This window comes from Peromyscus eremicus, unplaced genomic scaffold (genome assembly GCF_949786415.1).
Source record: "Peromyscus eremicus unplaced genomic scaffold, PerEre_H2_v1 PerEre#2#unplaced_1267, whole genome shotgun sequence".
In the NCBI taxonomy this organism is placed as follows: Eukaryota; Metazoa; Chordata; class Mammalia; order Rodentia; family Cricetidae; genus Peromyscus; species Peromyscus eremicus.
In genome coordinates, this window is record NW_026735502.1 from 1 (window position 1) to 72089 (window position 72089).

The 72089-nt window shown below is 39.7% G+C and overlaps 2 long non-coding RNA genes across 3 annotated transcripts; one reads left to right on the plus strand and one right to left on the minus strand.

Annotated features, from left to right (window-relative positions):
- Positions 1 to 5749: 5749 nt before the first annotated feature.
- LOC131902019 (uncharacterized) lies at positions 5750 to 13130 on the minus strand. Its single transcript, XR_009376977.1, has 3 exons — positions 12815 to 13130; positions 11281 to 11331; positions 5750 to 6093 (listed from the first exon to the last, which is right to left on the minus strand). It is a non-coding gene; the product is annotated as an uncharacterized LOC131902019 (long non-coding RNA).
- On the plus strand, positions 12652 to 15463 carry LOC131902020 (uncharacterized). 2 transcript variants are annotated; one of them, XR_009376979.1, is made up of 2 exons: positions 12652 to 13482; positions 13845 to 15463. It is a non-coding gene; the product is annotated as an uncharacterized LOC131902020 (long non-coding RNA). The 2 variants fall into 2 exon arrangements; XR_009376978.1 differs by having other exon boundaries at positions 15197 to 15463.
- Positions 15464 to 72089: the final 56626 nt, after the last annotated feature.

Sequence of the window (72089 nt, forward strand, 5' to 3'; positions counted from 1 at the left end):
ACTACAGACTCTTAATGACTTTCAAAGATTATTTGGAGACATTTCTCATCTATGAAATATTGTTGGGGTAAAAAATGATGAACTGAATAATTTGTTCAAAACCTTAGAAGGTGACAAGGACTTAAGTAGTCCAAGAGAATTATCACCTGAGGCTGAGAAAGAACTGGCCTTGGTAGAAAAGAAAGTACATGAAGGGCATGTATATCGTATTGATCCAAAGCTGGATTGCATTTTGGTTATTTTAACCTCTAAGCATTCTCCTACAGGAATATTAATGCAGAGGGAAGATATTATGTTGGAATGGATATTTTTCCCAAACAAACCAAATAAAAAATTAAAAACTTATGTGGAAAAAAATCTCTGACTTGATTTGGAAAGGAAAATTGAGACTTCATCCATTAGCAGGAATAGACTGAGTAGAAATTATCCTACCTTTAACTAAGGAGGATATTGAAAAATTATGGACAGAAAGTGAACCTTGGCAAAGAGTTTGCAGTAATTTTTTGGGAGAAATTAATAGCAAATATCCAAAACGCGATAGAATTAATCAAATAAAGAGAGATGATTGGATTTTGCCTTGAATTGTATGGGAAATACCCATATATGGAATTCATACATTTATACAGATGCCAACAAACAAGGAAAGGCAGGTTACAAATCAGAAAATTTAAGTAAAGTGGTTCAAAGTCCTTATAATTCAGTTCAAAAATCGGAATTGTACGCTATTCTGTTGGTATTAATGGATTTTTCAAAACCTCTCAACATAGTTACTGACTCTCAGTATGCTGAAAGAGTGGTATTACCTATTGAGACTGCAGAATTTATACCTGGTGCTTCAGAACTAACTTCAATATTTATTCAATTACAAGATAGAATCAGGAAAAGGAGTCATCCTTTATATATAACTCAAATCCTATCCCATACTGGTCTGCCAGGCACTCTAGCACAAGGCAATGATAAGATTGATAAATTATTGATAGGATATGTGCTGGAGGCCTCAGAATTTCATAAAAAAATGTCAATAGTAAAAGTTTAAAAAAGGATTTTTCCACAACCTGGCAACAAGCCAAAGAAATAGTAAAGAAATGTCCTACTTGTTCCTTCTACAATCAAACGCCATTACCAGCTGGATGTAACCCAAAAGGTACTCAAAGGAATTAAATCTGGCAGATGGACGTGTTTCACTTTGCAGAATTTGGAAAACTGAAATATGTACACCACACTATCGATACTTATTCAGGATTTCAGTGGGCAACTGCTTTGAGTTCTGAAAAAGCTGATTCTGTAATTACTCATTTGCTAGAAGTTATGGCCATCATGGGTATACCTGCACAAATCAAAACTGATAATGCTCCATCATATGTCTCTGTTAAAATGATACAGTTTTTTGCTTATTATTATTATTATTACAATATAAAGCATACTACAGGCATACCACATAATCCTACAGGTCAAGCAGTTATAGAAAGATCAAACACAACTCTAAAGGATATGCTAAATAAACAGAAAGGGGTAACAAAAACCCCCAGAAACAGACTGCATAATGCTCTATTAACTTTGAATTTTCTTAATGCCAATGAGAAAGGAACAACAGCTGCAGAGAGACATTGGATAATAGAAAAAACTACAGAATTAAATCAGCCTATATACTTTAAGGATGTGCTGACCTCAGAATGGAAACCAGGGTATGTGTTACGTTGGGGACGAGGTTTTGCTTTTGTTTCTACAGGAGAAGATAAGTTGTGGGTACCATCAAAATTGATAAAGGTTCGATTTGAACAAGAGAAACCTCTTAATTAGAGGAGGTGATAGTTCATCAACCAACACGAACATCCAATTTAAACTAACTTATACCAGTAACACATGTCTTTTCATTTAATCAGATAGTAACTTACCAAAAAGGAACATCCCCAAAATTAGTCTTGGGGAAAGGTTTTTGTTTTTGTCTTTTAGGGGAATGGAGGTTAAGGAATCTGAAGAACACTGGACAAATGAGACAACTGATCAGCTTTGAACTACAAGGTGCTCAGAGTAATTTTGAGATGACTAGCTGAGATGATCCAGTCTCAAAGACTACTTGAATAAGGACTTGAGATAAACCCTGAACTTTGGCATTATACACAGACTGGATAATGAAGGATATGGTTACCTTTCCTAGAATTTGACAATTAACCTAAAATTTTTCTTTCAGGATAAAGATAACTTCGCCCATACCCAGTAGGAAGCAATTTTAAGAATACAACGCCCACATTCCCAAAGAGGTGGTGTGAGGCAGGTGGTTTTTTGATCTTTTTAATGGGTTTTGGGTCTGGGATAATTTTCGTTGTTTAGGGGGTTGGTTACAAGTTGTTGTCAAGGGTTAGGAAAAAGGCTAAGCAAAGGAGATTAGATTTAAGGTTCTTATTAAAAAAAAAAAGAAAAGAAAGAAAGAAAGAAAGAAGAAGAAAAAGACAATTACTAGTTTTAAGTATTTTACATTGGATTGGATTGTTTTATACTGTATACAAGTTATATATATTGGAATTGATATTTTTAGAAAATGCTATATGTATATTTCTAATTGTACTTATACCGTTCATTTAACAATGCAATTTTCTGATCCTTGAATGTTATTATTACCAACTATTAGGATATAAAGAAATGAAAGTTAGTTAGTCATAGTTGAAGATTAGTTAGTTATAGTTGAAAGTTAGTTAGTTATAGTTGAAGATTAGTTAGTTATAGTTGAAGATTAATTAGGATAGAAAGTGAATTAGATACATTTTGGACTTAACAAAATAAGATAAATAATGAAATTATTTTCTCTGAATTTGTCAAATACAAATGGACTAGAAATTATTTAGACATTGTATATAGTTATTGTACTTTTGTATGTAGTTTTTCTTTTGTTAGTTATAACCTTTTTCTTATTTTTTCTTTTTATTAAATTAGAAAAGGGGAAATGTGGTGGTATTTTTTAATAAATAAAGTTGCCTGGGGTCAGAGCTATTAGAGCCATAGCAAGTGTGTGGCAGTGGTGGTGTACGCCTTTAAGGACCTGGAGGGCGGTACATACAGGCAGTGACGAGGCAGTCACATGATTGGGTTTACAACCAATCAGAGGCCAGAACAGAGAGACTATAGAGACAGACACACAGGAAGGAGGGCTCCTCTTTCGGAGAGCTCTCTTGGCTGAGGAGGATCCCTGAATCAGGAAGGGTGAGGCTCTTGGCTCTGACCTCTTGGCTTTCTTCTCTGAATCAGCTCTGTGTTTTCTGTCTGATAAAACCATTGGCTACATCTATACTGAATTACATCTACACACAACTCTGGCACAGCCTCACCCATGGCCCTTGGATGGCCCTGCTTCACTCATGGTTGTATTCTTCCCCCAACTCTGCAGTCCCTCCCTCATTCCTATTTTCCCTCATCTCATAGGCTCAGCCCTTTAGTCTTTATCAGAATGGAGACTGTCTTGGAAAAAAAGGACTCTCTGCCTGGGGAGACTCTACAGCTCCATTATGCTTAACCCCTGTATGGCTCCTGGGCCCTGGGAACTCTTGGGCTGCCCCAGATCCACCAACACTGCTGGCTGCTCCCTTTCAACTGCTTACTACTTCCCTGCTGTGCTTCATATAAGCACTGTAAGATGTCTGCTCTCATTGCCTGTTCTCCTATGGTCCTTGCTGTGCTTCAGATACTGTGTTGAACTTTCTGATTATAGCAGAACCCACCTTGGCACTGATCCTGAATCCAGCAGCCACCAGCAGCATAGATAATCAGACCACTGGCAGATTTGTGCCCTGCACTCAGAGCTACTTCCTCCTTAAATGGTCACTCCAGGCTGAGACACACTGGTTTGCTGCTGGGTCTTTCAAACCCTAACCCTCAGTGCATCTGAACACTCCTGGGTCCCGCCCCTAAATTCAAACAAGTACCTTCTTCTACCTTCCTTGCCCTGCCTCTTCATGCACAAATGCCCCATCATAGCAGTCTGTGTCTCTCAGGGTTTCTGGTGTGCCATATGTCTTTCCTCCCATGGCTTGAGATGTCTGCATGCATGATTTATGGCTGAAGCTGGACATGGATGCAGTGCCTGACTGTATTGCCCAGGCTGGCCTCACACTCCTGGTTTCAGGAGATTCTCCAGCTTCCCAAGTCTTGGATGACAGATATGTGCCACCACGCTGGCTAGAAAATGGGTGTGACCAATGATATATAATCAATGTTCTTGCTACTTTCAACAGTCAGGACACCAACATTCTAAGCATATAGTCATCTTGAACTATGTGTGACAGTGGAGGACTCCAGGAAGAAACTGTCACTCTGAGGACATGGCTGTGTTAATCAAACCAGGCAGCATGCATACATGTCAGTGGTTACAAACAAGAATGTCAGGCTGACATCACTCAATGGTATGGTCATCACTTGGCATGGTAAGGGCCCTAGTTCCTTCCCTGCCATCACAGTAAGCAAACATCTGCTGGGAATGTAGCTCTGTTAGCATCCTGGAGAAGTCCCATGTAAGACCAACAACCATGTATGCAATCAGCAAGAATGCTTATTATCTCAAGAAAGTTTCCAGGATGCTGGGGCCTGCCATCCCATGTAAAGGCAAGATGGCAAATACCATGAGAGAGATGTATGTGCTCCTTTTAACCACAGCTGAAGGTGAGTGTCCAAGGAAGTCAGCTCATCTTAGATATGATTGACTTATGCTAGTGGCAATCATGTTAGTAACTTTTAATTTGCCAGGGCTAATTAGTGGTTGATCAGGCTATAGTTATTTGGTACAGGCCTGGACAAGTTCTAGATTTGTCAATGATCTTCTGTCAAAGATGGCTGGCCTAGTATGCACTGAACATAGGGGTTAGCTCATTGACCCAAGCCTGAGATGTCATATCTCCCTTGTCTTTGTGGTCATAGGCCCTAGCAATCAATTTGTCCTTTGTTCATGTATTCTCCTCAGAAACTACCTGCCCAGTCTCAGGAAACTGAAATTGAGGTCTGATTTCTGAGAGGAGATTGACCATCCTGTTATAGCATCTGCTTGGTCCTTTGATTCCCCCCTTGAGTAGTGTATGATCTCAAATCTTGGAGATGTTACTAATTGGTTAAAAAAAAAAAAACTCCATCATAAGGGTAGCAGGCTATCATGGAGACTCATTGGATCAGGATGCAAGAGTCTTTTGTGTGATTTAAAATCTTAACATTAACATAAGGGGGTTAAGCCAGAAATATAGCTCATCCAGTATCTTCTAGTGGGATCAGGAAGCTGGATCCCATTGGCCTCTAAGTGAGGTTGCAGAGTTGTGAATAGCCACGCAGACATTGTTCTAAACAGAGGCCATTTTCTCATTACCAGTGGCAAAGTGAACCTCCCCTTATTTGGTTGTGGTCATCTGCAAGCTTGTCATGGGTTTGGTCCAAGGGCTGACATTGGGATTTTAGCCTCATGAGTTTAGTGGTACCCAGACAGGAATTATCATTGAGTTAAGGCATCAGTGATGCAAGAGCCAACAGCAATTAACAGAAGCAGAAGGGCCAAAAGCCTTTATGTCTGACAGACTTCCTTATTGAGATGGTACTTGGAAATGAGAATGAGCATCAGTAATTATTATTTTTTTTTTTCAAGACAAGGTTTCTCTTTTTAGTTTTTGTGCCTGTCTTGAATATTGTTCTGTAGATCAGGCTGTCCTTGAACTCACAGAAATCTACCTGGCTCTGCCACATGAGTGCCAGGATTTAAGGTAACCACCACTGCTCCATGTCTAAGCATCAGTAATTATTTTATCTCAGGTTCCATATGACAAGAAATTACCTTTTGATGTAACATTCCAAGGGGAAAGGTGGAACAAGGGTAATGTATTGGCTTCTGTAATTACTTCCTGCTGACATTGGCTCATTATTGTCAGGGCCTTGGAAGGCTAGAGTGTTATTCAAAGATAAGGAGGCAATTTAGAAACCTCTGGTTCATTTACCAGCTGAAGAAACAGCCTTTGCATCAGTTGGATTAGTTTATATCAGCTTTCATGAAGTTCAGGGCTCATAGTCACATGGAGCAGTTGTCATTAACAATTGATGCTTGGATGTGTCTGTCAGCAAAGTGCCAACCTGTTGAGACAGATATAAACTAGGAACAGAAATGATAAATTTCTGACCTTATTTGGAACTTTTAGACCCATATAATGCAGGCCTTTATGTTATCAGACCTTTGTATTTCTTACACCCTTGTCAGGACCAGGCAACCTGTCAAACAATACCTTAATAGGGAAGTATGGATTAAGAAAAGACAGATAGAAAAAAACAGAGACATATAAGAAAGACAGAGAAAAAGGATGGATTTGGAAGGACTATCACTGAATACTGTTGTATCTAGTTTACTCTGCCCAGTGCTTCTATACAGCTGAGCAATAGACAAGGGAGAATCAGCAAAGAATACTACATTGTTACAGACTTCTTTATCTGAAGGTTCTTTGGGTTCAAGGAACAGTTAAGCCACTACCGTGCAATACAGACCTTAAAAGGTCTTATTAATAAAAAAACCTAGAGCCAGATATTGGGGTAAAAGCTGAAAGATTAGATTAGAGAGGTAGAGAGCAAGCTAGTACATCTTAGCCCTATGAAATCCTCTGCTAAAAGAGAGAGTTAGCTCCTCTATGCACCCTGCCTTATTACTTCCTCTCTTCAGAACCTCTCAGTTTGCAGAAAAAGTGGTCCTACATATTGAAACTGCAGAATTTATCTCTGATGAGTCAGAATTAACTGTTATTTATTCATTTACAAGAAATAATAAGAAACAGGAAGTATTCCTGATATATAACTCACGTCCAATACCATATGAGTCTGTCAGGCCCTTTAGCACAAGAAAATGAGGAGATTGATCAACTATTGATAGGAAATGTGCAGGAGGCCTCAGAGTTTCATAAAAAAAATCATGTCAATAGTAAGGCTTTAAAAAAGGATTTTTCCATAACCTGGAAACAAGCTAAGGAAATTATACGGAAATGTCCTACTTGTTCGTTTTACAATCAGACTCTTCTATCCACAGGATGTTACCCAAAGGGCACTCAGAGAAATGAAATCTGGCAGATGGATGTGTTTCATTTTGTAGAATTTGGAAAATTGAAACATGTGCACCACACTATTGATACTGACTCAGAATTTCCATGGGCAACTGCTCTGAGTTTCAAAAAGACTGATTCTGTAATCAAGAAATTACTAGAATTTATGGCCATCATGGGTATACCTGTATAAGTTAAACCTGACAATGATCTAGCCTATGTCTCTGGTAAAATGAAACAGTTTTTTGATTATTACAATATAAAACATATTACAGGTGTACTATACAATCCTACAGGAGAAGGAGTCATAGAAATAACAAATTGAACTCTAAAGGGTATGCTAAATAAACAAAAAGGAGCAACAAAACCCCCCGGAAATAGATTACATACTGCTTTATTAACTTTGTATTTTCTCAATGCTAAAAATGAATAATAGCTGCGGAGAGACATTGGATAATAGAAAAAAACCTACAAAGTTAAATCAGCCTATATATTTTAAGGATGTGCTGACGTCAGAGTGGAAACAGATTATGTGTTACATTGGGGATGAGTTTTTGCTTTTGTTTCTACAAGAGACGAAAAGCTATAAATACCATCAAAATTGATAAAGGTTCGATTTGAACAAGACAGACCTCGTATTTAGAAGAGGTGATAGTTCCTCAACCAGCATGACTATCCAATTTAAATTAACTTGGCCTATTGTTATTACATCACACAAAAAATTCAGAAGTCGTCCTAAATGTCTGTTTCTGCTCTTCTTTACAGACACTTATCACAAGTGATGTTTATGTAGTCCCAGTTCAATTAAAAATTAAAGCTGGCTTTGGAGTTGGAGAATGACTCTCTCCTTTAAAGCCAAGCATGTTATTAAAAAGAAAATGCAAAATCTCTGTATCATGTCAGAAGAGTCAACTAATATGGGGCAGAAGAAAGCCAAAATTAAGGGATGATTCTATTGCCACACTTCTCATAATATTTTGGTTCTATTTTGATTCATCAAACTTTCCTTACAGTATGCAGTATGAATTTTATATCAAAAATTTATATATATATATATATAAAACAACATAAATCCAGTTACTCTGAACCTGATAGAAGAGAAAGTAAGAAGGAGTCTTGAACACATTGGCACAGGAGATCACTTCCTAAATATAACACCATCATCACAGTCACCGAGAGAAACAATCAATCAATGAGACCTTTTAAATCGGAGAAGCTTTTGTAGAGCAAAAGACACTGTCAACAAGACAAAGTGACAGCCTACAGAATGGGAAAAGATCTTCACCAACCCCACATCTGACTGAGGGCTGATATCCAGAATATATAAAGAACTCAAGAAATTAGACATCAAAATGCCCAACAGTCCAATTAAGAAATGGGCTATAGAGATAAACAGAGAATTCTCAACAGAGGAAGCTCAAATGACTGAAAGACTTTTAAGGAATTGCAAAACCTTCCTAATAAGCAGGAAAATGCAAATCAAAAGGACTGTGAGATACCACCTAAACCCATCAGAATGGCTAAGAACAAAAACACAGAAGACAGCTTATGCTGGAGAGGATGTGGAGCAAAAGGAACTCTTCTCCACTGTTGGTAGGAATGCCAGATTGTACTTTATCAATTTGGAAATCAATTTGGCGATTTCTTTGAAAATTGGGAATCAATCTCCCCCAAGATCCAGCTATACCACTCTTGGGCATACACCCAAGGAATGCTCAATCATACGACAAGGGGACATGCTCAGCTATGTTCATAGTCGTATTGTTTGTAATAGCCAGAACCTGGAAACAACCTAGATGCCCTTCAACTGAAGAATGGACAAAGAAAATGCGGTGCATATACATAGTGGAATACTACTCAGCAGAGAAAAACAAAAACATCATGAGGTTTGCACACAAATGAATGGATCTAGAAAAAAATCATCCTGAGTGCGGTAAACCAGACTCAGAAAGACAAATACATATGTATTCACTCATAGGATGATAATACATGTAAAACAAAGATTGACTAGACTTCTACTAACAACTCCAGGGAGGCTACCTAGAAAACAGGACCCTAAGAAAGACACAGGGATCACCCAACAACAGAGAAATGGATGAGGTCTACATGAGCAAACTGGACATGAGGGGGTTAATGAAGGGCAAGTGTCAGGGGAAAGAGAGCTTAGGGGAGTGGGAGGTCCCAGCTTGATCAGGAACAGAGAGGGATAACAAGGAAAAAGAGACCATGATAAATGATGACCCATGGGAATAGGAAGAAGCAAAGTGGTAGAAAGGTCCCCAGAAATCCACAAAGATACCTCCACAATAATCTACTGGCAATGGTCGAGAGAAAGCCCGAACTGCTCTGATCAGATGGCTGAACATTCTAACTGTCGTGCTAGAACTCTCCTCCAATGACTGATGGAAGGAGATGCAGAGATCCATGGCCAGGCCCCAGGTGGAGCTCCAGGAGTCCAATCAGCGAGAGAGAAGAGGGATTGTATGAGTAAGAGATATTGAGACCATCATTGGAAAAAGCACAGGGACAAATACCCAAACTAGTGGAAACACATGAACTATGAACCAATACCTGAGGAGCCGCCAACTGGATCAGGCCCTCTGGATAAGTGAGACAGTTGATTAGCTTGAACTATTTAGGAGGCATCCAGGCAGTGGGACAGGAACCTGTCCTTAGTGCATGAGCTGGTTTTTTTGGAGCCTGGTTCCTATGCTGGGACACTTTGATCAGCCTGGGTGAAGGGAGGAGGGGACTGGACCTGCCTCCACTGAATCAACCAGGCTGAGCTGAATCTCCAAGTGAGTCCTTGCCCTGGAGGAGATGGGAACAGGGAGTTGATAGAGGAGAGGGTGGGGGGGACACGGAAGAGGAAGGACAGGGAATTATATGGATGATATGAAAGTTAAATTAATTATAAAATTAAAAAATGCAGTGCTTCTCCCATCAAAGTGCTAAAAGAAAAAAAAATCTGTTTTTGCAAGATTTGCTTACTCTGACGTTTGCCTCCAGCATGTAACAAGATCCTCTTAAATTCTGATTTTTTTCAATGAAAAAACTTTTACCACTCCCAATCATTCTGTTACAGTAGTTTATTTAAAAAAAAATTCCCCCATTTAAATTGGGGCAGTTCACTTCCACTCAAACAAACAAACCTTCCAAATAAGAATAGCAAGAGAGAAGAAAATATTAACAGCTGGAATTCATATATACTACATGAGTTCTAATAAGTCACCAAAATCATTTATGTGCTTCTATTAAAATACACCAATGGACACAGGTGTCACTTATTTGTTGTTAGATTAGCCCGATAAGGTGTAGAATTCTGAGATTGGAACAGGCAAACACAACTCTATATTTAGGATCAAACATGTTCATTTCCCACTTCGCTCTCCATCTTCTTTACTTTTAGCATCTGAGAAGTGCTTAATCAATAAAGAATAGCTAGCTGCTGAGTCTTTCCAAATGACAAAGGACAGGAACCACACACAATATTTGGTAAGTCATGAAGTGAAGTGTTCATTTTTTTCAACGAAGTCAAGTGATTCCCTGCTCTAAAGCATCATTTTCAGTATTTTTGTAAGTTTAGGATCTGATTTCTCTGTTCACAGAAAAAGACATTCACTAGAAAGAGATGTGCAGCTTAGCTTATGTAAATGCTAGCTCATCACCCCCATGCCCTAAAAAAAACCCATGCAAACAAACAAACAAACAAAGTCCCAGTTATGAAGGAAGTGATTTTATAAGTCATGCCTTGAGACGTCAATCATCTCCATGGTGTATCCCAACCCATCTTTCTCTAGGTAGAAGAAACTGGCATGCAGAGAGGCTAAACTGCCAAAGACATAACCAAGAATTTCCTGGGTGTGCCTGCTGTCCTGCCCTTGTTTTGCACTCTATTCCTCAGACCTGCATTCTAAACCTGTACCTCTGGTTATTTCAGACTTTATGCTCATTGGATAGCCTTTGATGTAGCTCAAAAGGGCCTGTTACAGGTCCTAGGAGGAGAAGGACAAAATCAAAGCGACTTTTCACATCTGATAAGGTCTATTTATCTTTGAAGGAGGAAATTTATCAAAGATCTGTTTACAAAAACCTTAACGAAGAGGCACAGAAGTTAGAGGGATACTGAGAACTTTTCACAGGGGTCTGTGTACATCAGCCCTAGGCTGTGTCATCCATATCCAACCTAAGGTAACTAGTGGACACATTGTCTGTCATTACTTACACCCCCACATACCTGGAATTTAAGGTGCTACTTTGCTCTCAGGTTTATGGAGCTGCTTCTGACCTTCAAGGAAAGACATAGCATAAGATTGAAATTCATAGTCAAGGCAGTGAATTCAAACCCAATTTCCCATATCTGAAAATTTTAATGGTCAGGAATTTCAAAGAAGAATACATCCGTTTATGTGAAGCTTGTATATAACATATTAGAAGAATTTAGCATGGTACTTGAAGTGGGAAGACAATATCAGGGCACATTTGTTGACCGGGTGAAGTGGATTGTGAGTCTATGGGTGTGTCTGTGTCTTTGTAAAACTGTGACAGGGAAACACAGGTTGGGTTCAGGAGGAAGTAGGATCTCTTCTTCTGAAACAGATATAGTGCTGTTGTGCATTTCATGAAATAAACATCTCACTGACTTGTGAATACCCCTTTGTCATAGAGTGGTTTCTTAACATCTTTATTACACTGAGTTATCAGGTACAGCAACTTAGAATGGGAAGAATTGATCATAGCCCACAATTCCAGGTAATAGTTCCATTTTTGGGAAGTCGAGTTAGGAACTCAGCTAATCATATCACATCCACAGCCAAGAGCAGAGATAAACAAATGACCCATGCTGCCTGTTGCTTATGCTTATGCTCTAGCTTCTTCATATGTACACAGTACAGGTTGCAGACAATGAAATGATTCTGCCCATTTTAAGGAGTCTTATCTCAATTAACAATTAATAAAATCTCACAGAGACCTGCTCAAAGTTAATCTGACCATATAATTCCTCATTGAGTGTCTCTCTTCCCAGGTGACTAGTTTGATTCAGTCTGATAATATAAACTAAGAATCACACTGCCCCAGCATCACTGCCAGAATTTGAGGAGATTTCTGCCTGCATTCAGAGCTGTGGTCCTCAATCTGTGGGTCACCATCCCATTGGGGGTTGCATATCAGATATCCTCAAATCAAATATTTGAATTATGATTCATAACAGTAGCAAAATTAAAGTTCAGAAACAATGAAACAATTATGTTTAGGGTTAACCACAACATGAGGAACTACTGTTAGTACTATTTAAAGTGTCAGAGAATTGGAAAAATTAAGAACGATTGATCTAGAATGTCCAGTGGAACCCTAGTGTCTATGTTTCTAATTCAGGATTTTCCTGAATATGCTTTGCTCTGTAGGAAACTAATGTTCTGTGTGGAAGACTCCAGCTGTCTGGCCACCTTTAATGCCCAGTAACAGCAGACCATTTTGAGCTACTGAAGACAGTACAACAACCACTACACACATGCTGATGACACAGATTTTAGTCACACTGAACTCCATGACCCTACCACACTCCTATGGGTTTGTAAGTCTCCTCCTCTAGCATAACTCTGCCCAGAGGTTTCATGTAGACTCTTTACCAGGAAATTTTTTAACAAGTATCCTTCTCAGTCAGCATCAAGTCTATAATGTTTTGCGGATAAGGCAATAAGAAGATGCAGGAACTTATGAAGAACTATATAAATTTATATATGCTATACATAAATTTATGATATTATTACCTTGTGTACATAAAATTTCAGTAGGAGATAAACATTCAGTTCCACACATGGAAAGAACTAAACGATGTCCAATAAATTGGGGAGAGATCTCTGGCTTTGGATGAAGGGGGTGCTGAAGGGCTTCCCTTGTATCCTAGCAGAGGCTCCTGCAAAAGTCAACTTGACTTCCAGTGTATTATGAGGAAAGCTCATTAGCATAGAATCAATGTCAGTTCCCATGACATTTGCAGCTCTTCCCTGAACATTCTATTGTATCCTGGAGAGCCCTGGCTTCTTCTGTGATGTCACGTATGTTGTGGCAACACCAACTTCCCTTGGGAAATTTATTCAGTGCCTTCACCATTTACTGATGACCATGATGGCATACTGAAGAGTCTAATTCAGAAAGAGATTGGAGAGGGTAGAGAAACTAGAGTGTGACAGAAGAAAGCTGACCTTCAGCCTCAAAGTAAAACGTCAAGAAAGAAATGGTCAAGAGAATCATGTAATGAGTTCTGTGCAAGAAAAGGGAATTTTCCTGGAGGAAGTGGGCTTGTGCTGAATCTTCCAATAATGGGGAACAGAAAGCTGGAGTCTCTGGGAACCAACAGAACTTCCCTGCTTGTCATGCCTCTTGAAATTCAAGGAATCCAGGATATAAATTGTTCTGGCTCAGAAGTCAGGAACTGGTAAGGCCAATGCTTTATGCTGGGAACTCTTGACTTTCATTCCTTTTGGTAGATAGGCATTGATGTGTGAACATGAGACCGACATTAAAGTGGGAGGGATTAATGAGGTGTGCCCATTTCAAGGCAGGACATCACTCTACTTCAACCACAGTGGCTAACTTTAGGTACTTCCCAGCTGCTCTGTGTTCCTGAGTTGTCAGTGAGGTGGTTTGTTGACTCTGGTGACCATGTTCTGTCCTTATATGTCTTCTTCATCAATATTTATATGGTTAGAGTGACCTGTCAAGATATTTGGGGAACCTCTAAATGACTGGGATGATTGTGAACTATGGCAATTTTTTTCCTGACTTGTAAACCCACAGGCTTGTGGACTCTGCAGCCAAGTTGAATTCTGAGTCTGCTGCTGTGAATGAGCCTGAAGAGTCTATCTCCTTGGTTACTTGGAGCATGTGCTATGAGGGCAGAGAAAACCAGAGAGCTGAGATAACCACTTTCCTTCAAATTGAGGAGTCAGTTGTGTTCCCCAGAGGGGGCATCTGAAGCATGGGACAAAATAATTTGGTGTTTCAGCTAGTCATTGGTAAACAAGCTTTCTCAAACATTTGATTAGGACTGAGGTTGGTCTGTCCTCTTTGCCTTGTCATACTGCAAGCTAATTTGTGTTCATCTACCCACAAGGAGCACCAGGGAGCCACCATCCCACCAAACCTTCCTCCCCAAGATGCAGGTGAGCAGAAGGTGCAGAGACTGAACTGTCAGCTACAGCAAATGACAATTGAAAGAAATTAGCAGTGAGATTGCATGATCTTTATCACAGAAGAGATCTTGAAGAATAGGTGTTCATTCTTTAAACCCTGTGGTTTCAACCTTAGGTCCACTCTGTCATCATTTATTCATTTTATACAAGTTTTGTGTTTCTGGTAGGCTGCATGTTCAGCGTGTACCTTTGTGCAAAATCATGTAGCTGAACTCCTCCTAAAGGCAGAACCTCAAATGCGGACAGGAATGACATGAGGACAAAGACTATTCTGCTTCCTCTAAAAAGAAACAAAAACAGAGCCTGTGGCATGAGTCATACTACTCATGCATTGAGGTAGAAGTAATTGAGTTCCCAGAATGCATTTGAAGAGATTCTATCAAGTGCTGGCTAGTGTGAGATGATAGTTGCTGTGAGTTTGAGTTGATTGTTTTGTTACTTGCTTGGAAAGGCCTTGTGTGTTTGATTATTCAAGCAGCACTTGGAGAGGCCTGGTCACACATCTAAATGTGTGGATACAGGGACTGAGTTGATCCCTGCTCCTTTTGTTCCTCTATGAGAGGACACACCTGCATGCATGTTTTCAGCATCCAATTGATAGAGTTCTCCCACTCTCATTCAGTCTCTCTTTCTCTGTCTCTCTAAGAATCTCTTTCTCTGTCTGTCTCTCACACACTTGTGTATGTGTTGTGTATTTTTTGATGTGTTTGTGCATGTGTATCCCAATAATTACTGCAATCAGGGATCTGTGGTTGGACATGAGCAGTTCCCTATCTCACAGTTCCCAGGTGATACCTTGGTGAAAATTGGGAGCACCACTTTGAGCATTATAGTTCTGCCAGGGTACTTATTTTAATGACACATAGATATACCCTTGGGGAGTTTATAAATCTGTCATGATGTTTAGTCCCATCCTCAAAACTGTTCATGATGTTATTTTTGTCTCCATTGTCACAGAAATGATGATGGAGAATTTGTTTTTGAATACAGGAGAAACATCTTCACAGATTCTGGAGGGTACACACCTGTGGAGTAGACACGAATTAAATTCTTAGCTATTTCAGCAAACCTCCTGAGAGAGCTCATGTAGCTCCACCTCCCATCATCTAAACAGCCTGCCTCTGTTGGCCTAGGGTCAGAATAGCTGTAAGTAAATTGTATGAAACTCTGTGGGTTTGGTCCCGGGTTTTAGCATAAATAATAAAAATAAATTTGTTGCAACAACTCTGGGGAAAGGTGTTCTGACTACCTGGGGAGTCAGGCAACACCTTGAGCTGCTTAGGACAGCTCTGATGGCTGGAACTGCAAGGAGACTGTTTAGCCCTGGAGCACAAGGTATCCCACACATCTTGAGCTTCTCAGAACAGCAGCTCTGCCCTGAAGGTGTCCTGAACACCTGGAGCTGTTTAGCACAGCTCTGATGGCTGGAATTGCAAGGGGACAGTTCAGCCCTCGAGTGTGAGGTATCCTCGACACCTCAAGCTGCTCACAACAGCTCTGCCCTGATGATATAAGATGAACAACTGATTGCTGATTATTCTACTTCATTACATTTCTACCAGGTACATAAAAATATGGCTTTGAATATACACATAAAGTATTTAATGTTTCTTATATTCTTTTCTAGTAAGCTTTTTAAATTTAAAATTAACATTGTTTGTCTTGACAAAACAACAAACATTGGGAGTAGATTATCCCATTGGACTACTCTGGAGGTAGAAACATGAGGACCATGAGTTCAAATGTATCTGTAAATCATTACTTAAATCAAAGCCAGGCTTAATGTAAACAACACAATCTCAAGGGAATTTGTGAAAACTTGAAATCAATACCAAACACCACAACCCCCACCACCCTTTTCACAGACACTCTTCCTGAGAAAGTATGATCATACACTGCCTGATATTTAAATAAACAAGAGACTAGTAAGATGATGGGTTTCCCATTCTATGTATTACAGTAGAAAAATACATATCACTAAGGAAAAAAAAAACAGTGGAAGATGAGCAAAAGCCACAGAAGGAATATAAAGACCAAAAAAATAAATTTAACTAAATGAATTTGCCACACATATAGCACACTTTGGTATCTACCTCAAATGTTTCAAAATAGAAACAAAAATGCATTGATCTCCCTCATCAGTCTTGACTAAACAGAGTAACTAACTTACTTCCTTCAAGGCTGTGATGAAAAGAAAATGAAGTAAGATCTTATTCTTTAAGCTGAAGACAACAGTGATGTCTAAAATCTGTGCCAAATTGTTTACATGAATAAAATTTTTCTTGTGTGTGAGTTTGTCCCTATTTCCTGATTTTAACATGATATAAATAGGCTTCAAAATATTTTCACAGCTAGAGACATGGTTGGGCATTTAAGGAAAGTTCATTCCCAGGAATAAGACTTGATTTTGACAACTTCCTATACTTCTTGCTAAAAGAAGATTCGAGAGCCTAACATTTTGAGAAACTACCATGCAAATTCACATACCCCAAAAACACGAACAGACATCACATAATTAACATTAAAACAACTCATTAAAAAAACAGTTTTTCACTGATGAAATTTTTCATTTGTAAGCATGCATTCCTGTAACACAGGTATTGAGACATTTGAAGGTTTACAGAGATTTTCTTCATTGTGATTTGGTTCATGTAACAGAAAGCAATCATGTGTGCTTGAAGTCAGAGAAATCCTTTTCAGTTGGCAGTATCAATTGTGAAGGTTTAGGAAGTGTTGTTCTGCTGAGGAAATATGTCACTGTGGGTAGGATTTCATAAATTACATCCGCACATCATTTTCAAGTCCCACTCTAGGCTTCATGTTGCAGGCTAAGGATGTGAGCTCTCAATTTAGCTGCCATGTCTGATATTTGTTGCCATGCCACTAATATGGTGATCCTGTATCCCTCTGGGGCCAAATAAAACTCATTGTAAGTTGACATAAACATTATAGAACAAGAACAGAAAAGGAACTAATAAAAATCCATAATATTTGAATTAGTGATTTCATGTAATTAAAGAGAAGTATAAAATCTAAAAATACTACATTGTTATTTAAATTTATATTGGAAGTGTTTAGCTCTGAAAGGAAAAGTTGCCTGAGTATCCAAAGTTAGGCTACACCTATAGTTGGGAGTGGAAGGTGTCCTGGTTATATACAATTGAGAGGAGAACGATACCCTGGCTGTTGGGGTGTCAGGATCTACCTGAAGCTGTGGAGGAAAGGTTTGCAGGATACCTACAGCTCTCCAAAAACAGCTGTGCAAGGAAGCTGGAAACCTAAAGCTGTGAGGAGATAGGAATACTGACTGTTAGAAAGTTAAGCTAGTCCTGAAGGTTTGTCCCAATGTGGGATGGTTTACATGAAGGATGTGGCAAACTTGCTCCTCTCCAAAAAAGAGCCATTACTGCTTAGCTGTGCTACACTCAGCTAAGAGAGATTTCCAGCAGAGATGTCCTTTGCTTCTCTGCTCCACTCATCAAAGAGAATTTTCCAGCAGAAGTGTCCATTATTTCTCTGTTCCACTCCACTAGTGAGTTCCCCAGCACAGATGTCAATTACTTCACTGCTCAACTCCACTAGGGAGTTTCCCAGCAGAAATTCTGCTCTGCTCTGGTGAAAGATCTTCACCCAAATCTAATTCAAGAGATTTATATAGGGGAGAGGAATCCAGAATAGTGGCTGCCTGTGTTAGTGTGAAAAAGGGCAAGCTGCCAGCTGAACAGACACATGATTTATATGGAGCTTGATAGTGGTGGAGATTTCCAGGGAAAAAATTTTGAAGATAGGCATTGGTTGGATTTCAATCTCAAGCTCAGAGTTTGGGAGGCTTTCATGTGCAGTGACTGGGTGGTTTTGTGCTCAGGGATTGGTTGGTTTTTCTGCTCGTGGATTGGTTGATTTTGTCATCAGTTGGTCAGAGGTAGAGTGTATTTCTTTGGCTCTGGTTTCAGTGCCAAATTGAATTCTTTTCACTGGCTCAGGTTTTAATTTCCAGTTGTGTTTCTTTGGCTGACCTTTTACCCTACACAGAGGACTTTATAAACTAATAAATTCATTTGTTCCATGGTTTTACAGGGGCAAACATTGTAAAAATGGACATCATGATGCATGAACAGATTGCTGACATTGTCAAACTTTTTTTACAGAATGAACACCATTGTGTAAATGAAAGCAAGTGTTTTGGATAAGGATCTTGCCAAATACTTTATAATAATACATTTTGCAGGTACTCAAAGACAATTGTAATATGCAAAGGCTTTAAGAGATTGACTGCACAGAAAAAGGTTTATTCATGTATAAAGAGTAAAACTGTATGACACTAACTATATTTTTAGGTTTTCACTGCTGTATGACTTTTTCTAATGATTTCAAAGTCCACTGATATGTACAAAGGCTTTATCACACAGATTATATTCATAAAGTTACTCTCCAGTAGGTGTTGTTTCATGCATTTGAAGAGTACTGTGTGGGAAAAGACCTCACTACATTGATGAAATTCATGGTGTTTCTCTCTAGTATGTGATCTTTCATGCATTTGAAGATGACTGTGATGATGAAAAGCTTTACCACGTTAATTATGCTCATAGTTTTTTGCTCCAGCATGCCTTCTTTAATATATTTTAAGAGAACTGTGATAAGCATAGACTTTACCACATTGATTACATTCATAGACTTTCTCTCCAGGATGTCTTCTTTTATGTATTTGAAGAGTACTATGATGAGAATAGGCTTTAACACACTCATTACATTCATAGAGTTTATCTCCAGTATGTGTTCTTTTATGCATTTGAAGAGTTTGGTGATGTGCAAAGGCTTTACCACATTGATTACATTCATAGGGTTTCTCTCCTGGATGTGTTCTTTTATGTCCTTGAAGATGACCATGTTGTACAAAGGCTTTACCACACTGATCACATTCATAGGGTTTCTCTCCAGTATGGGTTCTTATATGCTTTTGAAGATGACTGAATCTTGCAAAGGCTTTACCACATTCCTTACATTCATAGGGTTTCTCTCCTGGATGTGTTCTTTTATGACTTTGAAGATGAGCATTTTGTGCAAAGGCTTTACCACACTGATTACACTCATAGGATATTTCTCCAGTATGTGTTCTTTTATGTATTTGAGGAGTATTGGGTTGTGCAAAGGCCTTATCGCACTGATTACATTCATAGGGTTTCTCTCCAGTATGTGTTCTTTTATGATTTTGTAGATTTTCATGTGGTGCAAAGGCTTTACCACATTGATTGCATTCATAGTGTTTCCATTATGTGTTCTTTTATGCCCTTGAAGATGATTGTGATGGGCAAAGGCTTTAACACATTGATTACATTGAAAGGGTTTTTCTCCCATAGGGGCACTTTCATGCCTTTGAAGATGACTCTCATATACAACGGTTTTACAACATTCAGTATATATGAAAGGTTTCTTCTCTCCAGTTTGACTTCTTTCATGCTTGCAAGCACATATAAAATCTTTACCATACTCATTACACTGCTGACTCTTCATATCTGTATGAATTAAATTTACAATTTGTTTAAATTTTGAAGAGGAATCAGATCTTAAGATTTCATCATTGTGTTTACACCCATGTTTTATTTATGCAGTCCTAGTACTCATAGGGCTTCTCAGTAGTGTGAGTTTGTTAATGTATTAACAGTGAAGCTAGAAAATCAATTACTTGTATACTTTAATCAAATCATCAAGTATACTCAATGTGGGGACTGCTACATATCTACTCAATGTTACGAGAATGAGGTATGTTATGTCTTCCATATCCCTATGCTCATATGGCTTGTATCCAGAGTGACATGTGGTATACCTAGTAAAGGAAGAATAGGAAATAAAAGATTTCCACACTGAATTCCATTTGACTTTCTGTCCTCATAGACTTGTGGTATAGGGATTAAGGTTTCTCTTCCACAACATCCCTTGACTTTTGACTCTAACTGCCCCACTCACTAAACAGCACAGTCACAACAAGTATATGAGTTACACTAGCTTTACTATGGACTATTTGCTTAATAGAAAACTTTAACAATATACTTATCAGCTCTTCACTGTGTATAACTTTTGTAATATGAATGTTATGAAATAAAAATTCAAACAGTTCTACAGCATAGCTCTCATGATGCTATGATTTTAATGGTGATCTCTTTTGAGAAATTGTTTCTTTGACATTGTTCTTAAAAGAATGCCTTGCAAATGCCATTCTCCAACCTGAAATTGAGGTTTATGGTGTTTTTAGAATTTAATAATCATCAATGCACTTTAAGTGGTTCTTATTTACACTGCTGCTTTTGTTTAAAATTTCCAGGACACAATGTAATTTCTTCACAAGCATATTTTTATCAACTTGCACAAGAAAATTACCTTACATGTCTTCTAGAATTTTGAAAAAGTTCTTCAATATTATGACTTTCCCAACTGTATCCTTAAATAGAATGCCAGAAAATTTATATTATTGAAAACATTGTAAAATTTATGTTACTATCTTCAGTGAATCTTAGAAATATGCCTGATTTATTCACCTCACTCTTCTTTCTCAATCAACTTACACAGGAACATCCAAAACCAAGAAACAGTTGTCCCCTTATTTTAAAATGTGAAGGAAAATACACAGTCTTACTATAATAGTGAGGTTCCCGTAGGTCTCAATCATTACATCTTTGTAGAGATTCTTCTGGGAAAGATCCAACAAAGTCCACTCTTCCCAAATGAAGTTTACATGCACATCATCATAGGTCACTGCATTCTGAAAGATCCCTTACATATGTACATCAGAAAGAATGGTACTGAGAACATTATAAATGTATAATTCTTTGACAGTATATTCATACAATTCTGGTGCTCTTCATATTTATTTCCTGACGTACATATTATAATGTAACTGCCAAGTCAATTTAGAAGGAATCTAAATAGGAAGGTAACCTCTGTCATTTTTGTTCCCTTTGAATAGGATACCACCTTACATTAACAAACATAGAGACAAGGAAACTGATGAACAGTACAGAGTACACATGAGAGAAAATGTATGAACAATAACTAACTACAGAGAAGAAAATAAGATGGACAAGCTGGGTGTATTGTCTTATGGCTTTAACCCCAACACTCCAAAGTCAGGCGCAGGTATATCTGCTTCTGACTTGAATGCCAGAATAGTCAATGCAATCAGGTCCGGGAGAGCCAGAACCTAGTTGAGCAATTATTCTTGTGGTAAGATGGAGGAGTATCATTGGGTATATGCACAAGAGAAGTATAGCGGGATCTTGAGGTAGATTGACTCCCAATTTTCTAAGAATTGCATAGTGATTTCCACAGTGCCTGTAAAAATTTCAACTTGTGATAGAAATGAGTCCCCTTGCTCCATGTCTTTGCTAGCACTAGCTGTCACTTGTGTTATTGATCTTAACCATTCTTATAAGCATAAAATGACAGCCCAAAGTAGTTTCCATATGCATTTCCCTTATGGCTAAGGATGCTGAACATTTCTTAAGTCATTTTCAGCCGATTTAGATACCTCTTCTGAGAATTCTGTTTAGAGGTGTACCTCATTACAATTGCATTGCTTGGTTTGTTGTTGTCTAGTTTCTTGGGTTCTTTATCATCTTGTGTGAGAAGACCCAGAAGCACATAGACAAACATGTTGTACTCACTTATATGTGGAAATTAGCTGTTAAGTAAACTACAATCACAGAAAAAGTAGTTAATCACGTTACAACACATAGATGCATAGAGGCTAAGTAACAAGAGCAACTCTAGGGTATATGCATTAATCTTATTGAGAGAAGGAAATAGAATAGATTTTGTGGGGGCACTGGAGACAGTTGTGGATGGGAACAGGAATGGTCAGGTGAGTAAGGAAGGGACAGATTGGGAAAAGACAGGGAGAAATAACTGGAATAGGGAAGATTTTAGCAGGGGACATGGAAAGAGTGCAGTGCAACCTTTATGGAACCTATAAGGGTGGCTCTAGTGAGTACCCCTAGTTATCAAAAATACAGAGGCTGCCTGGATAGTGTTGGCATATACCTTTAATACCAGCATTCAGGAGGCAGAGGCAGAGTGGAGGGAGGAAAGTCTGCAGTTGGAATGTATTGTATGACAGAAGAATAAATAAAAATAAAAAGGAAGGATTGAAATGTGGACACTGAGGGAAGACAATAAGACCTGTAGCTCTGTTTCAGACAGGTGAGGCTTCATTCTCAAAGGGTTTAATAGCTCTATCTAAGAAGATTTTCTTGTCTCTCCCTTGTTAATTATACTCCTTGGGGTAATCAAAGAAAAGGAGTGAGAGAGAGAAAGAGAGAGACACAGAGAAGAGAGAGATACAAACAAAGACTAGCTCCCTATAAACTCACTGAAATGGGACTTACAAAATCACCAAAACTGTAACAAGGCTCTGTATTAATTCAGTGTGGCTCTCCCTCACAAGAAAACACTTTTCCAAATTCCCTTCTTCCTATCAATATCTGTGCTAAATCCATAATAAAAATCCTTTTTAATCCACATCTGGGCACATGAAGCAGAAACAGGTGAATCTCTTAAAGTTCCAGGCCTAGCCTCTCTATTACTTAGTAAGTTCGAGGCCAGACAGGGTCAGAATGTGAGACTGTGGCTCAAAACATATGCACTCAAAAATCTCTACTTAATAAACTTCAGGTCTGTGAAAAGTATTTAACAAATAAATTCTAACCTTGCAACTATCCCTTTACTTCTGTATTATAAAAACTGTTGCCACAATGCACACTTTTAATCCAGTAATTTTAAGACAAGATAAAAGACAGACAGAAGAAATCTTGCAAGTTTATTTACATGTGAAAGAAAACAAAGGACTCTGTCTCAAACATGCTGAAGGGAAAGGACCAACACCTAAAATGTTCTCTGACTATTATACTCATACATAAATGAGGACATAGATACAAACAGTCAAATAAATAATAGAGTTACAGTTGGATGATGTGGCACACAACTTTTATTCCAATACTTGGACAGCAGAGACCGGCAAAGTTATGGGAGTTTGGGGTCAACCTTATCTGTAGTCTGAGTTCAAGGACAGCTAGAGACATACAGAGAAACCCTGTCTTAAATAAGATTTCAACTCTGATATTTATTGTCTCATTTTGAAATCCTTTTCCAAAATGCATTGAAATGTCCCAGCTTAACCTCAGCAGAAGTCTCATGGTGCAGGACAATATCTCTTAAAGTCATTTCAGATGTCAGCCACTGGTACCTGTCAAATTATACTCAGAAATAAGTATAGTTTAGTATGGTAGCAGAGCCAAGCAGTTCTCCTTAAATTCAAGCTGATTTGCTCTGTGAAGGGAATATTGTAGTAAGACATTTCTCAGTAACATACAGAAACACACACACACACACACACACACACACACACACACACACACAAATATAGTTGAATATACTTTGCTTTGTTGTTTGAGACAAGATCTCATTAGAAAGGTCCAACTAGCATAATCCTCATACTGTATAGCTTAATGGATAATATCTATTGAATATTTTGAAACAAATCCCAGAAAACATTTCATTCTTTACCATTGGTCCATTATACAAAGCATGACAGTTTTCTGAACAAGGTCCTTCCAAACAATGATTTTTATATTCACTTAAATTCAGTATATCTAGAAGTGGGAGAAAATTTATCCTGTTTGCATTCCTAAGTTGTTTCCCCACCTTCCAATCATTCTATGAAATTAATATCCATCTTTTCTTGAACTTCTAATTTAGAAACATTTTACCTAATTTATTTATAAATTGAGGTATTTCTAGATTTTGTTTTAATGCTAAGACTCCAACTGTGGAACCTTAAATAATATTTATAAAAGTAAACATTTCAGCTACCAGTAATGCAATGAATTTTTAAGAATGTTTTTCTAAAATAGTTGGAAATTTTCTAAGTATTGAATTGAAATTTTTGGAATATATCTCTATTTTTAATTTTACTAGAATCAAAATAAAAGGAGATAGTTGATAAATAATTTATTGTGCTAACAACATTTTGAGTTATATACCTGTGGTTGTATGTTACATGAAATAAAGAATGACTACAGTGGATTACTAAGATTTCTATTACTAACACATGAAGAACAACTATATAAGCCTATAGAAAATACAATTCTATCAAAAGTAAAATTAGCAGTGGTTCTTGTAGTATTTCCTCCCTAAAGAATAATGAATCATGTACTGCCAAAGTTAGAGTTTCTATTGTTGTGAAGAGACACCATGAACATGGTAACTCTTACAAAGGAAAAACATTTAATTGGGGTGGCTTACATTTTCAGGGGTTTAGTCCATTATCATCATGATACAATATAGCAGCATATAGGCAGACATGGTGCTGGAGAAGGAGTTGGATATTTTCACCATGATCTAGAGGTAATCTGGGACAGTGAACATGGTTTAAACATATATGAGACCAAAAACCCCACCTCCACTGTGATACACTTCTTCCAACAAAGCCACACCTTCTAATAGTGCCAATCCCTATGAGCTTATGGAGGAAAATTTCATCCAGACTACCACAGGTACTAAGTATTAATGTTCACAATGAAGTATGATATGTCCTGTGTGAGAAAACAGTGAACCCATCCTATTGAGAAAGACTAAAAGTATAAGTTTGTTTCTATACCATAATTTATTAGACCACGAAAATTTTAATAGGGTTCACCTAAGGCCCCATGATGGATTCAGTGAAATATTTAGCTTACATTTAATCTAATGTGGAAATAATGACAAGGTTGCTCCTTGTCCTCAAAGTGATCATGGAGTCTAGTTGTGCACTTCTTCAATATCAACTATGTTTCTTGAGATGACTGTTTTGATAACTTTGCTGCCAATATCTTTTACAAGTTATACATTTATTTTTCCCAATTTTAGGTACATAATGAAAACCTATACCACTATTAATTCCAAGGATCCTGGTGTATTATTTGTTATTCAGGGTCAAATGTATATGTGAATCAGAAGCCTAATTGGAATGAGCATCATAAGAAAGGTCTTTTAGACAAGTAAAAATAGCTTAGTGAGTATCTTCACTACCCCAAAGCTGTACCTGATAAGTAGAACCCAGTGGCATCACTCACTAATGACAAGCAGACACAGTCCTAGAACCCCATGACACACACTGGACAGTATATAAGCAGAAATCAAGAACAATGCTCTGTTCTGTTCATCTTGAGAGATAGCACCCTGATCTATTCAGCATCTGGAAATTCTCTCCCAAGATCTTGACCCTCAAAACAGATGTCTGTTAGAGACTGGAGCTAACTTGCAGCAAACATACTTAGAACAGATGAGCAGCCTTGAGGAAGGAGTCTTAGGACATTTGTTAGGAATCGGGGGTGTGAAGTTTGTGTGATGACCATCAGCATCATAAAATATAATTTTTGTCACACTAACTACAAATATCTACCTTCTTGCTCATGACATTACTCTTTCCCCCACTTCCTCTCCAGCATTTGTTGTCAGCTGTTTGGCAGGTCTAGGCCATTCTTACTGGAATTACCATAACTCTTTCCAACAGACCAAAACCACAATGTATAAAAACAGCAATAATTTATAATATCAACATGCTCCATAATTCTGATAGTAGCCAATATAATAAGAGTTTTAAATAAAAATAACAAATGCCTCAAAACAACTGTTATGAGTTTATTTACCTTATAACATTTCCAGTTTTACCAAGGAGCTCACCTATGAGGATCACCCATGCTGTCTCAGGAACATTCCAAGAGTCTAGAAATTTATGAAGTCTCAGAAGGCAATGGAGGACCCCTTGGAAAGCTCTGCAAAGCAGCTGGGAACCAGGAATTCTTTGGAAGGCATTTGGACTCAAAGAAGGGTCTAAAGAGTGGCGTAGAGGGTCTAGCATCAGAAGGCAACCTGGTGGCAGGAAAGTCCTTAAAACGGGTAGGTGGACACTTGCCTCACTTTTCCCCATATCAGGTTCTCACCTATATGACCATGACAAGCTATTCCTGGGTTATTTCCTGCATCCTATGAGTCCTAACAACTGTAGCAGCAGCACTATGACTTCCACCTCTTTGGGTTTCATCAGCAGCATTAATTGACTCCTTGCCAGGCTCAATTCAGGTCCTGGAGATCTCCAGGGACTAGTTCCAGGGCTGCAAATAATCAAAGCTGCAAATGATGACACTCCATGAAGACCTCCTTCAGGTCCACAGATGTTTGATATAGGCAACACAAGAGCTGGGTTGGTACAGAGGGTCTGTGAGCTTGTGCAGCCCTGGCATCTGGCCACCTTGAGCCAAGCCCGCAAATCAACTACTAAACACACCCTCTCCCTGAGACAAACTCAACAGAAATTCCTCCAGTCCTCTCCTCACAAGCACAGCAATCTCCAGATGCACTCTCAGGTAAGTCCCTCACAGACACACCCACACAACAAGCTCACAGAAATTACCCCCCTCCCTGGAAAGGTCCTTTCAGACATTCTTTTAGTGAACCTTGAGGGAAGAGGAAGAATGAGGAGTGCTTGGCAGATAAACTGGAAAGCTGCTCTAAGATCAAGGCCAGTGAAGACAGCAGATCTGCCTATCCACTGCAACCACAGGACCCTGGAGAGAGGAAACTTGGACTGCCAGAACAGGAATCATAGAGGAGGTAGGAAGCCAAAGCCACAGTTGGCAAGATAGACAGACCCTAAGCCTCACAAGAAGATCTCATGTGAAGAAGAAAACGTTGCTTGCAGGTATACTAACATAGAAGGTTTGGGAGGGGGTTCAAATAAGACTCTCTCTCTTCCTAGACAGAGTACTATAGGAAACCAATGACTATTGAGAGAAGAAATTTTATTTCCCAGAAATGAGCCTCCTAGTTGATTATCCAAGACAAAGTTGTCTGTCCTGAAATCATATAACAAATACCAAACGCAGCATAAACAAATGTAACATGCCATCATGTAGCTAAAGTAATTTTCCACAGCATAAACAAAGGTAACAAATCCTTACACCATTAAAGCAATATTCTACAACAGGGGCATGAAGTAATGGAGAGATGAAGGGGAATGCAGTTGGTCTGTTTTTATGTGTTAAAAAAAATCATGGGGCATAGAGATAAATAGAGATTTCTCAAAAAAATAAAATGGAAATGGCTGACAAATATTTAAAAGTTTTGAACATACTTAGCTAGTGGGAAAATGCAAATTACAACTTCTCTCTGAATTTATCTCACTGAAGTAAAAAAAACCTAATATTAGAAAATAAAATGACAAGTGCTGGCATTGATGTGTAGAAAAGAGAACCACATATCAGTGCTGGTGGAAATGCAAACTGGTGCAAACATTTTAAAAATCCATATGAAGATTCCTCAAAAAGGAGACACTAGATATACTCTATGACCCAGCATTATCATATATATATATATATATATATATATATCTCATTATCATATATATGTATATACATATATATATCTGTCCATATCCTATTCTAGAGACCTCTGCTAATCCATGTTCATTGTGATGTTATTTATAATATCCAGGAAATGGAAACACCCTAGAATTGCATTAAATGATGAATGAATAATGAAAGTGTTATAGTCATACAGGGTAATGTTATTTAGATATTGAGAAAAATGAAACCCAGGAATTCACAACTAAACAGAAGGAGCTAGAAACAGATATTTTGAGTAAGGCAACTCAGACCAAAGAAGATAAACATTACCTGTTTTCTGTCACTGTGGAGGTTGATGTTAAATCTTCAGATATATGTATCAATTGTAATAGCCATAGAGTTCATGAAATTCACCAAATCCAATGGGAATGGCTATGGAGAGAGGGGAGACAAAATGCACAGATACATAGGGAAAAATAGACCAAGGAGTGTTAAACTGGAATGGGGGTTAAGGTAGGGTATGGAAGGGAGATGGGAAAGTGTTAAAGGAAACAAAAGAACTTTTGAAAAGACATGGAAATTTATGACACTTTAATATCAGTAACATACACTCACACAGAGAGACACAAACACACATAGAAAGGTTAATAGACAGAGAGGTGGCAGAGATATAGAATTGAAATGAGATTTTTTGAAACAGAAAAATAAGCTCTTAATGGACAACAGAGGGAAACAAAAACTCTATGCCACGTGTAAGTTACTTCTCTTGGAGTTTTTGCCAGTTGTGTTCCAAAAATTCCTTAAACATTACACCACATTGTTATTTTATTTTGGTTATCCTCAAAAACTTAATGATATGACCCTATTGATAAAGACACCATATGCTTGCGTCATAGAGCATGGCAAAATCAAAGTGGTAAAGAAGCAGAAGCTTTATCAATACTGACTTGCTTTCACAGTGCTGGAAAGTGCTATGTAAGCTACTGGAGGAGACAAGTAATCATCAGTCATGCCCAACTACAAACACTTGAAGCTACAATAATGACTGGCCTGTCAAGACCTGCCCACTGGTGTAATAATAACACAAGTATCATGAGAGTAACAACTACTTCCTGACTGTATCAAAGTCTATTTCCAAATGATGAAAGAAAATACATTGTACCATAATCAGACTAAGAACTTAAGGATAGACATGTCATGGGCAGGCCGTGCATGGGAAGAATGCATTATTATCATGCTGCCAAGCAGAAATAAAATTAAACTGGTGGGCTGGGCAGTGGTGGTGCACACCTTTAATCCCAGCACTCGGGAGGCAGAGGCAGGCGGATGTCTGTGAGTTTGAGGCCAGCCTGGTCTCCAAAGCGAGTTCCAGGAAAGGCGCAAAGCTACACAGAGAAACCCTGTCTCGAAAAAAACCAAAAAAAAAAAAAAGAAAAAAGAAAAAAGAAAAATTAAACTGACTTAAAATACCTTATCATTATATCTAAAGAGCAATGGACCGCCTACCCCTCAACTTAGATGCTTCTAATTGAAGTAGATTGTGATTGACATGGTGATGTATATCTGGCCAAGGTGTAAAGAATAGTTGACAGGGAATGCTGATGCTCAAATCAACATACATAGCTCAATCCCTTCCTAAGTCTGAGGAATTATTGTGGAAGATATTGCAGGAAGAACTTAAAAGGCAGAGGTGTGATCTGTTCCCCCAGATCAAATCCCCTATGGCTTGTCCTTAGTGCTGCAACAGATCCCCAGCTGAAGACTCTCTCCTCCTGTCCACACCTTCTGTGGATCTCATAGACCATCCTCTCTAATCCTCCTTCCCCCATCTCATTGCTGCTCCTTCCCCCATACACCCAGCCACCAACATCAGTAGGTATGCCCTGTGAACACATCAGGAGAGCAGACCAATAAATCAGGCAACACAAAGTTATCCCACCATGAAAAAATCCAGAGGGGAAACAAAAATCCAAGAACTTAACACCCATGCAACTTAGACAAACCCAGAAATCAAGACCTAGAACTATAATCATCACAAATCCAGATGCTTAGATGATAACATAAGAAGGTAGTCAACAACAGCCAGGGCAATAAGTCTCCACCATAACCCAGCAGGCCCTGAATATTATAACATGGCTGAAGAACAAGAAAAAGACCTTAACACCAACTATATGAAGATGATAGACATCCCTAAAGAGGGAATGAATAAATACCTAAAGAAACCAAAGAAAACACAAACAACTGGAGGAAATGAATAAATCCTTTAAATAAACCAAGAAAAAGGAAACAAGCAATTGAGTTGGGTGAGGGTGGTACACACCTTTTATCCCAGCACTCAGGAGGCAGAGGCAGGTGGATGGATCTCTGTGAGTTCGAGGCCAGTCTGGTCTCCAAAGCGAGTTCCAGGAAAAGGCGCAAAGCTACACAGAGAAACCCTATCACAAAAAAAAAAAGAAAGAAAAAGGAAACAAGCAGTTGAAGAAAATAAATGAAACTTTTCAAAACATGAAAATGGAAATAGAAGCAATGAAGAAAATACAAACTAAGGACATTTTGGAAAGGAAAAAGTTAGGGATGCTAACAAGAAATACTGAGTCAAGCTCTACCAACAGAATAGAAGGAATTGAAGAAAGAATCTCAGGCATTAAAGATAAGATAGTAGTAACGGTTAAATTGGTCAACCCCACAAGAAAGAAAATTTCTGAAACAAAAATCCAGAAAATCTAAGACAGTACAAAAGAACAAATACAAGAATAGTAAAGAATAGGTGAAAAAGGAGAAACTCAGGTCAAATGAACAGAGAATATGTTCAGGAAAATAATAGAAAAAAAATGTCTCAACCTAAAGGAGGAGTTCAAAGTAAAAGAAGCATAGAGAACGCCAAATAGGTTGGACCAAAAACAGTCCCCTCACACTTAACAATCTTAACAATAAACATCCAGAATATACAAAGAATATTAAAAGCTGCAAGGAAAAAACACCAAGTAATGCATAAAGGGAGACCTATTATAATTACACTTGATTTGTCAATGGAGACTCTAAAGCCAGAAGGTCTTAGACACATGCACTGCAGACTCTAAGAGATGACAGATGCCAACCCAAACTACTATACCCAGCAAAACTTTCAATTACAACAGAGGGAGAAAATAAGACATTCCATGATTATTCAAATTTAATCAATATCATTTACAAGTCCGGCCTTACAGAAGAAAAACTCCAACCCATGGAGCTTAACTACACTCATGGAAACACAAGAAATAAATAATGACATACCAGCAAAGCCAAAAGAAGGGAAATGAACATTCTCTCTCAGTCTGCCTCTCTCTCTCTCTCTCTCTCTCTCTCTCTCTCTCTCTCTCTCTCTCTCACACACACACACACAAACACACACACACATACACACACACACACACACACACACACACACACACACACGCAAAGGAACAATAAGAACAAAAGCAATATAACAGGAATCAATAATCATTGGTCATTAATATCTCTCTATATAAATGGTCTCAATTACCCAATGGGAAGATACAGACTAAAAGAATGGATATGAAATCAGGAGCCATTCTACTGCTGCAGACAAGAGATATATTTCAACAACAAACATAAAAATTACCTCCTGGTAAAGGGTACGAATAAGATATTCCAAACAAATTGACATATGAAGCATGCTTGTGTACCATTTTAATATTGATCAAAATATGTTACCATCCTTTCAAGTGCCCTATACATGCTCAAAGGCAGTATAAGATCCAGAATTGCATTTCATTCTTAGTTCTGGGAGTGTATTTCCACAATGATGTCCTAGGTATATCCTCTGCTATAAGTATATAAACAAAGTTGAAAGGTATATACTTTGATATAAATATCAGTGCATTATCACTTTCTATATTTTGCTTTTATTTTATCATAAATACTGAATAGTAGCAAAATGTATCTCTGAAAATAGTAGTTCAAGAGCCATATATGTTAAAAACTAGAAAATGCTACTGATATATTATATGTACTTATACTGTGATTGTTCTATGTAATGACCAAACATTAAAATGCACATTATCAAAGAAGAGAGCTTAGATTTTAGGAGCAAAGTGAGGAACAAATGTGGTACACTTAATATTACTGCATACCAGAAACAAATATTGCTGCTTTTAATTAACACATAGAAATTGATTTCAGTCTCTTGAAAAAATGTTCAAGTATCTACACAATGACCAATAGAAGAATGTGATTAGAGAGAACAATAATAGCAAAATTATGCTGTAAGTAATAATTTTAAAACAGCTTGATTCTCATAACATTAAGGATATTTCAATGTACATATAATCCACACCTGTACATGGACACCCAAATTATAAATCCCAGAAGCAATCTACATGGTTGTATGTTGTCAAACTGAATGAAATTTATGCTGAACCACATTAAGTCCTAGGATGGCAGGTAAACGTATTCATGCATAATATTTAAGTATAGACAGGTAAGACCATCTCATTCAGATCCTTAGACACACATGCAAATTAGCCCTGACAAATGAAAGTATTAAGAAATATGAGAGCTAAGGAGTTACCTCAGACAATTAAGGCCATTGCAACCAAGGCTAATGACTAGGTTGATCTACAAGACCCATGTGTTAGAAGGAAATAAATGCCCTGTAGCTGTCCTCTGGCCACCACAAAAGCACTGTGGAATCTGTGTGTGTGAAAACAGTAGAATAATGAACAAGTGTTTACATTAACAAGACAAGTAGTGTGCTTTAGATCTTTCATTCTCCTAATGATAGGACACTTTTGGGACCCTATAGACATTACTCATAGCAAGTCCAGCATGGTATACATGCCAGTTCCAGGATGGCCAGTGCTACATAGAAAGAATGTGTCAAAATACAAACCAAATCCAAACAAGGTCTATTTTCATTATCAAAATATAAATGTCCTTTATTACTTAAGCTTTAAGAGTCTTTAAATTTCAGCATCTCCAACAGTCACAGCCTATTTTTAGGGTCTTTTTATATTTAAAAGGTTTTTTTCCCATCTTACATAACAACCAAAGTTCCATAATTAGCCATATTGATTTTGAAAATGAATAGGCCCTTCCCTAGTAGAGGGAATGTCAATATATGAGATAGATTGATCTTGCCCATATGCATGTGTTGGCAGCTGAGATCTATAACTTGATACAGCCAGTTACAGTCAATGGTCTGTTTCTCAAACCATGAGCTGACATAACTATGTCAAGCAGGATTGGACATAACTGCATAGGAGAGTTTTCTAATTGCAAATTCAATGTCCATTAGCTCAAGATAACCTTCCCAAACTCCACACTCACACAATCTGGTCTGTGATAATTCATGTGACATAAATTAAAACATGATGGGAAATTATAAAACAGCTCCTGCGACCATAATCAGGTCTTTTTTTATAACAGTGACCCCAGGCGCTAATTACCTACCCTGCTTCCCCCTGGAGTGTGCACAATAAACTATTTCTTCTATTTGGTCTGGAGCCAAAAGCAATGCCCCACATGCAAAACCTTTTCTGGTGACTGCATTGAATACTCAACTACATGATTCAAATGGATAATCTTAATACTCTGAGGTGCTACAGTCATTTAAATTAAGAATTTTGAAGGTATAGTATAGAAAACAGTGAGATCATTGGCCTAGAGAGCAACAGAATGGAATGCTTGTGTTTTTTAGCTTCATGCTCCAGGTTGCACTTTGAACAATTTAAACAAAGATAGACAACTTGTAGGTCTAGCCATTTGGGCAGTTGGGTGAATTAGACAGCAAAAATATTCCCAAAATTGTTTCTTAAATAGACAAGACACCTGAAACAGTAGGTCATTCTTTAGTGACATTGTATTGGGGTGAAGATGACAGTGGGTAAGAATGATGGGAAAAGTGGAAAGTAAAAAAAATAAAAGCTGGTGTGAGGAGATCTTGCACAATCTATATTACATGCCATGTAAGCTTCTTAAAAATAGCACCTACTTCCAGGGAGAAAATGTGTAACTTCTAGGAAGTCTGCAGAAACTACAGTGCAGTGGGACAGAATCAGGAGGAGGCTAATCAAACAATGCTGCAAAAGGGAACAGGATATCTCAAGATCATTACTGAGTAAACCCATCAGTGGTCTTGGGACTGATATGCATTGCTCCATGTGGTATCTGAAGCAACCCCACCATAAAAGCCCTGGATCCAGATCATTACCAGTTCCCCCAAACATATCCCTGATTCTATGGAACAAGCTCTGTTTTATTGTCAATAAATCAGGCCCTTAGGGAAAGCTCCCAAGGCCTAGGCCTCAGGCTGTTCATTGCTCTCCCAAAAATGATCCTTTTCCTTGTCTGAAGGCCTAAATGAAAGCCTTGCTTGATCAGTCCAGTCCTTAATACAACATTGTTTTACTTTTCAAATACTTGTCACCTAGTGTCATATTGACCTTCTGGCAGAACCATGCTTTTCTCAAAAAGAAAACTGGAACTTTTTGGCACAACAGGCCTCAGGGATGGCTGTGACATATAATGTCTCAATAAGCAGCTTGTTAGAATCTCATTCTTTGATCTAAGTTTGGGCCAGGTTGCTTGTTGTAAATCAGCAGTTGTTCCTTTGTAGTGGTTTGGAAACAAATGTCTGGACAATCCCGGTGAACCGTGGAGTGCACTGATTCATTGAAAACTTCAGGTAGAAAACATCTCACCAGCTAAGAAAACTGATGATTCTTTCAGCACATCCAGCTTCCGTTCCTAGTACATACAGAAGCTCACTACTATCTGTAATTCCAGGATCACAAGTCTGTAGCTCCAGATCTAGGGGATCTGACACCTTCACACAGACATCTGTCAATCTTGATCTTATCTATTCTTATGTAAGAGTTGGAATGTTTGGAATGTCAGATACTTTCCCTTAGATGCTGGCCCATCCTTGGGTGAATCCCTGGGTGGTGTCAGCATAAGGATCCAGATGTTGCCTACCAGTAAGCGTATTATGACAGATATACCTGGGTCCCTAAGCCTGTCATGGCAGCTGTGTGGTCAAGCTGTTTTGGGCTCTTACACATTTCACCAATATCTTTCAGGCTTTTTCCCAAATGGGATTGAAATGCTGCAGCTGTTTCTTTCTGGGTGGTGCCTGCATGATGTACAGGACCATCAACTGACCCTAGTCTTCTCTTATTTCAGGCAATCATAGGGAATACCTCATGAGACTCTAGGTGCATACTTGGCAACAGAAGGCATTGTAACAGGAGTAGAAACCTGTAACTGGATTTTTCTCCAGGCCCACAGCTACTCAGAACCAAATAAACACAGAGGCTTATATTAATTAAAACTATATGGCCTAATGGCTCAGGCTTCTTGCTAACTAGATCTTACATCTTAAATTAACCCATTTCTTTAAATCTATACCTTGTCACGTGGCTTGTAGCTTATCGGTATCTTTACATCTTGCTTTTCATGGCAGCAGCTGGTGGCATCTCCTGACTCAGCCTTCCTGTTCCCAGAATTCTTGTCTCTTTTTGTCCTCTGTATACTTCCTGCCTAGCTACTGGCCAATCAGCACTTTATTTATTAACCAGTCAGAGCAACATAGTCACAACATACAGAGCAATATCCACAACAGAAACCGTAGGCATTTTGGCAACTTCTTCATGGAGCTTGCTTGTTCCTTCAGGACCTGCTTGGGCCCAATCACTCATATATCACTTCCATTTGATAAGAGATTGCTGCAGTGTGTCTTACTTTATGACTTGCTTGGTCTGATAACACTCAGCTCATCATGGGATGGGCAGTTCAGGTAACATGGTATGGTAATGGCCTACCAAAAAGTATTCAGTTTCTCTCAGTGGCTGGGATTGATGGCCTGTGATTGTATGCATGGTCATAATTATTTTTTGAAAATGGTTCTATGGACATCAGTGGCAGACACTTGAATTGATTTTAATAGATATTGTATTGTTCCAATTTTCCAGTTCTCCTGCTCTTGTTTTTTTTTTTATTTTTGTTCTTTTACTGTGTATATGTGTGTGAGTGTGTGTGTGCCATGTGTGCATTTGTAGACTATGTAGCACAGGCTGTGAACCTCAGAGTGATCTTTCTGCCTCTGTGTGCAGATGGCTGGTACTAAAATAATGTACTACCACACACGGCTTGAAAAATAGTTTTAATTCTCTAAGTATCCTCTTCTTATGGTGGCCAGCAAGACCATGAGATGGTGTCAGAGCCCATGATGCTGGAGTTACAGATAGTAGTAAGCTTCTATATGTACTGGAAATGGAAGCTTGGTGCTATGAAGGAAACTTTGGTGCTCTTAAATGATAAAACATTTTCTACCATAAGTTTTATATTCTTTGTTATATGTCTTGTACATGGCAGCCTAGTCAGGGTTAAAGACCTGATGCGGATTACAAAGTAGAATTATCCTATATTTGTGAGAATAGGGCAGGGATGAGATGCCTAATTATTTGGCCAATACAACATGGTCAGCCAAACATCCATATATGTACAACTAACAAAAATGGATGCAGCAGATTGTATTCATGTATTTCAGCATACTTGTTCACTCACACTTAAAAAGGAAGACTTTAGAAGGGATTTTGGAAGGGAGTGAATGAAAAGATAAAAGGGGAAAGGAATGTAATGTCATTTATTTAACAATTTTCTTCTTTTTTATTACTAAGAAAGTTTCTATTCATTTCACATACCAGTTACAGACCCTCCCTCTTCCTGCTCCCTAGCATTCCTCCCCAACATACCATGCATTCCCACCTCCTCCAAGTCAACATCTCCCATGGGGAGTCAGTAGATCCTGGCCCACTCAGCTGAGGCAGGTCCAAGGCCCTCTTCACTGCACCAAGACTGCACAAGGTGTCACACCCTAGGCACTGGGCTCCAAAAAACCCACTCATGTACATGGATGGATTGCAATTCCCCTGCCTGTGGGGCCCTTAAGTGGTTTAAGCTAAACAACTGTCTCACATATCCAGAGGGTCTAGTCCAGTCCTATGGGGGCTCCACAGATATTGGTACTAAGTTCATGGGTTTCCAATAGTGTCGTTGGTCATCTCTTTGTGTTTTCTCATCATGATCTTAATGTCCCCTGCCCACAGAATCCTTCCTATCTTTCATTGATTGGATTCCCAGTGATCATCCTGGCACCCTGCCATGGATCTCTGTATTTGCTTCCATCAGTCACTTGATGAGGGCTTTATGATTACAGTTTGGGTACTGAGTCATTTGATCACTGGAATAGGCCAGTTCAGGTACCCTCTTCATTATTGCTAGTAGTCTAAGGTGGGGTTATCCTTGTGGGTACCTGAGAACTTTCCTAGCACCCTGTTTTTTCCTATTCCCATGATGTCTTCATTTATCATGGTATCGCCTTCCTTGCTCTCCCACTCTGTCTTTTTCCAGCTGAAACCTCCTTTTCCCCTAAATGCTCATCTCCCATTCTTTTTTTTTTTTGGTCTTTCGAGACAGGGTTTCTCTGTGTAGCTTTGGAACCTGTCCTGGAACTCACTCTGTAGCCCAGGCTGGCCTCGAACTCACAGAGATCCGCCTGGCTCTGCCTCCCGAGTGCTGGGATTAAAGGCGTGCGCCACCACCGCCCGGCTCATCTCCCATTCTTTGCCCTGCACCAATGACCCTTACTCCCAGTTTGCTCATGTAGAGCTCATCTATTTCTCCTTTGTTGGGCTATCTATGTGTCCCTCTTAGGGTCCTCCTTGTTAGCTAGCCTCCCTGGAACTATGGGTTGCACTCTGGTTATCCTTGGCTTTACACCTAGTATCCACTTATGAGAAAGTGCATACCATGTTTATCCTTCTGAGTCTGGGTTACCTCACTCAGGATGGTAGTTGCTAGTTCCATCCATTTGCCTGCTAATTTCACGATATCCTTGTTTTTTACTACTGAGTAGTTCTCCATTGTGTATATGTGCCATATTTTCTTCAGTTGAGGGTCATCTAGGTTGTTTCTAGGTTCTGGCTATTATAAATAATACTGTTATGAGCATAGTTGACCATTTGTCCTTGTGGCAAGATTGAGCATTCCTTGGGTATATTCCCAAGAGTGGTATAGCTGGGTCCTGCCATTTTTCTGAGAAACTCTTTATGGAAATAAATTCTAAATAAAAAGAGGGGCTAGAGACATGGCTCGGTAATTAAGAGCACTAGATGTCATTACAGAGGACTCAGGTTCCATTCCTAGAACCCACATGCAGCTAACAATTTGCTGTAACTCCAGTCCCAGGCATCTGCCGCCTTCTTCTGACCTCTCTAAGTAGTGTGCACTGACACATGTATGGACAACACTCATAAAATTTCATTTTGTTAAAAGTTACAAAAAGTGAACAATGGAATTTTAAACAGGCATGTCACAGCCCTGAGACAGGCAGCAGCCAGGGCTAGTTAAGTGACTTCCCTAAGGTCTTGCAAGGAAGGAGCTGTGACCTTCCACTGATCCAGCCTGCTCAGAGGCAAAAGCAGCTTCATTCTGAGGTTAATACAATTCAACATAACCGTTCATCTAAGAGAAGAGTATATAGTGCTGTTAGGTGTCTTTTTCTTGAAGTTTCCTTTATTTGTGTTCTCTGTCTTTTCTATTGGTGGTAATAGCATTGGTACAGTTATCTTCTAGACTGAACATCAAGATTCACAGGTTGCATAAACTTCAAAGCAATATTTATTTTACCGTGTGATTCATTGATTTTCAGCATGCCAGAGACAAGTTTTTCCAATCATTTTTATAATTTACATACATTTCTGCATGACATGGGAGTAAGAATACCCCGAAATGTCTCTGCTTCTACATTGTTATCATGTTCAGAAATGGATTTGTTTACTTGTCTGCTTAGGAATAGGGAGAATTCTATGTGAATATGTCCACATACTTCCTTTGTTTAGGAAAAGCATGCTTTCCCTGACTCCTACAGGAAAGAACTTTTCTCATTTCTTCTTTCTTGGCTGTTGTGATGGCTATTCTTGGTAGTCACACCTACTCCTTGTGTGTGGGAGCCCGTTCTCGGGTTCCTCGTGGCTTTACCCAGCAGGTCCACATAGAGGATGATTAGACCACGGGCCTGAGTGCAGGTGTCTGAAATGGTCTGCACTTGGCTGTGCTGGGGGAGGAGGTCTTTTGCTCCACCCCTTGGCGTCTCTATAAAAACCCTGGGGCAGAGACAGTCGGGGCCCGTTGGAATAGGTTCCAGGCCCTCTCGAGGCTATCCTTTATTTTCTATCTGTTTATCTCTGCGATATTCTCCGCAATAAATCCTTCTATCTAATATTTCCTGCTGCTCGCACTCAAGAAAACTCTGGGGAACTGTGGGGGTGGTTGGGTAAACGCCCCACAGAATGGCGCCATGAACAGGGACTAAAGAAAAAAGAAAAAAAAGGGACTAAAGAAAAAAAGGGGGACTAAAAAAAGGGGAGACTAAAGACAAATGAACAGGGACTAAAGACAAAGTAATAGGGACTAAAGATAAAGGAAAATAATAGTTTTATTACAGAGTTTTTGGTGAAAGTGCTGAGTTCAGCCCTGCCAGTGGATGAGGCATGCCGGTGTTATGGAAAATATATATTTTTTATATATATTTTTGAGAGGCAGGGGTTTTATCCTCGAGAGAAAAAGAAAGCGGACTGGAAGGATGTCCGATGCTGCAGCGAAATTCTCTTCTGTCAAAATTTTCTATCTTCTATCCCTTTCTCAATTTCTGTGAAAAATAAGTATAAGGCATAGGGTAGTAATATAGTTTAGGAAAAACTTAGAAGTGTAAGATTGTGTAGAAAAAAATAGGCAACTAGACAGAAAAACTCTTCAATTTTCTAACTTTGGGGGCTATGAACTCAAACTGGGAAAAAATATCTATCTTTGGGCTTTTGGGGTAGTAAAAAAGCTCTTCTCTGAGCTTATGGGGAAGAAAAAGTTTCCTATGAAAGCTTTTGACCTGGGGACAGCTGAAATGCTAAGTCCAAGCGGCAGGAGAAAGTGATTTCTCCCTGAGGCAAAAATGGGGGTGTAAGAAGTCAAAGTTTAAAGTTGAAGTTTTGGGAAAAGTTGGTCTTTCTCTCTTGGGGAAAAACTTTCTCTTAAACTAAAAGCTTTTCTTGGAAAATTTGGGGGAAAATCTAAAAAGCCTTCATCTTTCTCAAAAGCTCTTAAACTTAACTAAAGCCTTTCAAAACTCTCTCAGAAGGACGAAAATTAGAATCACCTGAAGATTAGTATGGGGATCACCTGTGATTAGCTCTAAGGGAAAACAAACTTAAGACAGCAAAACCTCTCCAAGTTCTCTTTCAAGCTTTAAAAATCCTCCCTGCAATGCAGGAGGCAGGGACAAGTTCCTAAAAACCTCTTCTAAGCTCTGTCTCTTCAAGCTAGTAAAAGACAGTGGGTCAGAGTACCCTGAGGGAAAAGCTTGGGAGAGTGTGGGTAAAGAGCTACAGAGAGCCCAAAAGGGCAGGAAACTTTACTGGGAAAAGCAAAAAAGCCAAGCTTTTCAGTTACAGCCGAGCTGAAGCATCAAGGGTGTTGAGTGAGCGTTTCAGAATGAAAAGGTGCTCCTAATCGTCCTAATGCAAAGATCCCCTGAAGCAATGCAAACTGTTAGCATTGTATCCTTGCTTCTGAGCAAAAACCCAGAGGCGACTGGCCAGCGTCTCTGAGTTGGAGTGCATTTCGGGGATACTAGGGTTCCTGCAGTTGTAAACTTCCTGGAGCACAGAGCTGAGGCAGGAAGGTGCAGAACCCAGGGGAAGATTGCCAATGAACAAAACTAAAGCCAATGGGAACAGCACAGTTGCCTGCTTTCCTACAAGTCCCGGGTAGATAGGTCCACAGCTGCAAAAAGAAATCTGAGAAAAAGCTTTCCTATCAGAGAAAGGACCTTTCTGGGAAAACAGTAAAGCTGAACTGTGTCTAAAGCAGTTGTGCTGCTGAGTCAGAACGCTGTCTGGGGAAAGAGCCCAGCCAGGGCAGAACAGAACCATCCAGGAGTAAAGCTTTCTTTTCTGTCAGAGAAAGCATCTCTTTGAGAAAAGCTTTGTTTCAACTGACTCCCTGAGATGAGAGAGTGTAGCCCTGAGGGGTGATTGCCTCTGGAATAAGCTCTGTCCTTGAGCACCCAGACAAGCAAATGCAACCCACTGGGGACTGGGCCAGGTGAAGGCCTGATAAGGCAAAACACCTGTCCTAATGGGAGTTTAGAAATGGCAAAAACCTCCCTTGTTAGATTTTCAGTCTGTACGCAAACCACACAGACCCAGAAAACAAACGGACAAAAAGCCCCTACCTTCGGTAGCAGGGAAAGCCGCCACTGTAGTGTCGGAAACTGTTTCTGGGGTAGAGGGGATAAACTGAGACCAAACTGGGAACTGTCTGGGAGAAAGACTCTAAAGAAACAGAAGGGACCGATTCCTCCCCAGAAAAATATGACCTGAAAAAGCTGCTAGAATTTGAGGCAGATTCGGGGGGGAGAAAAAAAAGCCCCTACTTCCAAGGGCAGCTAGCAAAGGTACAAAGCCGCAGATACTTGAAGCTCTGCATCTGGGGAAGGAAGGAACAAGCAAAATGAAATAGATCAGTGGGAGAAAATCTCTCTGAAAGAGCTATGAAAAAACTCTGTTGTGAATGTTTTTCACTGACTGGCTAAGACAAACACAAGCCCCGAGGAAAGTTGCTATCAGAAATTGCCCACCTCAATGCGCACTAACGAGGCAGGTGCAGTTCTGATTTGGGGGCCAGTGTCAATTAAAGGAGAGACACCTGTTAAAGCCAGCTGAGGAGAGACCAGAAATCTCCCAGTGTCCCATAATTGAAAATGTAAAATGCTTGTTCAAATCTCCCGTTGCAAAAGCAAAAAACTTTGTTCAAACCTCCCGGGCAAGAATTTGTAAGCAAGTCTGGTAAAAAAGAACCAGTTGACTCTCAGACCCAAAAAGAACTATGGGGAATGACTGATATAAGGGAAATGATATAAAGAAATGATATAAGGGACTGATATTATTATGGACTGATATAAGGGAAATGCATTCTGGGAAAGGTAGTTTTTCCACTAAAGATGGCGACATTGTCCTGAAACACTTTTGTCAGCTCGAAAATACATTCATGGTAAACTTAAAATACAGCTTTTAAAAGAATAAGGAGGAAAATCGTCTAAGAGTTTAAGTGTCAGTTCCAATGAAAAATTGAAAGGATATGGAACTAGGTGCTTCGCGGTTTGGGGCTCCGTTGGTAAAATGCCTTATTTACCCTAATAGCTGTGCAAAGTTTTTACGGTAGTTGGATGACAAAAAGCTACCTTTAAGAGCAAACAAGCCACTTTAAAATCCTTAAAACAAGGGAAAGCAGTTTATACACTGAACGTTGTCTTAGATATGAAGAAACTTATGTGACATTAAAAAAGTTCTTTGCCTTTTGAACAAACTGCCTGCAATGAGTAATTCAATTGCAAATCTAATTAAGGGGATAAGAAACAGGCATTCAAAAAGAAATGACTGCTTTATAGATGGAAAACAAACTTCAGAAAATCTGTCTTTAAAAAAAAAAGCTTCACCTAAAAGTTCCTTATAAGAAATCAATGCTAAATCACAGCTGCTAATAACATCAGTAGTTAAAGCTAATAAAATGAAAATGCTAAATCCTGAAAATGCTTTTTCTCAAAGTAAGCTAATGAAGGATATGTTTCATGAAAGAACATCTATGTTCTTGACTCCTTTGAATAGTAACAGTTTTGGTGAAAATATTGGAACTAACAACAATCCAGTCAAAATGTTTCAATAAATTCAAGATGCTATTCTTTCACAAAAGAAAGCTGCCATGCTTTGTGGGCCATATTAGAGCTCACTCCAATCTTCTTGGTCCTTTAGCTGAGGGTAATGAGAAATGGAAAGATCCCTGCTCGGGATTATGGAAGGGTCCTGATCCTGTGTTAATATGGGGTCTAGGACATGTTTGTGTTTTTTCACAAGAGGAGAATGAAGCTCGGTGTTTACCGGAGCATCTGGTAAGAAGCGTGGAACTAAGGAAAAGTCAGCTCCAATGACGTTCCTATAAAGGAACCAGAATGAAAGTGGCTCGATTAGTGTTTCTGAGGTTTTGTCACTGGTTGATGCAAACAGTGAGGAAATAGAGTTCAGAGCTGTGCCACTTTTGGCTTTACTAGCTCCTTTGGAAAAATACTTTATATCACCTAATAGCTGTGCGGTATTTGGCAAAGACCTTACAGCAGCTAAATATGGTAATTTCACCCTCAGTATGAAATGAAGTTTTTTCGGTAGAGCAAACCAAGAGTACTGCTATAATAGAAATGTTTGTCTGAATTGAAGTACTTAGGGGAACTATTGTGAATTTGGGTGAAGGGACAGCCTCTAGTTAAAAAGCGTCTACCGCAGACAGTGCATCTCTGCCGGTTCCGGACGCTGAGAGAACTGGCAACTTTGGAGTGTGGCGTCATCCTGGGAAGGTTACAGTCCCCTAGCAACAACTATCACAATTCTATAACAACACTCACTAAATCCCAGTGCTTTATAACAAAGCTGACTATAAACTCTAAAATTTAGAAATGATGTACGTACTTCCTGTCTAGTTAAGAAAATCTGTCTAATAGAGAGAGTACTAATAATAATTAAGAGTAAGAAATAGAAAAAGATGAAAATAAGATATGTGAGTTTGTAAAAATTCTCGTTAGATCTGTGTTAAGAAATCTTTAGGTGTTTGCTAAGTTAAATATATGCTAATGGTAGCCCTATATAAGTTTGTAAAATAGATCTACAGAGTTCCTTTAAGAATATATGCTTGCAAGAAGTATCTAATGTAGTCTTAAGACATGTAGTAATAAGGTTGTAATAAGTAAAGATGCTAGTTGTAAATGTAAGTTTAAATAAGTACATAAGAAGTAATAAGAAATATATTTGCTAAAGTAGTTCTATAGTTTCCTTAAGGAGTTTAAATAAGTAGATGTTAGTGTTATATGAGTTTGTAAAAACGTGTAAATGTTGAATGTGAGTCTAAATGCTTTGCAAGGCAAAAGGTTATATGTGAGTTTGTGAAAAAGTGTAAATGTTAAGTGTGAGTCTATTAATGTATATGCTGAAAAAACCTGAGATACAGAACTTAGTGTCCTAGCAGACTGCAAAACAGGCAGTCTGAGCGGTTTTCAAAAGCTCCAGAAGCAGCTAAGAAGCTAAGAATGGCGGACGCAAGAACCAGCACAACAAGGCATCCGCAGCTGAGATCCGTGGAAAATCGACGCAACACAGAAAAACCTGAGCTAACATCAAAAACGGTGCAGTTTAGAATACTACTGTACCTAAAAAGGTCTCTGGCTTGAGAATAAGTTCAGAGACACTTGTTTGAACAAAAATTGTTAACTGCAAAAAGTTTTGGTTGAAAAACGTCTCTTCATATTTTGAAGTGTGAAAGCCTGATACCAGAATTTATTTCTTGTTTGAACTTTTTGAACTTAAAATGAGATAAAACTACAAAAAGATTTTGGTTATGGATTTCTTCATATTTGGAAGACTGGTACCAGAATTTATCATTTGAATTTTGGGACTTAAGAAATGAAATGAACAGTAGAGATTTAATTGCAATGGGACAATTTTGAGTTTACTTATAGTAATGACCTAGGAACTGTTTTCTGGAATTGGGTTAAAAATGAAGAAATTTATTATTTCTACCTAGAATCAAAATGCAGTTTTGTGTATGCATATATGCTTTATTAACTGATTCATGAATTGTTTTGTGGAACTGTTTATGTAAAATGGAATTACTTATGGAACTGGTTTGTGTTACAAACGGAACTGTTTAAACAGAAGTTTGGGTTTTCTAACTAGGCTTGAGATTTTGCTTAAATTATAAAGAAAAGGGGGAGAGTTAATATTCCTTAGTCTAATTTCAAAAGTTGTTTGAGTGGATTAATGTCATGTTTTTGTTAGTAAGAAATGCAAATGGGGTATATTAAGAGACTACTTTTAAAGTATAAAGAGTTTTATTAAGAAACTGCTTTTGGATGTTTTGCTAAGTTTTCAAAGTGTTAATGGTTAGATTGAGAAGACTGGTTTTCAATATGGGTTTGTAGGAATTGTATGAGTTTCTTCTAACTAGGTTTGAGGTTTTCTTTAAAAAATTATAAAGAAAAGGAGGAGCTATGAGATTGAATTATGTTTGCAGAACCCTATTGATATTAATGCACCCTGGTTTTGTGGAGTTAAGGAAATATTTAAGTTTGATGTGAATACATCGAAGTTTTTCCTATGTTCTGTTAACAAGAAAATTCAAATGATTGAGTTAAAGTTGTAAGACGGAGAAAATTGTTAACTATATATAGCACCATATATGCTAATTCAAATGGTTCTGTTAAGAGTTTGCTTTGAGTTGTAAGACAGAGAATTGTGGCTATGTATAGCAATGTTTATGTTAACCTGTTAATGGTAATGATGAAGCTAAGGGATTCTTTAAGTTTGTAGTTGCCTTAAGAGTTTTTGGCTTAGAAAGGGCTTGAGGCAGCTAAGACTGCTGTAGTCACCTTGGACCTAATTCAAAAGAGAAATGCCATCTATATCATCCTCTACTCCCATACTGGGAGGTGTAACAGCTATGGAGATTGCTGTAAGCCATTATAGTTATTTTTTTATATATTAAGAAAGGGGGACCTGTGGGAGCCCGTTCTCTGGTTCCTCGTGGCTTTACCCAGCAGGTCCACATAGAGGATGATTAGACCACGGGCCTGAGTGCAGATGTCTGAGATGGTCTGCACTTGGCTGTGCTGGGGGAGGAGGTCTTTTGCTCCACCCCTTGGTGTCTCTATAAAAACCCTGGGGCAGAGACAGTCGGGGCCCATTGGAATAGGTTCCAGGCCCTCTCGAGGCTATCCTTTATTTTCTATCTGTTTATCTCTGCGATATTCTCCGCAATAAATCCTTCTATCTAATATTTCCTGCTGCTCGCACTCAAGAAAACTCTGGGGAACTGTGGGGGTGGTTGGGTAAATGCCCCACACTTGTAGAATTAACTAAAACCCAAAGAGTTGATTATACCTGTGTTGGATTTTTTTGAATGTTTTGAAAAAAGATCCATCTTTCCTCTGGATCATTCGAGGTGAAATCCATGTTCAGCTGCATGGTGTCTATGTACTCTTTAACCAAAAGCACTCAGGAGGTAGAAACAGTTGGATTTACCCAAGTTTGAGGCTGGCCTGGCCTACAGATAGAGTTCCCAGGCTACATAGATAAACCTAGTCTCAAAAACACCAAAAAAAGTAAAAATCAAATGAAGTTTAAGATCCACCTTTAATCTGGATTGCATCTCTGGTGGCTGCCTGCATATATAAAGCATATTGAAGGAGGAAGCTCTCTCTCTCTTTGCCTCTTTGCCCTAGCACTGGCTACCAAGTAAATTACTTTCCCAGCATTAGATCCTTCTTCCTTGGTATTTTGGTGTATACTGAAGACCAGCTGAGACATGCAGCCTCATGGAATGAACCACTACTGGCTTCTTCAAATTTCCATTGGTAGGCAGCCATTGTTGGACTACCTGGACCACAGCTTGTAAGACATTCTAAGAAATCAACTTTCTATATATGTGGAGAGATCCAATAATACAGGTTTTTTTTTTATCTCCCCACTGAGGAAGATGTGCTGGCTAACAATGGTGGACATAAAGGTGTTCTTCCTAGCTCAATTATTCTCTAAGTATTCAACTTTGCATGAAGACTACTCTTTAATATTATAAAGTTTGCCAACACTTTGCCCTGAATTTCAGGAATAAAACTCCCTAAGCAATAAAGCCATGATCCAGCTTTTTGATGGTGAAAGACCTATTTATCCTGTTAGTGATCTAGTCCCTGCCTTTTTTTTCTGGTTGTCTGAAGTCCCTGTGACAAGCAGATAAAAAGTACATTGAATTCACCTGACCTCCCTGTGAAGCCACCTAAAAAACATTTCCCTTTGTCTCTTAAATCTCTTTTAGTTGTTAATATTCTGGTTATTCTTTCACCTGTGTGACAGGGAACCTCCACCCCACATAGTATAGTGGGTTGTACAAGCTAGTTAGCCACATTGTGTCCAGGAGGAAGAAGGGGAGTGCCTATGGAGAGCAGGAAGATCACATTGTCTGCTACTAAAACCAGGGGCATGTGCTATTGAATTGCAAATCTTTGCTGTTTCAGAAAAGGTCTGGGTCTGGGGTGGAAGGCAGGATCAAGAATCATTGTGCTATGTCTTTAAGCCCAGTGTAACCCTATGGGAGCTTCTCCTGTCACTCAGGCCTCACTAGCCAATCAGGATCTCTAGGCAATCTGCCAGTCAGAAGTTCTACAGGGTCTTTCTGGCCTCCTGCTTCAGAATTGGCTAAGATGAAAATCTGTCCCTGTCATTTTTTGTGCTGTGCTGTGAGTGTTGCTGCTGTTGTTGCTGTGAGCTGAGCAAAGAGCAGGGCAGAGCTGGAAAACTACAATATGGTGAGGAAAGGGCTGCTGTCTCCAGACTGGGAGGAGTGCTCAGTTGAGTCATGGGAGTCAGTGTGTTGGGTTCTCCCCCTGCTGAGTGGGAGGAAGTGGTCAGATGCAGAGGTCTGCTTGTTCTTTCTTTGTCCTGCATTGTCCAGCATGGTCCTGCTCATCCTGCATGCTCCAGTATGTGGTCCCTCATAATCTCTTCAATTGTTGGGGCCTAATAGCAGCCTCCGAAATAACTTCTCTCTGTTAGCTGCACCTGTGCAGACATTGGGAGCATGACTTTGAAATGTCCTTGTTGACATCAATGAAATGCCAGCACCATGTGTGTGTTGTTTCTATGGAACACAGATTTCCAAACTTAAAGAGGTCTGGTCCCTCCCTTACCTTCCAGAAGTTCTACACTTTGAACATTTAACAATAAGATTTAAAATCTAACTAGAATTAATTTTAGGAGCTTGTAAACACTGTTTCCTGTGTAAAGTTCCACTCCAGTGCTAAACTGTGATTTAGAAGGGTAGAATTGATGGTAGTAGAATTAATGGTACATGGTCTTTCCAGTTCTAGGAGATATTAGTTCACAAAGTAGAATTTAGGTAAGAGAGGGCTGCATCCCAAATACCCCAAAGATAAGTAGTATGCTAACCATTCTTGTTAGAAATTACTATGATAAGATGTAAAAGTTTGTTCCCCAGGATTAACCAGCTACATCCTTCCACTAAAATCCTGGCCTCTAACATGCTGCTTAAGAGACATTTACAGGGTCACAACTAACATTAAGTCCTGGTATGCCATGGAGGTTTATTAATTCTTGAACAGGGAGTCTCCAGTCTTTTTGAAAGGCAGTTTTAAGTCAAGATCTCCTACATTGGTTGAGGTGGACTTGAACCCTGTCTGTATCCCCACAAAGCATTGCCTTTATTATCCCCAACTAATCACCCTAATTTCTGTATTAAATGTCTGCACCACCAGAGAGTTCTTAAATTACCACTTTGAGTCACATAGGGGAATGTCCATTGCACAATAGGGAAAGGAAATGTGTGTGGAAAATGGCTTCTTCTTTCTGACCAGAAGGGACTGAAGAGTGGAATTGACATGCAGACAGGGCTGGGACCTGCAGACAGGGGCACAGGCCACTGTGTACACTGCAGGGGGCATTAGACTAGGCAATAGCTTGATCACAGACTGAAGTTGAGTGCAGTGAGCTACAGGGGTCTCTATTACAAAGAAGGACTGATGGGGCATGGTGAGTGACTTTCTCTATAATTTACCTGCATGTATTAATTTCTCCCATGTGAATGAAGACTGACACTATTGTGTGGTGCACAGTTTATGGAGGATAGCTTGAACTTCTAAGTATTCAGTTTCCAAATAGCAAATTCTCCTATGGATATATGTGCAATCTTTATTGATACAGTGAAGTCAGCTGAGAGGTTTGAGATTCAGGACACTGGCTGTAATTCCATGTGTTAGCTTACAACACTCAGTGGCTATCATTTTACATGGGTCAAAGTCATACAGTCTCTTATTAATGGTATTCACTCTACCATGGAGGTGCCTACTCTGATTCAAAGTCAGCATAGCTACATATGCTTCCACTATTTTTGTCACTTAAAACATCAATTATTGGTTTCCTTTTTAATATTCATTTTCTTTCAATGCTCTACTGATAATTTTTTCTATGTTTCCCAGTTTAAGAATTTCACTCCCCCTTTTTCTTAACTGGTGTTTGCTTATGTATTTATTTATGTCAGTTTATAGCAGTGCTTTTCAACCTTGGAGATCATGGCTCCCTTTGGGGCATCAAATGACCCTATCACAGGACTGACCTAAGACTGTCAGAAAGTGCAGATATTTATGTTATAATTCATATCAGGAACAGAGATACAGTTATGAATTGGCAGTGATAATAATTTTATAGTTGTGGTGTCACCACATCATGAGTAACTGTATTAAAGAGTCACAGCATTAGGAAGGTTGTGAACCATTGGTTCAGGTCAATATCTCTTGTAACCCAGGCTTGCCTCACACTATATAATTGAGAATTGCTTTGAACACCTAATCCTGCCTCTGCCTTCCAGTGCTGGAAAGAGAATCCTACAACTCCTTCCAGTCTGGGCTTTGACTGGTCTGTGGGAAGGAAAAAGAGACCAGAGAATGAATATCCTCCAACTTCTCTAGATTTTATTGCGAATTTACAAATGAGGTGGAACTTGTATAAGAATTGAGTTCACTGATCAACTCTAAAGCAGGTGTAGTCACAGCAGAGAGGATGAGCAAGAAAGAGGGTGAAAACTTTCCTGCTCTTATAGTAGTTGACCTTAGCAATGAGTAGTGAGGTAATCAATGTTACAAGATGAATAAATGTTCTGACTGGCCATTTCTTGGGTCCACAGACCAGGCAATCAAGAATCTGGATAAAAAATTGATATTTTGTGAAACTAAATTAGAGTAGTTACATCATTTGAACCTAAGAAATACAACTGGATAGAATGGTGTGGCCCATGCCTAACATGACTGTTTTCCAGGTTTAAGATGTATACCCCAGGAGAAATGGTGTGAGAAGTACTTGGTGTCCTCTAATACAAATGGCTGGTTCTGGAGCACATGGTCATAAAGCCTGTTTCAACTTTTTAACAAAATGTTTTGTGATTATATTTACAATATTATCACTATGTTTTCCCTGCTTTCGTACCCTCCCATAGACTTTCATTGTGTTCTAATCCATGGCTTCTTTTTGTTTAAGAACAATTACTGTTTGAATGTGACCTGTATTTGGTTGCAGGATTTCTCAGCTATGAAGCAAGAGGTTGGTTGCAGTGGACATTGAGTATGTAAAGAACTGTGTACCCAAAGGACCCTGTGCATTGGAAAAACACATTAAGTGCTCTAGGAGATTAGAGAATTTTACTAAACTGCCAAATCTCCTGGTTAGTGTCCTATCCAAACATAGTGTGGAAGGACCCATCTGGGAGGGTTTTTTCTCTCTGAGTCCTTTGAACTCTGCTCACCAAGTAGGGAAACTGCTAATGTATCTGATGAGGGAGCTTCTAAGTTCTTTCCAGGATTCTCCTCTTGTTCTGCTCTAGGGAGCTGTAAGGAAGTCCAAGCCATGACGTGGTGAGTGTAGCATGTTCAGAGCAGGTCTGCTGAACTATCATTTCTGTTGGGACTTGGATGGACCCTGATCCAGACTGTGGTTTTGTTTGTCCATGTGGTGACCTGGGCAGTAGTCCTTGTCCTCTGAGCCTTCCTGTGTACGGATTTCCTGAGTATATGGAGACTCTGCCACCCTGGCATGGAAAGATATGATGCTTGTAATATCACTGTCCAGTATGCACACATGGCCAAACTTTTGGTGTGTAGCTAGAAGACAGATTGGAAAACTGAAAGTCTGGTGTCTAGAAGTTCTGAACATTGCACTCCACTTTCAGGTTTGTCTTATAAATATTACAAATAGTTTAGAAACTGATAGAAATACGGTGTTATGCATTATCTTTCAGTAATATATCATTAGAATGCTTCTAACTTTACTAAAACCAGCTATAGTGGTATGATTTGGTGAAGTTTAGTTCCAGGGGACAAAGTCAGTTTCTGATCAGCAGAAATTTCTCAGGTGGGCATGGTGTAGTGTGGGTGGATAGGGCAGAATCCACATCTTGTGCCATAATCCATGGGACCAGGAAGCATTCATAGCTAATAAGAGGTCTTCGTGTCATGATTTGCGAGCTTTTTGGTGGCCTAAATGAAAGCCTGCTACATGCCCCCACTCACTCTGTCTCAAAGGGGTTTTCTCTTTTGATATTACTATTGCATATATATTTATATGTATATGAACATAAATAAACATAAGGTGCTGAGTCCATTTGGTATTTTTTCTATTTATATGATTTTAGTACAGTCCACTTTGTTTTGGATAACCAACTAGGAAGCTCATCCCTGGAAAAACAATTCTGCCTCTCAATAGTCATTAGTTTCCCATAGTTCTTGGTCTAGGGAGAGGGTTCATTAGATCCCTTCAAACCTTCTATGTTACTATGTCTACTGGCCATGTTTTCTCTTCCACATGAGATCTTTTTGCAGGGCTCAGGTTCTGTCTACTTTGTCAGCTGTGGTTTTGGGTTCCCAGCTCCTGTATGAATGCAGCTATGGAGTAGGTCTCTTCTTCCAGAGCCCTGTGGTTGTAGTGGATGGGCTGCCCTGCTGTCTCCTCTGGCCTTGATCTTAGAGAAGCTCTCCAGTTTAGCTGGCAAACCCTCCCCATTCTGCTACTTACCAAAAACTGATGTCACCTCAGGATTTCCATATCCTCTGAGTCAGGCAAAAAAAATAGTGTCTGGAAGGTTATTTCCAAGGAAGAGGAATGTCTGTGAGCACGTTTTTTGGGTGTGTCTGTGAGGGACTTGCCTGGGGGATGCATCTGGGATTGCAGTGCTTGTGAGGAGAGGACTGGAGGAATTTCTGTTGAGTTTGCTTTAGGGAGAGGGTGTGTTTAGTAGGTGATTTGTGGGCTTGGCCCAGGGAAGTAGGAATGCAGGGCTGCAAAAGTTCACAGGCCTTCTGCTCCAACACTGCTCTTCTCTAGCCTATCTCAAATATCTGTGTAGCTGAAGGAAGTGATCATGGAGTGTCACCTGGCCTGATCATTTGCAGCCCTGGAACTAGTCCCTTGAAACCCCTGTACCTGGATCTAGCTGGACAAGGAGTCAACCAAGGCTGATGATGAAACCCAGAGATGTGAAGGTCACAGTGTTGCTGCTGTAGTTGCTAGAAGTAGCTGGGTGGTGGGAATAATGTATGAAGAGCTTGTCATGGTCATATAGGTGAGAACCTGATGCAGGAAAAGTGAGACAGAAATCCACTCACCTTTTTTAAGGATTTTCCTGCCTCCAGGTTGTCTTCTGATTCTTTAGTCTATAAGCCAATCTCCAGATCCTTTTTGATTCCATATGCCTTTCAAATACTTCTTGGTTGCCCAACTGCCATGCTTAGCTTTCCAGGAGCCCCCATTGCCTCTGAAACTTCAGACATTGCTACAGTCTTGGATGTTCCTGAGACAGCATGGGTGATCCTCACAGGTGAGCTCCTTGGTAAAACTGGAAATGTTATAAGGCAAATAATCTCATTACTGTTGTTTGAGACATTTACTATTTTGTATTTAAAACTCTTGTTATATTGGCTACCATGAGAATTATGAAGCTTGTTGATATTATAAATTATTGCTGTTTTTATAGATTGTGGTTTTGGTCTGTTGGAAAGAGTTGTGGTAATTACATTCAGAATGGCAAAGACCTGCCAAACAACTGATAACAAGTGCTGGAGAAGAACTGGGGCAAAAGAGTAATGTCATGAGCAAAAAAGATATGTCTATTTAGTGTGACAAAAATTATATTTTATGATGCTGATGGTCATCACACAAAATTCATACTCTTAATTTCTAACTAAGGTACTAAGACTCCTTCCTCAAGGCTGCTCACCTGTTCTAAGTATGTTTGCTGAAGAAGTGCACAACTACACTCTCTGTTCACTTCAAGGACAAGGAGCAACCTTGTCATTATTCCCACATTGGGTTAAATGTAAGCTGAATACTTCACATAATCTATCATGGGACCTTAGGTGGGCCCTACCAAAATTTTCTTGGTCTAATAAATTATGGTATAGAAACAAACTTATACTTTTAGTCTTTCTCAATAGAATGGGTTCATTGTTTTCTCACACATGACATATCGTATTTCTTTGTGAACATTAATACTTAGTATCTGTGGTAGTCTGGATGGAATTTTCCCCCATAAGTTCATAGGGATTGACACTATTAGAAAGTGTGGCTTTGTTGGAGGAAGTGTGTCAATGTGGAGATGGGCTTTGAGATCTCATATATGTTTAAACTAGGTCCAGTCTCCCAGATTACCTGTAGGTCATGGTGTAAATGCCCAGCTCCTTTTCCAGCACCATGTCTGCCTATGTGTTGCTATGTTCACCATGATGATAATGGACTAAACCTCTAAGAATGTAAGCCATGACAATTAAATATTTTTTCTTTGTAAGAGTTGCCATGTTCATGGTGTCCCTTCACAACAATAGAAACCCTAACTTAGGCAGTACATGATTCATTAGTCTTTAGGGAGGAAATACTTTTCAGAAACACTGATAATTTTTCTTTTTTGATAGAATCATATTATCTATAGGCTTATGTGATTTCTCTTCATGTTTTATTAATTGAAATCCTAGTAATCCACTATAGTCATTCCTTATTTCATGTAACATACAACAACAGGTATTTAACTCAAAGTGTTGATAGCATAATAAATAATAGTAAAATTGTTTATCAACAATCTCCTATTTTGATTCTAGTAAAATTAAAAATAGAGGGAAATTCCAAAAATTTCAATACAATATTTGGAAAATTTCCAGCTATTTTAGAAACATATTCTTAAAAATTCACTGGGTAACTGGTAGCTACAATATTTACTTTTATAGGCATTGTTTCAGCTTCCACAGTTGGAGTCTAACCATTAAAACAAAATCTGGAAATACCTCAATTTACAAATAAATTAGTTAAAATGTTTCTAAATTAGAAGAAGTTCAAGGAAAGATGGATATTAATTTCATAGAATGATTGGATGGAGGGGAAACAACCTAGGAATGTAAACAGTATAAATTTTCTCCCACTTCCAGATCTTCTGAAGTTTAAGGAAAAATAAAGACCATTGTTTGAATAATCCCTCCTGTTCAGAAAACTGTCGTGCTTTGAATAATGGGCCAATGGTATAGAATGAAATGTTTTCTGGGATTTGTTTAAAAATATTCAATAGATATTATCCATTAAACTATACAATGTGAGGATTATTCTATTTGGAGCTTTCTAATGAGACCTTGTCTCAAACAACAAAGCAAAATATATTAAACTATATTTGTGTGTGTGTGTGTTTGTGTCTGAGTGTGTGTGTGTCTGTGTCTGTGTCTGTGTTTATTGAGGAATATCTTACTATCATATTCTGGCGTCCAACGTGGTGGCAAGAGTTTCCACCTAAAAACTGAGAAAAAAGATTCTAAAACGGAGCTAAAAACAGTTCCTAATTGTCTCTCTCAAATGAGCGGCAGCTGCCTGTTTGAGCTACTGGTGGGTTTCTGGTGTGCGAGCTTGACTTGCAGTATGGCAGGAATGAGGCCTCTGCAAGTGGCACATTAAGTTGCATGGTGGATTTAGCCTTTGCAGGTACAAAACAAAAAAAGAGGTTTTTGGGCTACACGCTGCTTGGATAAAAGCATAGACCCACGATAGCTCCCAGAGCTGGCGGTAAACGTAGCCATGTTGGGAAGCTGAGGTGGGCGGAGCCAGCAGCCACAGCTGCTGCAGTTTAAGGCAATAGATTCACAATAAGACAGATTCAGATGTAATAGTTTACAATGTGTGTAAAGATACGTAAGCTTGAAAGAGACAAAAAAGGTGATATATAGAGTTATAGAAACAAATACATAGTTTTAAAAAAATAAAGTCTTTAAAGAGACAGTAAAATTAATATAAAAAATAAGCCATGTGAAGATGAATATTACACAGAGAATCTGGATTGTGTTGTCTTTGGGATTCTTAACTGCAGAGAGATATTTGATTGCAAAGAAAGCTGAGTTAAACCAATATGTATACTTTAAAGATACCTTGACTTCAAAATTTGGATATGAGGATATGTTGCTTTGGAAAAGAGTTTCTTTTGTTTCCACGGAAAGCCAGAGGCTATGGATTTGTTCCAGATTAAGATACATCAGGTTTGACCAGCCAAGACCCCCTGAAGGTCTCTGATGACACCATGGCCCAGATGATTCAACATCCAGAATGGTTTGAAGGCATCTGGCTCAGACAATACAGCCTCATGGACTATTCCATAATTCTAAAATTTTCTTTGTTTCCCCATAAGATACAGCGCCCCCTTCCAGCAGGAAGTAGTAAGAGAAGCTACGCCCAAATTCCCAAATTATATGTAATTTTACTTTGTTAAGGTTAAAACCTTCCTTTTTGAAAAAAAAAAGGGGGAAGTGCTGTGGGATGTATGGCAAATGTGTTACTGATTAATCAATAAAACACTGATTGGCCATTGGCTAGGCAGGAAGTATAGGAGGGGCAAGGAGGAGAATAAAGCTGGGAAGTGGAAGGCTGAGTCAGAGAGACACTGCCAGCCACCACAATGAGAAACAGCATGTGAAGATGCCGGTAAGCCACGAGCCATGTGGCAAAGTATAGATTAATAGAAATGGATTAATTTAAGCTATAAGAACAGTTAGCAAGAAGCCTGCCACTGCCATACAGTTTGAAAGCAACATAAGTCTCTGTGTTTACTTGGTCGGGTCTGAGAGGCTGTGGGACTGGCAGGTGAAAGAGATTTGTCCTGACTGTGGGCCAGGCAGGAAAACTCAAGCAACAATATTCCCTTCATAGACCAAAATGTCTTGAATTCAAGGAGAACTGCTTGGCTTTGCTACCATACTAAGCTATATTTATTTCTGAGGATCATTTGACAGGGACCAGTGGCTGACACCTGAAAGGATTTTAAGAGATATTGTCCTGAACCATGAGACCTCTGCAGAGGTTCAGCTGGGACATTTCAATTCATTTTGGAAAATGATTTCAGGATGAGGCAATACAAATCAGAATTGAAATTTTATTTTGAGACAGGGTTTCTACATGTATCTCTAGCTGTCCGTGAACTCAGAATATAGATGAGGTTGGCCCCAAATTCCCACAACTCTGCCTACCTCTGCTGCCCAAGTATTGGAATAAAAGTCATGTGCCACATCATCCAATTGTAATTTTATTATTTATTTGCTTATGACTGTTTTTATCTGTGTCCTAATTTATATGGGGATAGGTATTCGTGTGTTTTGTGGTTTAGTTACAATAGAGAACATTTTGCTTGTTGGTCTTTTCCCTTTAGCATGTTTGAGAAAGTGTCCTTAGTTTACTATCACATGTAAGTAACCTTGCAAGATTTCTTCTGTCTGCCTTTTATCTTGCCTTAAAATTACTGGACTAGAAGCATGCATTGTGGCAACTGTTTTTATAAGACAGAAGTAAAGGAATAGTTGCAAGGTGAGTACTTTATTTGTCAAACCTTTTTAACAGCCCTGAAGTTTATTGAGTAGAAATTTTTGAGCATGTGTGTTTTGAGACATGGTCTGACATTTTAACCCTGTCTTGCCTTGAACTCACTAAGTAGTAGATAGGCTAGGCCTGGAACTTGAAGAGATCCACCAGTTTCTGCTTCATGTGTCCAGACTTGGAAAAAAAAGAGACTTTTTTAAATGGATTTAACACAGATATTGGTAGGAAGTAGGGACTTTGGGAAAGTGTCATTTTGTGAGGGAGAGCTACACTTAATTAAAACAGAGCCTTGTTACAATTTTGGGGACATTGTAAGTTCCAGTTCAGTGAGTTTTTTGGGAGCTCCTCTCTCTTTCTGTGTTTCTCTCTCTTCTTTGTGTCTCTCTGTATCTCTGTCTCTGTCTCTTCTTTTTTTAATACCAAAAGGAGTAGAAGTAGCAAGCCAGAGACATGTAAGAAACATTTCATGGACAGAGCTATCTAAGCCCTTTGAGAATGAAGCCACACCTGTCTGAAACAGAGCTACAGGATTTGTTGTTTTTCCACACTGTGTCCACATTTCAATCTTTCTTTTTTATTTTTTTTATTCTTTTGTCATTCAATACACCCCAACTGCAGTTTTCCCTCCCTCTACTCTTCTGCATGCTCTCCATTTCTTCCTTTTTCACCAGATCCACTCCTCCTCCTTTTCCCTTCAGAATAGAGCAAATATCTCAGGGTTATCAATCAATCCCTGCAGAACAAGTGACAAAAGACTAGGCAGGAACCCTCATATCAAAGCTGGATGAAACAAGCTAGTAGGAGTTAAAGGATTTCAAGAGCAGGCAAAGATGTCAAAGACACACCACCCACTTCTACTGTGAGGAGTTGCACAAAAACACCAAGCTTTTCAAGGGTAACACATATGTAGAGGAACTGGTGTGGACCCATGTAGGTAGTAAATGCTGTTTCAGTCTCTGTGAGCCCCTGTGAGCCCCTGTGAGCTCTGCTTAGTAGATTATCTGGGCTATGTTTTTTTCTGTTCTTTTATTTAAGAATTTTTTTTTTGAAAATCCTTTCTGGGATTTGAGCTGAGATTTTCCTCTTTCTATTCCTATTATTCTTAGGTTTGGTCTTTTAATAGTGTTGCAGATTTCCTGAATCTTATGTTTCAGGAAATCTTTCAATTTAACATTTTCTTTCATGAATATAGCCATGTTTTCTGTCATAACTTTAAAGCCTGTAATTCTCTATTCTATGTCTTGTATTCCTTTGGTGAAGCTTGCCTTTGTAGTTCCTGTTTGAATACCTAGATTTTCATTTCTAGAATTTCTTCAGTTTGCATTTTTTAATTGCTTCTATTTCCATTATCAGTTTTTGAAGAGATCATTCATTACCATCAACTGTTTGTTTGTCTTTGGTTTTCTTTAAGAGATTTGTTAATTTTTTCCAATATTAAATTTATCCTTTCTCTGCTTTCTTTAAACACATTCATTCACTTCCTCCTTAAGAACTCCTTATAAATTTTGTCTTAATTGTCCTTCACCAGTGATGGAATATCCAGGGCTTGCTGTAGTAGGATATCAGGAATCTGGTAGTGAAATATTGCTCCAGCTGATGCTGATTATGTTCTTATGGTGGTGTCCAGGTATCTGGATTTGAGGTGATTGTGGCTCTGGGTGCTGATTTCTCAGTTTGTCTTTTTTGGATGGGTTTTTTATTCCTTGGTTTCTATTTGCTCTTTGTTCTTCTCTTCTTTGTGGTCTATGATTGAACAGGGGTTCTCATCTCAAGTGGGGCCTTGAAATCTTGCAGTGTTGCCTTTGTTCTAGCAGAGAGTATCTGCCCAAGTTTGGGGATGACCAAAGGGAGGAGAAGAGGAAGTTTGGGGATAGGGTTGAGGTGGCATTGAGAAAGTAGGGGAGGTCTATGGGCAGGTGGCCTACATAGACATCTGGCAGATTATGTGTCCTTTGTTAGAGAAAGGATTCAACCCAATTTTGAGGCAAAAACACAGAGATGAAGAGAGAAGTGGGATTGAGGATATTGTTAGGGGATTATTGAAAGACTGCAGGATGTCCAAAAGTGAGCAGGTTACATGGATTTCTGGTGGCTGGCATTGCCTCTGGTCCAGCAGGGCATCTCTACCTCAGGTTGTCTACCTGTTCTTCTGGCTGGTATGGCTTGCCTTTGACCAGAGGATATCCATCCAACTTGGGGTGGGGACGTGGATTTGGGAGTGGCAGCTGTATGTTTGGTGGAGGATTGTGTCTGTGGGTATGTGGGGATGGTGGAAGTTTCATGGGCTGATAGCCTGGCTACCTAACCTTCTGGCTGGTGTGACATGCACATGAGCTGGGGATGTCTGCATGTGTTGTGTCCAGGAACACAGTCACATTCCTTTTTCTCTGAATGGGAATATATACTGTGACATTATTTGTAGGAAATCCTTGTCTTTTGATTTGTACAAGATGTACAAATCAGGCAAGAGATTATCTTGAGTGTCAAAAGAAACTGAACATTTGAGCTGTTTGGGGCTGATACAGACTATGAGGATCATTGTACTAAGATTAAATGCATTTCCCTTTTTCTTTTTCTCTTGGTATTTATTCTTCTCTCATACAATACATCCTAACTTGCAGCTTCCTCCCCCTTTCTCCACTCCTTCTAGTCACCACCCTGAAATCCTTATTCCTCCAAATCCACTGCTACCCTGTTTTCCTTCAGGAAATAGTAGGCCTCCCAGGGATATCAACCAAACACATCATAACAAGGTGCAGTAAGGCTAGGAACAAATCCTCATATCAAGGCTGGACAAGTTAACCCAATAGGAGGAAAGGGGTCCCAAGAGCAAGCAAAAGAGCCAGACACCAGGACTCCTACAGTTATAAGTCTCAAAAACACACCAAGCTAAACAACCATAGAATGTATGCAGATGACCTGGCACAGAACCCTACAGGCTTCATGACTGCCACTTCAATTTCTCTGAACCCCTATGCACCCTGCTTTATTGATTCTATGGGCCAAGATTTCCTTGTTTTCACAACCCTTCTGTGTCCTAAAATATTCATTCTCTCCTTCCACCGGATTCTTAGAGCTCATCCTCATGTTGGGTAGGGATGTCTGCAAGTGTTCCCATCATCTACTGAAAGAATCCTCTCTGTTGACACTTAGGCTAGGCGCAAATCTTTGATTATAACAGAATATAGTTATAGATCATCTCATTGTATTTTCCTTGGTCAGTTGTACTTGGTCGTTTCCTAGTTTTCTGGACCATCCTATTGCAGCTCCTATCCATCTAGGCTTTGTAAGGCATGAACTTCCTTTAATAGCTTGGGCATCAATTTTGACTAGTCATTCATTGGTTAGACACTCTGAGCCACCATTGCTCCAGCATATCTTTCAGGCAGGACAAGTGTTAGCTGAGTATTTGTGTCTAGCTTGGTGTCCCAATCCTACCACTGGGTGTATTGTGTGGTTAGAGAAGATGGTTGATTCAGCCTCTGTATTCTTTTTGTTTATTTGTTTGTTTATTTTTTCTCTGTGTAGCTTTTGGAGCCTGTCCTAGAATTCACTTTTTAGAGAAAGATGGCCTTAAACTCATAGAGATCTGCCTGCCTCTGCCTTCTGAGTACTGGGATTAAAGGTATGTGCTATCACTACCCAGCCAGCTTCTGAATTCTTGATAAGTAGGACTCCTCACTAGGGTCACCCTATTAGGTTCCATGAAGTTTTCATTGCTCTGTGTCCATGTCTCCTGCTAAAATCTCCCCTAATCCAGTTATGTCTCCCTGTCTTCTCCTCTGTCCCTTCCTTACTCACCTGACCAATCCTGTTCCCATCTCCAAATGCCTCCAGTGCACCCACAAAATCTATTCTATATACTTCTCCCAGTGAGATTCATGCATATACCCTAGAGCTGCTCTTCTTACTTAGCCTCTATGCATCTGTGGATTGTACTGTGATTAACTATGTTTATTGTGATTGTACTTTACTTAACAGCTATTTTCATGTATCAGTGAGTACAACATGTTTGTCTATGTGCTTCTGGGTTTTCTCACAAAAGATAATAAAGAACTCTAGAAACTAAACAACAAACCAAATAATGCAATTATAATGGAGTATACCTCTAAATAGAATTCTCAGTAGAAGAATCTAAAGTGGCTGAGAAACACTTGAAAAAATGCTCAACATTCTTAGCCATCAGGCAAATGCATATTGAAACTACTTTGAGCTTTCATTTTACACTTGTAAGAATGGCTAAGATCAATAACACAAGTGACAGCTAATGTTGGAAAGGATATGGAGCAAGGGAATTCATTGCTGTCACAGGTTCAAATTTATACAGGCACTGTGTAAATCAATGTGATATCCTCAGATAATTGGGAATCAATCTACCTCAAGATCCAGTTATACCACTTTTGTGTATATACCCACTGTTACTCTTCATGTTACCACAAGGACAATTGCTCATCTAGGTTCTATCTGTCTTGGACCTGATTACATAGACTATTCTGGCATTCAACTAGAGGCAGATATACCTGCACCCGGCTTTGGAGTGTTGGGATTAAAGTTGTTAGCCTATAGCTTGTCTATCTTATTTCTTCTTTGTAGTTAGTTCATACAATTTCACTCATTGTCCCGTCTGCAGGGCTTCATCGGGATTTCGACTACCCTAAGGATGGAATGATAGGGACAGGAGATACAAAGGAAATACACCAAGTCTAGATTCTGATCAAGGTGCAACTTTATTTTTCTCCAAGAGGGTTCATATAGTTCCTGCAGGGTGGGGGGAGCAAGAAGCTGTTATTTGCATAAGGTGGGGTAAGCTAACAAGATGTTTGTATAGGATTTTTACAGGGTGAAAGATCAAGGGCTCTGACTCAATGTCCTGTTGCTAGGCAACCTGACTGTAAGATGATCTAGTTGCCTGTCCTTAGAGATTCTGTCCTTGTCCCTGACATCTCCCCCTTCTTAGTAATAAATCTAAGGGCCAACATAAACCAGGTTTGAATGGTCTAAAAGGAGGTTTCTGAAAAGGCTTTGCATGGAGGATTACAGAGGCCCTATCGCTCTAAAGGTTGAGAAAAACGGGTCCAAGGGAATGTCTTTCCAGACTCAAGCACCACAGGCGTCCCCATAGTGCGGGAATCCATGGACCATGCAGTTTTTTGAGGGAGCGGAAATGGGTAAGTGCAAGGTTGCTCCTGCACAACCGCTATGCAACAGGGCATATAATCCAGGCTCTCGGGATTTGGGGGTACCATGGTCCCCAGACTGTGAAGTCCCAGCTGCACTCCAATCATGCCTTGAGTGAGCCTTTTTCCCACACACAGGTGCAGCCTCCCCCAAGTAAAGGGGTCTGTGTGAGGCATCTCTCCTCAGGGGAAATTTCAACCCTGGAGTCCTGCATATCAAAGCTGTGGTAATGAACCTGGATCTGCCTGGCCAGAGGGTCTGTTATTTGGCTTCGGATGAACTGAGTGAGCCAGGAAATTGCCCATGGCCCAAAGGCAAGGACCAGGAGCAGGCTTACAACAGGTCCTAGAAGGGAGGAAAGAAGGGTTGTTAGCTAAAGGGAGTTGGAAAACCAATTCTGGAACCACCAAAGCTCTTGTTCTCCTTTTCTTTTTTTCTTTTTCTAGTCCTTTTCTGACCTTTACCATACTGTCCCTGACTACATTGGTGTGGTCTGTAAATAAGCAACATTCCTCTTTGATCCCAATACAAAGGCCACCCAGTTGTAGAAAGAGGAGATCCAGGCCTCTCCTGTTCTGTAAAACTACCTCAGCTAAGGAGAAAAGGGATGACTTGAGGGCAGAAATTCCCTGTGCAATTTGGGCAATATCCTCGTCTATGGACAGTCGAAGCTCAGAGTAATGTTGGTTGGACAGGATCAGAGAGGCAATTCCTGTACCTGTTTCCATTGCCCCAACCCCCAGAAGGACTGCTAAGGTGATAGCAGTAACAGGCTCCCATCAAGGCAGTCGTCTCAGCGCGGCTTCTCTTTTTAGAGATCGAGGAATTGATCTGAGGAATAATAGGTTAGTCTAGGTGGAAGGGACCTAAGTGCCCTGAGTGGCATCTCTGGTGCTACCCTGTTTGCTGTGCTACCTACCAGCCACAGGCTGTGTCAAGCTGGCCTAACATGGCTATGACCACCTGTGACACCGAGACCAGCAAGTCCGACAAGTCTTTCTGACACCTTGGATAAAAATTCAGCACTACCCTTGGAAACATGACCCCTGCTATCAGACTGGATTTGTGACAAGCAGTGTCACAGCCCAGAACGTGATTGACTATTGGACTTGTATACTGTGTGAAAGGTCTCAAACACAGTTTGCTGTAAAGTTCCCACTGTCCCCCCACAGGAACTCTGAGCAGAGTGATAACAGAGCTAAAGGGCTGGTGGGTGTTGTTGTGGGCGAGGACAACAGCCTGGAGGGCTTGCTGGAGGGACAGCATTTGAAACAGAAGAAGTTTCCTCAGGAGAGGGGCTATCTCTCCTGGGCAGATCAGGTATATTTACAGCTCTAACCAGGCGTTCTGGTAACCATCTGGGAGCAGAGTGTATCTGGTCAAGAATACAGGCTGAGCCGGGCGGTGGTGGCGCATGCCTTTAATCCCAGCACTCAGGAGGCAGTGCCAGGCGGATCTCTGTGAGTTCGAGGTCAGCCTGGTCTACCAAGTGAGTCCCAGGAAAGGCGCAAAGCTACACAGAGAAACCCTGTCTCAAAAAACCAAAAACCAAAAAAAAAAAAAAAAAAAAAAAAAGAATACAGGCTGAACCTCGTCCCCAAATAAGGACCGGGTCAGGGCCCTTCCAACGACTTGTGAGGGGATCTCGCCACATGGCTAGTGGCCCTGTGGAATCTGGAGAAGGTTGCCAGTGCCTGTCAGCGGCAGAGTGCCCTGCAGCATCTAAGGTGAGGAAGTTGAGAACAAACAGAGCATGGCTCAATTGATCTCTGGGGGAGAATGAAGGTTAGAAGACTTGAGGCGAGCCAACCAGGTCTTTATGGTCTGGTAGGCTCGTTCTATTATGCCCTGTCCCTGGGGATTGTAAGGTATTCCTGCTGTATGGATAATTTGTAGACTATCACAAAATTTTTGAAGCCTGTGCTGGTATAAGCAGGGCCATTGTCTGTCTTTATCTTATCTTTCCCATGGCAGAAAAAGCAAGAATCAGGTGAGAAAGAACATCCTTTGTGGCTTCCCCAGCATGAGGAGAGGCGAAAATAAAGCCACTAAAGGTATCTATAGAGACATGGATAAATATTTGTCTGCTGAATTTGGGGCAATGAGTAACATCTGTCTGCCAGATTTGGTTGGGAAAGAGGCCTAGAAGGTTGACTCCCAAGTGTGGGGCAGGGTGAGAAACAACACAAGAGGGACATTGTTTGACAATTTCTCGGGCCTGTTATTTAGAGGTCTTAAAAAGAAGATGGGGTGTCTGAGAATTTAAATGGTGGATCTTATGGGCAGTTTGAGCCTGTAGGACTGAGCCGACCATGACATGGAAAGTTAGCCTGGTGGCGGCATCTGCCTGTGCATTGCCATTGGTTAATGGTCCAGGAAGATCACTATGGGCTCTAATATGGCCTATAAAAAATGGGTGTTGGCGAGTCAGGACAAGCTGTTGAATCTGGGAGAAAAGTGAGGTGGCGTTGGAGGTAGGCTTTATGGCTGGAGAGGTTTCTAACAAGGGGATGGAAAAGGCAATATAGGCACTATCTGTATAGATATTAATAGGTTGATCAGAATAGGTCTGAAAAAGCTTTAATATTGCTGAAAGTTCAACCAACTGCGCTGACAGGAAAGGCATTAGGAAGGAGGTAGTGTGGCCTTGGGCCACAAAGGCTGAAACATCATTAGCGGAACCAATCGGTAAAGACTGTAAGTGCACGAGAAATGGGACCAGTTTTTGTAATTTTTGGAAAGATGAAGGGATGTAGCTGGGCAAAATGGAGCAAGAGGTCATCTGGGAGGTGATTATCCAAGGTCCCCATAAACCCTGCCAAGGCAACCCCCCACTTATCTAAGGTTTGGAACAAAAACTGGGTTTGATCCTTGGAATAGGGTGTGAGTATGATATCTGGGTCCTTACCAAAATATTGGCGAGAGGTCTGTCATCCTTTCATGATGAGTGAGGCCACCTGTTCAGAGTAGACGGAAATAACTCTCGAAAGGGCAGTTGGCATGTGGACCCAGAGGAGTATCTTGCCTTTAAGTTTTGGTTCTTGAGCATGTTGCCAAAAGACTCCTGTGGGTGTGTTTGGTGTGGGTAGACCTATAAAATATAGAGGAATGGCATAGGAAATCAGAAAGCAAGACTGTTGGTTAATGGCAATGGCCATCTGAATCAAAGCCTGGTTGGCTGCAGGGGAAAGCACACGGGGTGATGTGGGGTAAGGGTCGCCGCAGAGGATCTCGTAGAGGGGAAGGAGAGAATCCGTAGGAAGTTTAAGATAAGACCTAAGCCATTGGATATGGCTGAGCAATTGCTGGAAATCATTTATGGTATGGAGATGGTCAGTGCGTAACTGGACGCAAGGAACGAGGACCCAGTTTGAATGGAGTTCCAACCCCAGGAAACTAAAAGGATCTTGGGTTTGGACCTTATCTGGAGCAATCTGTAGTCCCAGTCCAGTAAGGTCTCTACTGAGTTCTGGAAAACATCATTCAAGGGAGATGGGGTCAGGTGAAGCGAGGAGAAAATCATCCATGTAATGTAAGATATATATCTGGGGCCAATTAAGTCTGACAGGGTCCACAGCCTGAGCCATGAATTTCTGGCAGAGAGTAAGACTGTTGGCCATGCCCTGGGGTAATACCTTCCATTGGTAGCAAAGCATGGGTCCCTGAAAATTGGGGCAGGGAAGGCTGAATGCAAAATACGCTCTGTCCTCGGGGTGCAAGGGAATAGTAAAGAAACAATCTTTAAGGTCAATGACCATCTTGTAAAATTTAGCAGGAATAGCCACAGGCGAAGGCAATCCAGGCTGAAGTACCCCCATAGGCCTCATTACCTTATTTACTGTCCTTAAGTCTTGAAGGAGCCTTCATTTTCCTGACTTCTTTTTGATAACAAATATAGGTGTATTCCAAGGGGATTTGGAAGGCTCAATGTGGCCAGCCATAAGCTGCTCCTGTACAAGCATAGTGGCGGCCTATAGCTTTTCTTGAGTAAGGGTCCACTGTTCCACCCAGACAGGGCTCTGGGTCATCCAGGTAATTTTGTCTGCATGGGGTACAGGAGGGTCAGGGGCCACTACTAAAAACCCGAATATCCCAGCCCATGTGTATCCTCCTTGGGAAGGGGCTGAATTGTTTGGACTCTCCCCTGAGCCGCCTTGCCCAAGCCTGTGCCAGGGATATAATTCATCCATAGCATTTGTTGTGTGACTGTAGAGTTTGAGCTATATAAGATTACTTGCATTTGTGAAAGTATGTCTCTTCCCCAAAGATTAACAGGCAGGCCCGGAACCACAAAAGGAGTGACAGTCCCTTGGTTTCTGTAAGGAACACATGTAAGGCCTAGGGTGAACAACCCTGGTCAGGAGTGATAAGCAATAAAATGATGTAAGTAAACCACAAATGGAGTAGTGATAAGCTATAGACTATGTATGGAAGTAGGGATAAGACTAGAAACCTAGCCAGGAAAGAATATAAAAGATGAAGCCCCAGACCCGACCAACAGAGCTCGTCAGGCCCTCGCGTGAGACGACTCTCCTCTGCCAGAGACGTGAGACCCTGTGCCCAGTGCAGACATGGCTGACCTGAGGAAGGCTGACCCAAGATCCAGAGGAACAGATGTGGCGAGTCCGGACCTGTATACCTGGAGAGGTACTCCTGCTTCCATTTGGAAGACAGGATGAATATTGCTTGTAATCTTACTGTGTGAATAAATGAGTGTTATACCAAGTCTGAATCAAGAGTGATTATTCCTCCCCTGTAACTGGGGTATGTGCTCGCTACAGTTGGTGTAGTCGGCAGGATTTTGGGCTTAAGGCCTCCTTGACCACTGAGCACTGAGGAATGTAAAATAAGTAATACAAAAGAATTGGCTATTACTCTGGTGGAGTAACAAAATACAGGAAACCAAAGAAACTATCAAGCGACCTCAAAGCCGCTCTGAGAAATCAACTCCTCGAAGTCAACTCTGAGGACCTAATCTGAAGGTCCAAGGAGGAAGAACTGGTAGGAGAGAGAGTATCAGAAGCAGACGGGAAACACCACCCTCCCTAAGGGTGCAGAGTACCGAAAGAATACCGGACACCTTGATGCCAACCCAGACCCCCGGGGAAGAGCTGAAGGTGCTGGGAAAGAGCTAAATGAGGCGCTGGCTGGCCAAAAGGATAGAAAGGATTGCGGATTTAAAATTTGAAAAATTGATAACTGATTCCTTGAATCAATCTAAATGAATTAGTGACTGGGAGTGGTACCGTAGGAAAAAATTAATTAAATTTTTGTACGGCTTGGTATACCACTTACAATGAATAGATTAATTAAGAAATTTAAGAAGACTAACATCTCCCCGGTGACAGGTAGAGAATATCAAGATGAGGTTGAAGAACAGTGGGGGAAAGTAGCCTCCAAGGTTAAAAATAAGGCCGGTATGAAATCAGTAAATGTGTCTAACACATTAACAAATCCGGATGTGGTAGAACAAGAATTAGAGGGATGTAGCAAGGCACAAACTACCGCACTGCTTATGAAAACGGTGCAGGATATTGATAAGGACAGATTAATGGGCAAAAGGCTAGCCTTAAACATAGTGAGGAAGGAACAGGAGCGTAGCGCTACTCCTGGATGGAACGGACGTAACACCGTACCATCATTTCCTGTCTCTACCCAAAGTAAGAGAACTCCTATTAGAAGTACTATATCAGCTCTGAACCCCTTCAGCACTGGAGGAGGTAGTGATCATCCCAAATTTGAAATGGGAACGAAGTTTGAGGAAATCAGGCCATATACTCCTCAGGAGATCTCAGAATTACAGAAAGATTATGCCCAAAATGGACAGAAAGATGCAGAATATATGTGCCGACTGTGGGAAAAGGGAGCTGACACAGTCATGTTAACTGATCTAGAAATGAGAAAGATCAGAAACATAGTAGAGAACCCCTCAGTATCGGAAGCTCTAGAGCATGTAATTGAGACATCAAAAGGCGATACACATCCACTATTAGATTGGATTACTGCAGCTTGGAGATTTGCATTTCCAACACTAGACCTCACTCAATTTGAATCAGCAGCACAGTGGACAACATATGCACAAGCCATAAAACAATGTAGAAAATTAGGTATATTATATTTCATATACAACCAGGTACCCACACCTCAAGCCGCACCTTTTACACCACAATTTAAAAAGATTATTATTAAAGGAGCTCCAGCACACCTTAAAATGAGCCTAGCTGGGCCCCTGCAAGCATGTCAAACCATCTCAGATGCCATGGAATTCTTTAAATCTTACAGGGAAATGGACATAGACAAGGTAGTATCATTTAATGTTAATAAGAAACAGGACAAGAAGAAAGTTACACCACGGTTTTCGAACATAAGACCATTTGGAAAACCTAATCAAATGCCCATAAGACAGAATGCAAACAAACCATGGAATCCGATTAGAAGGTTGACAGGAAGGAAAAATATCCCATGGAGAGAGACACAGAGCAACCCATGGAGACAGACATACCAACCAAAACTTTTTTTAGGCAATCGAAATTTCAAACCAAATTTCAGACCAAAATTTTTCAATCAGAACAACCACAGGCCCCCAAGAACAGGACCCCCCAGACGCTACATACCAAGACGGACCTGATCAACCCGGCTGGTAGACCATTCGTAGCTATACCTATAATAACTAACAAAGGGCCGAGAATAGTAAAATGGCCAATAGATACAGGTTCTGAAATTAGTATAATAACGGAATTTACAGAACATTTTAAAACTGACAAAAGGGTTATAATACAGGGAATAGCAGCAGAAACAGAAGTACCAGTAATAAAATTAAGACTCAAATTATATAATAAGGAATATGAGATTGAAGCAGCTAGTTTCAATGCACCCTGTAATATCCTAGGCATTAAAGAAATAAGAAAATTATTCCCAGACTTTCTAAATAATAAGAGAATAGCTAAGGTCAGATGTAATCTAGCAGAAGTAAAAATACAACTTATTAAATTACCACACACACCCCCGACCTTCACGGCACAATACCCTATCAAAGGAGGTATTAAGGAAATAACAGAGACTATACAAACTTTGCTAAAAGAAGGCATTATAGAGAAATCTCAATCATTTAATTATAACAGCCCGGTATGGCCGGTGTTGAAACCTAATGGCAAATGGAGATTTACAGTTGACTTCAGGAGAGTAAATGAAAAAACACCCAAACTTCCAGGACAACTTCCCGATATGGAAGACATCTTTCTTAGAATTAAAAATTCAGCTCCAAAGGCAATGGCAACAATAGACTTAAGTGATATGTTCTTTGGAATCCCATTACACCCAACATCTAGGGAACTTACTACATTTACATGGCAAGGACAGCAATATCAATTCTTGAGACTCCCTCAAGGGTATTTGAACAGTCCTATTATTGCACACAACACCTTAACAACTACATTAAAGAACTTCGAACCAGAATCAGAATGTAACATATATACCTATGTAGATGATATGATGATAGTAGGACAAGCCATTGAAAAAGTACAAAGTACATTAGAGAAACTAATTCAACATTTAAGAAATGAAGGATGGACTATAAACCTAGAAAAAGTAAATAAAGCAGGAACAGAAGCAAAATTCTTAGGGGTACATTGGACTACAGAAGGACCAACAATACCCGAAACAGTAATAGATAAATTAAAACAAATTAAGCGACCCCAGAATAAAACTGAGGTACAACATCTAATTGGCCTATTTGCATATTGGAGGCAACATATCCCATACCTACAGATCATATTACAGCCTTTATATAAAATAACAAAGAAAGCACAGGATTTTGAATGGGACCAAAACTGTGAAAATGCCATTAAACTGGTACTGGAATATATAAACCAGTACAGCCACCTATATTATATACAGCCCGGTGACCATGTATTTGTGGACATCTTGTATATGCAGGGCTATGGTAATTGGAATATATTTTCAAAAAATAAAGACAGGGAAACACCAATAGGCTTCTACTGCAAGAAATTTCCATGGTCAGAGAACAAATATTCGCTGTTCGAAAGAACCATATGGACAGCCTACGAGGCATTCAGGACAATCCACTCACTGCTCAAAGAGAACCATGTGACTCTCCGGTCACATATACCCATTTTGGACTGGGTAAAGGCACCAGGAGAGGCATGGGCTGCACTACCCATGGAAGGAAAGGTACTTCAATGGAAATGGTACCTTCAGGAGTTCCTTCGATCAACACCTCTGTCAGCAAAGGGGTCGGTACCAGCGGTATCGGAGTCAATACTTCAGTCCGACAGGCCCATGACTCCAGAGGGATACATTTTCCCAACCTCAACCCCTCCCCAGAAACAGGTACCAATGGGCCATTGGGGGACTAGAGAGTATGATCCCTCCCTGGTTAATGCCTGGTTCACTGATGGATCAGCAACTACGGTGAACGACAAAGTGAGATGGAAAGCAGCCGCCTATAGACCTGGGGCTGGAATGGTCATTACAGACCAGGGCACTGATAAATCAGCCCAACATGCAGAAGTTATAGCTGCACTATTGGCGATAAGACAAACTATAAAGGACAATTATAAACAAATTTATTTATACACGGATTCATGGTGTGTGGCAAATGGCATAGCAGTATGGTCAGGTAAATGGAGAAATAATGGATGGAAAATTAATGGTAAAGACATATGGTCAAAGGCAGCATGGCAGGAATTGGATGCAGCAAGCAGACTAATCAAAATCATAGTATACCTTGTAGATGCACATACCAAGAAACAGGATGAGACAAGTAAAAACAATGAAGTAGTAGACAAACTAGCTTCAGCATTAAGTATAAAATTAAAAGGTACATGGAAGGCAAACATTGATCCAGAAACAGGAAAAGGTAAAATACAGAGAGAATGGATACAGGTAAGACCATCAACTAAGGACATACCTATAAGTACAGAAGAGATACTGAAAATCCATGAGCAGTTAGGACATATAGGTACACATGCACTAAAAAGTTGGTTTGATAAAAGAAATCTTAAGATAACATGGCAGACAATAAGGAAAGCAATCAATAGTTGCAACAATTGCCCAAAGGCTATGACAAGATTAACACACAATTACCAAGGGATAATAGGACACCGAATGGATTTTAATAGAATCCTACAAATAGACTTCATAGGACCGTTAAACAGCTTCAAGGGAAAATATTGCTGTACCCTAGTAGACGTAACAACAGGTCTTGGGATGGCCCGAGAAAGCACACACCCAGATCAAAACACGACGATACTTACAGTCTGGGGATGGTGTGCAGCATATAGAACACCAGATATAATACAATCAGACCAAGGAACTCATTTCACAGGAGCCAAAACACAAAGAACGGCTAGAAACTTAAACATTCAATGGGACTTCCATAGAGCCTATACACCGACAGCAGCCGGAGCAATAGAAAGATGGAAAGAAATGATTAAAAAACAGCTAGAGATGCATAAGGGAATGCCACTGTCATTAGCAATAAAAATAGCAACTTATGGATTGAATACCAGACCCAGAATAAATAGGAAGTCACCAATAGAAGAAGCTATACAAAAACAACATACAATAGATTATCCTACAGTTATAGATAGAGAAGTAATAAGGAATCCTAATTGCCTTTACAGGAACCAGAAGAATAACAAATTATCCCCAGCAGAAATAATAGCACCAGGAACAGGAAACAACATGTGGATAACTCAAGGTAAAAAGGACTTGAAATTAGCCAGGCTGGAGGATATAGCATAAATGTGTGTCAGGGAGGTGATATTCATAAGGGCAACCCTCCTGATGATTTGGCTAATAGCTATTGCAGTATACATAGTACTGCCAATCTTAGAATTTGTTTTTCCCTTCTGTAACATCATTTACCAAAGAAGCTACTCATACAACATAGTCAACAATACCAATCCTGGATATGCTTCTGCAGCATCTAGAGCAGCCAACTTCACGGTATGCTGGATACACTATCTGCACAGGAGGCAATAAGAATAGCAAAGGTGGGCTGGAGAGGTGGCTCAGCGGTTAAGAGCACTGGCTGCTCTTCCAAAGGACCTGAGTTCAATTCCCAGCAACCACATGGTGGCTCACAACCATCTGTAATGAGATCTGGATGCCCTCTTCTGGCCTGCAGGCATACATGCAGGCAGAATACTATATGCATAATAAATAAATCTAAAAAAAATCTTAAAAAAAAAAAAGAATAGCAAAGGTGATGTACACACTAAAGGCAAGCAAGCTATATGCTATTGGGGCCTCTGTGTGCTCATTTTTCTGTCTCAGGTTAGCAGATGCGATGGCAATAACAGCATACCAATGCCAGCACCATTGGACAGTACACCCACAACAAACAGACCCACCACCACACCACATGTTATACAAGTGGGCACTAGGAAACAGAATACCATTGCTACACCAAGAATTTATGATCTAGAAGGCAAATTACCACTATATTGGTCAGCAGAGAGAAGATTTACACATTATATAGGAAAAACACATAGTTTTTGGCAAAAATATGCAGCATGTTTAACATATGCCTGGTATAAGGGTTGTGATCAATATAGAATGGCACTTAGCATATACCATCCAAACAAAGAATATATGTTAGAATCAGGGGATGGTGTTAACACCAACATACATGAGCAGAACCCACTAAAATGCCATTAAAATGAATTATAGACCAACATTACCAATCACGCAGCCATATACAACATGTATTGGACAAAGAATTCACATATC